This window comes from Nymphaea colorata, chromosome 6, assembly GCF_008831285.2.
Source record: "Nymphaea colorata isolate Beijing-Zhang1983 chromosome 6, ASM883128v2, whole genome shotgun sequence".
Lineage (NCBI taxonomy): Eukaryota > Viridiplantae > Streptophyta > Magnoliopsida > Nymphaeales > Nymphaeaceae > Nymphaea > Nymphaea colorata.
Window position 1 is genome coordinate 10,672,948 of NC_045143.1, and position 72,089 is coordinate 10,745,036.

Genomic DNA, 72,089 nt, shown 5'->3' on the forward strand with positions numbered 1-72,089 from the left:
TAAGGTTTCTTTCACATTCTTATACAAATCTTAGTTTTATTAAAAACTGGGTTTTCCTTAAACCTAATTTTGATTACAGCCAAACACTTCAAAAATCTAGTATTGGAGTGTCATCCAAAAGCCCTTTTAAAAGTTCGATTTTAAATGTTTCCAAAAAAAGTGAAGCCAAGTATAATAAGAAAATAGTACAAAGAAGGCAACTAAATTTGAGTAAATTACTGATCACCGCTGAACTTGCACCTGACTTTGAATGTACCTGTTGACAGAAAACGTTAATTTTCTTTTCGAGTCAAAAACATTTTTTCAACGGGCAAGAGAGGTGTGGTTCTTTCAAGATACTATTTTGTCATTTAGATAAAAAATTAATATATATTTTTTTGGAGGTGATTCTTTGAAAACTTCTTTCAAAAAGTTCGGCACCTATTTGTTAGCTTTTAAAAATTACATCTACGTGACCAAATTTGCACAAAATTGCTTCCAGCTAGCTATGAGATTTCCGGAAGAGCTATCACGTATCCTTTCACCTAAGCCACTAATGAAGCCAGTTGCGGAGTGCTTTCTTCTGCAATTGGGTAGGATAAGTTCCTGCAGAGATATTTTTCTCTCAAGACAAACACCACTTGGTCTACATGGACCCAACATATTGTGGACCATTTGACCTTAAAACTTGTTCTAATCGAACATAAATCTTTATCCGAATTGTATTCCTGTCTACTTGCTCAACTTGGAGAACATAAAGACTAGCCATGTAGGACTTTGTTGAGAAGTTATGTTCTTCAAGCACTATCAGCACTAGACTTCATGTTCCCTTTTACTTCTCTTGCATAAATAGAATCATTCAGCCAAAAATTTTTCATGAGGAAGCGAAATTAAAGTTTCTAAATTTTGACTAGGGCCGAAATATTATTTTTCAAAATTTTTATATAAAATAAGTGAAAATTTCTAAAATTTAGATGTAATTTTCTTTAAAAAAAAATTGAAGTGGGGACAAAGCCCATGCGACCCTATCTTAGCTCCGCCCCTGAAGTCATAGTACCAAAATTAAAAACAAGCAACCTGTTTTCCAGGCATCTGATACCCGGAAATGTGTCAATAGTGCTGCACATGTGATGTGATGGAGTAGGAATGTAAAACTTTAATTCCAAGATTTATAGTTGGAGCTCAAAACTGTGGTGGAAATTTTAGAAATAACTGTTTAAATGCTTTAGCTTGCATTTGATTGCCTCTAATCTTAGAGCCAAAGGACAGATTTTAAAACCTTGAATATGAGATTTAAGGTTTTAAAATCCCATGTTTGATGCACTCCCTTCCCCTTCTTTTTCTCCTTCCCCTTTTAGACTAGGAATCCATGCTAGAAGTCAGAACCCCTCCTTTGCTCACCTCCTACTTGAGATTCATAGATTTCAGCGTTCTCACGAACCTGAAATCTGTGGTTCTTAGATCCATAGTTTGATAAACCTTAGATTTGGACAGCAAATCTGACCTCGGATCTGAGATTCAAGATTATCAAACCCAAACCTTGGAAATTTACTCGATTTGTTTTCTCTTTCTCGTGTTTGATGGCTAACATAACATGCGACGCGCCTTCTTCGACTTCCACAAACAACAAATCAACGGTAAAAACTTTGAACCCTTCATCAACAGATGGACGGTGACGACCACCTTTGAATATTAAATTATGTACGGTTTTGTCAACACGCCAACGGTTGGATAATAAGAACACTTGGACAACGACATGGCCACTCCCTGGCGCCACCGAAAGAACGGAGGAAGAAGCAGAATAAGAACTTGACAACTCCTCCCATTGCAGTTCCCTCTCTCTCTTACGCACACTCTCGCTTCCGAATTCGGAGGTGCCGAGAAGAACCCAGATGTCCATTCTAACGCTCTGTCATTACCCACCATCTTCTGTTGTTGCTCTCTGTCCGTCGTCCGACCACCTTCTTCGCCTCCCTCTCCGATCCTCTTTCCTATCGCTTCTCCCCTCCAGGAAGAGAGGGCAGAAGTACCTCTTCTTTAAGAACTCTGGAACCCAGGCTTCCGATGGGAACACCGGGAACGTCGCGAAGGATACGCGTGCCGACTCCGGAACACAGACGCTGAGTGAGGAGAGGCGGACGCTGCACGAAGAAGAGTGGGCGGATGATTCCAGCAGCGTCAAGGATAAAAGCTTTTCAGGCAACTCGAAGGATGTGGGAACACTGGGAAGGACGGTGGTCGTCAATACTCTGACGGATTCTTTATCCCTTTCGATCAAGGAGCCTGTCTATGAGGTGAGCGCGCTCGTTGATGGTTTCCCTTTTTCGCAGATTATTTGGTAAGTTTTAGTTTCTGAGGAATGTCAGCTCGTATCGTGCTTGGAATTTATAGACTTGCTTGAATTGGGATGAACGCCTCCCGAACCATTCATAAAAAATTTTGCAAGTGGAATTTGATTCAGTTAAAACTATTTTCTCAAAGAACCATAGTCTTCTGACCGTCGAAATTTCTCGCACTTACAGACACACACAGTGAGAGGCACCAGTGACCACTTACATCGAGGACAAAAACCAGAACTCTTGAAAATAGATCATAAGATTAATGTGAACTTATAAATATGTTCTTAAGACAGATTTAATATAAAATGCATATTACGACAATCATTCTTTGGGATTTAAATGGTTCCTAATCATCACAAAATTAACGGCTTTCTGTAACACCAGAATTTTCGTGGTTTTTTGGAAAGCAACTTGAATTACTTCATCTTTTGTACTGAGTTAATATTAATAAAGAAGTTGGAATGTTGATATTTTGTTTAAAATACTTCTTTATAATAAGCTAAGTGGCCTGAATATATTCTTTGTTTTCAAACCACATAGATGTGATCTTTGGAATGTCTTGCTGAGAATCATACACTAATACATCAAATTTTTGATAGTAGAAAAATCAATATTTTCCTTAAACCAAGTTGAACTAAGGCATATTTTATGTTGAATTAGTATTCATAAACACATTAGAATGTTCTTATGTTGTTTAAAGTATTTTTTAAGCAGAATTTAAAAGTTTGTTTTTTGTCCCTGAGTTGGTCTGGCGTATATTTTGATGAAATCAGTACTTATATATATATATATATATATATATATATATATATATATATATATATATATATATATATATGTATGTATGTATGTATGTATGTATATATATATGTATGTATGTATATATATATGTATGTATGTATACGTATATTTTGGTTGCATGGCTGTGGCGACCAACACTCTGAAAGCTTTTAAGGCAACTCGAAGGGTGTGGGAATACATATATATATATATGTATATATATATATATATATATATACGTATATTTTGGTGAAATATGTGACGATATTTGTTTTCTATGCTTAGAGTTACACCATGTAAGCCAAAAAAGGAAGTTATAACATGCTTTCTTCATTTAAACAACAAAAAAAACCATTTTTGCAGGGCTAAGTTAATTGAAAGAGCATGCAAAATTATCAGAATACATTTTCTGGATCTGCCTTGGATATAACTCTCTGGGATATCTTGATTATGTCAATCATTAAAAATGGCCATTTTTCCAGCGTACCTGCGCTTATGGTATACCTTGTTAGGACCGTATTGTGCACATAAACACACATAGAATGGAACAGAGCGCTCGCTAGAGCAGAACATGTGTTCTCAAGGAGGCTTTCCGGAAGGAACTTGATATTGGAGAAATTAGACAATTTCCTAGAATCACGTGGTAAATGCTGGCCAATTTATGTAATCTACGCTATTGAAGGTTATATTAACTTTTGTAACTTAGCAGGAGTTTATAGAAAAGTAAATGGAGGCTCAGTTATGGACTAGAATGTTATTGTGAGTCAGTGGAGAACCACTTTGTTCTTGCTTTTTCCTTCTCTTTTCTTGGAGTTAACTGAAGATAAGAGGTTTCATTACTGTAAAATAGATTGGAGCTGCGAGGTTTGAATTTCTTAATTCGCCAAACATATGCAAGTAACTATTCACGTCGACTAAGAGATGTACAAGATGAATTTACGTAGAATCCAAGGTCGAAGCTTCAGAGTGAGGATCACAATATGATGGTCATCTTTGACCCAGACACAGGAGATTCCATGTCAGTAATTTGGCATTAGGTCAAACTTAGATTAATCTGCATTGCATAGAGGACATAACTGGTAGTACAGAATAATGCACCTCCATAATTTACTTTCCTCATTACAGCGATGTGTAGGTTTTGTGCTCTTTGGTGAATTAAAGTAACACAGTGGTTTATCACCAAGATTGCTGAATACTGATGGAGCATTTCGCTCAATTTGCTATCTGCCCCAACCATTCTGGATGAATGCCACTAGATGTGGTTTGATGTATGCTATGATATTGCTAGTGTCTGTGATACTTATTATTGTGTTTCTCTGTTGTAAGTAGACATAGTTATCAATTGATAATGTTATATTTATAGAACACATGGACAACATTATTTAGTTGTTCTTTTATATACTTGGTTCTCTCTCCAGTAAATTCAGAATCGCTGTAGTTTATTTGCATGGCTCTTTGAGATTGGATCCATTCATGTAGGTCATAGAAGTAAGGCCTGATGGAAAAATGTCCACGAAGAATATTAGTAGGAGGCAATTGTTGAAAACTAGTGGTATGTACCTTTAACCAGTTTTCGAGGATCCTCTGAAAATTTGAAGTTGAAGTTATGATATTGCTAAACTTGTGAGGAAATTATGCTTGCATTCATGATGATTTGGCTATGTAGCAGTGTTTTCAAGTAAATAGTTATTGATAATTATATTACTTTGCTGTCTACAACATGAGATGTGTTCCTTTTTGTCTTCTTAGTCAATTCTTGAGCTTTGATCATCTTCTTTGTTATGGTTACCACAGTACTGTAGTCACTAATATCCAAGCATCAGCATTATGTATGGCTTCTGATTTTGAATTTGCACACATCTAAGAAATGCATGAGAGCAGTGTGGATGGCAGAAGTCGCAATATACGAAGGATGGCGTAAAATCTTGTAGCTTTGCTAACAACTGTCTGAATGAAAGTTGAATAACGTTTGCATGCTTTTAGGAGTTCGGAAGTTAAGATATAAGACAAGAAATATAATGAACTTTTGAGACACAATGATTTCTTTCAGAAACATGGGTACTTTGTCAAAGCCTCAGTTCTGATGGCTGAGAATAGTATAAAGAATAACAAAACATGTGAGATGATGAATTTGAGGTACTTTCTTGCAAAAATATAAAGCAACAATTATTCAAGTTCAATGCAATGATATTATGGTTGTACCTTTTGGTGTTAGTGTGGTAATGTCACAATATTTTTGCCTATGTTATGGCTAAATTTAGAATTTCGATAATATTGTGATGATTTCCTAGTGTTTGACATTGGCAACTATGGCTGAACCTACAGTCTGCAAAATTCGTTGCTGAGTAGTTCCAGATCAAGTTCTTATAAAAGCAAATGTAACAGTAAAATTTATGTTATAAATTATCGTCATGAAGGTAATTTGATGTAGAACTTTTGAACTGATTACAGGACCATCATAAGTTCATAACAACAGTGCAAGTAGTTGGTCATGTGCCTGCCTGTATTATCTTGCTCCTAGGATCAATTTTATTTTTGTTCTTTCAGGTCATGGCATTGAGTGCTTTGTTACGACATCATGTGTTATTCAATTGATTTTGTACTTTATTGTCTGCAGAACAAATTTTGAGTTAAGCAAATGTTTTCACGGAAAAACTGGACCTGATATCGATTAGTTTCTTATACTAGAAATATCTCAGTGATAACAGTACAAGGAAATGGTGACCTCTAAACTTACAAAGCATGGTGACCTGAAAATTGAGAAACTAAATGGCATTTTCATCTTAAGCCAAAGAAATAATTGAAATTCTTTGGCTGTATTTTTTCAAAGTTGAAAATGACGACTCCTGAAAATAAAAGAATTATAACTAACTTGCAAGTTTGGTACGGAAAGAGAAAGATCAGTAAAAGGTATATTTTCTGAGAAATTCCAAACCAAAGTCTCATTCTAATGTCGACAATTTAGTTGAAATGAAGTATTCTCTCATCCAACATAATCATATAGCTCATGATATCAATTTAAATTGGAAGACTGTTATGTTCTTTTTCTCCTTAAAATCTTGAAAAATTTGGTAGAGTTCCTCGTATTTCCTGGAAATGTTGCGCCAAATAGCTGATCAAGATGCACATGATTTTTTGTGAGTTCATGAGTATCTCATTCTTATGGATATGGTTATGTTGGAATCTGGTAGATTGAGATAATAGCTATTTTGACTGTTGAGTGTCGATTAATAATTTGTTCTGGTTCAGACAATATAATATTCAAGGATTGATGGTACTCCGTTGGCTGCATGAAACATGACACGGGAGACCATTGACCATCAGCATTCATGGCAACTTCATCCTTTCTAGATGAATATGATTATTGGGAAATGTGGTAGAGGCCATTGAGATAATAGGTATTTGGACTGTTGATTGATAATTTGATCTGGGCTGAAGTTACAGTATTCAAAGACATCTAGGAACACATACTTTTGATGGCTGCCTACAATGAGACTGAATGTTGGGAAACACTGACTGTCAAAATGCCAATCATATTTGGGTAGGAATAGGATCACCTAAGATTTCAAACTGGTCTCACAACATAGAAATATTTTCTAAAATCTTTATTTACATTCACTTTCTTTCTTCTTGTATGTCCTCTTGTTCCTTTGTTTCTGATTTTGGTGACCATTTTAACTTTATAAACAAGAATTAGATAAACTGACTAACTTTAGTTGGATAAAGCTTCACAAGATTTCATCTGTGTAGGCAAGATTTGACTCCTAAGTAGTATCAATGTGAAGACAGGAGATCGAGGTGATGGCTTTTAATTAATCACCATACACACTGTCTATGTCTTCATACTCTGTAGGTAGATTTACTTCCTACAAATTCTGTTGGTTTTGAATCTTTATATGGTCTGGATCTTGAATAAGTCCTGATTCAGTTGGGCTTGTTTTCTTATTTTGTCGGACATTTTAGCCAGAATAGTGTTCTTCTACTGTAATATATTTAGCTCCTCTTTTACATTTGGAAGAGGTCTCTAGTGATACTCAAGATAAGATAAGTTTGTTGGTAAAATTTTTTCTCTTTATTCTTTTCTTGCTTCTGGTGAGTAACATGAAAATTACATTCTAATGACTTTCTAGATTCTGTTGCATGACTTTTTTATACTGAACATCAGGTCTTCGCCCTCGGGATATTAGGAGTGTTGATCCATCTTTGTGGTTGACAAATTCAATGCCTTCTTTGCTGGTGAGTATTTTCCTTCTGTTTTTTGGTTATATTGAGTCTTTCCTTCTTCCTGATGATTGACCTTCTGTAGAGATCCTAATGATATTTTTCTTTCACATTTGTAATATTCATTTTCTTCATCATGTTGACTTGGTAAGGCGTTGTAGGCAGAGATTATTAAAGACTTCTTCTTTAATGATGAGGCTTTCACACATGGTGGGTGGTGCTCATTTTTAAGATTTTTGTTTAGATGAGCCCATTAGTTAATAAGGTGTAAAAGATTTCTTATCATTTATTACAGCAATGGCGATGTTAAACAGTGTGTGCCTGTAGCGTAGTTAAAATATGTGTGCGTGCACATGCATGAAACACACATGGTGATACATGCATCTGGTGAATTGAGGGAAAAGGAAGAAAGTGAATGGAAGGTATTGAACTTAAAGTAGGAGGAAGAAATATGTAGCAAAAACAGAAGGATTCAAATGGGTGGTTGTAGTGCGAAACGCCTTGCATAAGCCAAAGCTCGGTACACCTTTTAGGTCTAGGATCTGTTGGGTTTTACCACCACTATCATGAGGGTTCATGATGAGGTAATGATGCTACTAATTTATCAATATCTTATTACCCAATTTATGCAGGTACGGATACAAGTATGGACATTATAATGCTTCTTTGAATTATTACAAATGGTTATGGCTACTACCAATGTTATCACTGCCGTATCGTATCGTGTATCGGTCGGGCCGACCTATACACTGTATCGTAACGTAGCGTAAATGTATCGTAACGTATCGTAAAATTAATTTTTTAATTTGTAAAAAATATTAAAAATTTATAAAAAATCAGAAAAAATCAGAAAAAATCTAAAAAAATCCGAAAAAACTAGTAAAAATCAGAAAAATTCAAGAAAAATGTATTTAAAGGAACATTCATCATTCATGTATATGAACTATGAAGTATGAGGTATGCATATGAACAAGACATTCCAAAATAAGAAATCAAACATTCAAAAAACAAAATAACATACTAAACAACCTAAGAGTATTCAATTACATCACAATTCATAAGTTCAGAAGTCAAAACTCAGAACATATTGACATAGTTTTCAAAACTCAAAACAAAAAGCATCGTCAATCGTCATTTGCATCATCATCTTCATTCTTCATCATCATCTTCATTCTTCATCATCATCTTCACTTCCTTCATTAACTTCTTCTTCTATCCCCTCTGTTGCAAATGGAATGTCACCAACATTCCATTGCTCCCCCCCAGCCTCTCCTTCTTCAACAATCTCTGCTGCTCCTTCAACATTCAAAAAATCAAGATCGTCCTCATCAAGTATTGCAGCTGGTTCTTTACAAAACAAGTAAAAACATACAAATAAATGTAGGAAATAAGAGAAATGAACGATTCAACGGCAAAAATGAGTTATTTCTTACCTTCTTGGTGTTAAAAACCAGAAAACCCTCTTTCTCCAAGCTTCCCACCGTCCCAAGACTCCCCACAACGAGGAATGAAGCTTCTTCACCGGCAAATCTTGATGCAATGGAGAAAATCTCTCCCTCCCACGTCTCTGGCAGCGTTGAGAAACAAGAAGAGAGAGAGAGAGGAGCGTCGGTTTGAGAATAAGAAGCAAAAAAGGGGCCCGACGGCCCCTTTTTTAATTTTACTCCCGTATCGTGCGATACGGGGGTGTATCGCACGTATCGTGCGATACGCCCACCGTATCGCACGATACGTGCGATACGCGTACGATACATACGCGTATCGTATTGATTAGGTGTACCGTATCGAAAATGATGATACGGACGATACGTATCGTACGATACGCGTCCGTATCGTACGATACGGATAACATTGGCTACTACTACCACCAGTCTGCCACTACTACTAGGTAGTGGAAGCAGCAGTAGCAGTATTAGGAGGTGGTGGGTTTGTCCTGTGGGAGAATGGAGATTACCAACTAACTGCTGCTGCTGCTGCTGCTACTACTACTACTACTACACTAATATTATTATTATTATTATGCTTATTACTGTTATTATTAACAATAATGGGTTGGTTCAAGGTCCAGATATGAACCTAAGACTGGGCAAACCATGGGATGGTAGAAGTCAAGAAATTTCCAGCAAGAGGGAATTGGATGGCTGAAGGACAGAATGCTGGAAGAAACAAAAGGGGGTTGTTCTGTGGGAAAATAGAGGTTATGAACTGTGCTGCTAGCAAATAGGTAACTAGAAACACTGGAAAGCGTCATGAAGACAAAGATATGATCTTACAGGTTGGCAGTTTGTTATGTTACTTGCATATGTAAGAATAGTTAAGCCAAACTTTTTAAACTAAGAAAGGGACTAGTAAAGAGAAAATCCAGGACTATGCATGGTTTCACCAAGGTTACCAATATAATGCCAAATGAAAGCCAGACAAATTACTTCCATTACCAACTGAAAGATAGTTGGTGATCGAGGTGAGTGCTATAGTCTATCTTCTGTCTGTTCAAACCCTAGCTGCTCTTGGTCTTCCCACTTCACAGGCTCACATTCACTAGGCTATCCCTTGAATATTCCCAATCTGTCTTGGTGAGTATTCCTAGTCAAGGTCTAGAACAGGATAACAAAAGAGCATAGTGTCAATCGAGCAAAGTACAAGGGGTGTATCTGTTGATCAGTAGCTGCCTAAGGAAACTCCAATTCTATTAGACGACTACTTCTTATGCTTAATTTTTTGGCAGGTGCGTGAACATGCTATATTATTAAATCTTGGTTCATTACGTGCAATTGCTATGCCTGAGCGGGTTCTTGTGTTTGACCATAACCGGTAATGCTTCTCTACAATCTCGTGATTTTATTTTCTCTTCTACAATTCTGACATGTGATGTTTCTCATGCATATCATGCTGTTATTTTTTTGCAGTATTGGTGGGAAAAATTTTCTGGAGTCATTGTTACCTCGTCTCAATCCAAAAAATGTCAATGGAGCACCATCAATGCCATTTGAACTGGAGGTACTTGTCATAAATCTATGCTATTTATGACATATCCACTGGCTTCACAAACTTTTGTGCTTATTATTCCTGAAATGTTAATTGAGTTTCTGTCATTACCATGTCAGCATCAATTTCATTTACTTTTTAGTGAACTGATTTGGTTTCAATAAGCATGTGGGACGGCATATTACTTGTCAGTGTCCGTTATGTGCTTTTAGTGTTATCCTTCTCAATGTTGGTAGTTGTTGAGATCTGTCAGACCCAATTTTACAAAATATCTAAGGGCAAACTAGACTTTTGCAAGATGCTAATCCTTGCTATGCGTTATCAAGAACTTCCGTTTACTTTTCTTTGATGTGCAGATTAGCAAGTGCATATGGGTAAGTTGCTGATGCTTCATCCTACCGAAATAGTTTTCACTTTTCCCACTTACATGTTATTGGGATGCTATAGGAACTTCACCTTGAAGATATCCCTGCTGATTATGTTCTTTGATAGCTGCACATATTAATTTTAGTAGATCCATGGTGAAAGTATTGTCTCAAAAGTAAATAGAAATGTACTTGCTGCACCGTAATTGACTTTATCTGGTCTGGCGAATCTAGGTTTCTGGAGGATATTCATCTAACAAGAGGTTCCAGAGGGATAGGTTTTTATCTGTTGTGGAAACCTCCAACACAAGATAGTGCAAACGTCTTTAGCCTGATTGGTGGTTCTTTATAATTTACCAAAAGGTGTCCATATGTTTTCTTCAAATGTGAAGCATAAAGTTGCTGACATTCAGTTGAGCTTTTTCTTGGCGACGGAGGCTGACAAATTTAAATTTGAATATTGGACATGTTATAATACAAATGGCTAAAAAATCATCAGCATTTATATGCCAGACAGATGGCAGCTTGCTTTGGAATTTTTATTCTGTAAGAAGAGAAACACCCTAATCTTTTTTGGGTGCTTAACCTTTTGTGTTCCATAACAGCCTATAGTTGGCTGGAGTCTTAAATAGAATTTTTTTTGGCCAGGAAGGTGCCAAATTGCTCCCTTCACAGCACCAAAACTGCTTTTTGGTGTCTACTTTAGACTGTGTTCCACTTGTAGTCCAAGGGTGAGAAAACATAGAAGTGAATGAAATCCGTATGTGCATAACTGTATATGGAAAAAGAAAAGCTATAAGGAATTATAATGATGTTAGTTCATGGGTATTGCATTTCAAAAGGAATCCTTCTCAGCTTTAATGTTTTGGGATGTTTCATATACTGGTACTTCTTTTTCTATCTGATACATTTGAGATCTAGGAAATACCATCTCTGAACTTTCAAACTCTGCTAGTTTTGAATTGTAACTTTTGCTAAATAATTATTATTTAAAAGTCTAGCGGGTTGAGTTCAATGTCTAATTCAAAACTATTGGCAATTTAATGTGGATACATCCAGGTTGTTGAAGCTGCTTTGGTTTCTCGGATACAACGACTTGAGCAGAGACTGATGGATGTAGAACCCCGTGTGAGTATGGAAACACAGTGAGTATAGATATTTAGAAGTTATTCTTGAACCCACAGTCAGATGAAAAACAATGCTGTTAGTGAATCCGACTACATTTTCACTTGACTGGCATTATACTTGTGTAATATTGATCCATGTAAACCATGGTAAATATGCTAATCTATGCAAGAGCCTAAAGCATGTTATCTGTGTATCCATCTGTATGCATCTCTTTCTCTCTCTCCATTGGCTTGAGAAATGAAAATGCATAAAAAAATGGTCAGGATATATAGATTCAAGTAAAGCATTTTTTTGTGCCTACTAATGAACCATTAGTCGCAATTATAAGTATTTATCTATGTGTTTCATATTTGCCACAGCAGGGTATGAGGAGAGGTTGTTACTTATGGATTTTGACTTCATTGTAGAAAATACTCTTTTCTATTTGAGCTGTCACATGGGTACCGTTGTGGATACCGTTGCAGTGATATATATATATATATATATATATATATATATATATATATATATATATATATATATATATATATATATATATATCATAGTCACAACACGTTTTTTGAAAAAAACATGATAAATGAAATTGGTGTTTAGAACATAAAACATGTTTTTTTTTTAATGTTAAAAATGAAAAAACACGAAAAAACGTACTTTTTTCATTTTATTCATTTTTTCATGTTTTTTTAATGTCAAACATTTTTTTTCATTTTTTCATTTTTATTTTTTTGATGTTTATGTTATTAATTTCTCATTTAATTTTTTCCTTCTCTTTTGTTTTTTTGAGTTTTAAAAAATTTACTGAAGTTTCCTATATTTTCAAGCTTATCGTATTATATCAAGAAAAAACCTCCAGTTTAAAATCTAAAAACTTTTTTTTGACTATACATATATATAAAGTCCTTTGTTACGGTGAACCCATTCTAACAAATCCTTTGACTGCTGTGGACCATCCATGCTTTTTTTATTATTAAAAGATTAAAAAAAACTAACGCTCGACGTGAGCATCGAGTGTGCTCGCCTGTTTGAGATTCCCTTCGTTTTCTTTATCGTTCATTAAGAAACAAAAGAAAAAAATAATTATAAGAGGGGCTGAGGCAGGGGGAGTCACCTCCGCCAGGCAGCGGGAGACCGACACCTGGGGGAGACGATGGCCTCCCCTGCCTTCAATTCTTGCAAACACTAATAAAAAAGAAGAATCGTCGCTGGTGGCCTGCCGCTGCCAGGTCAGCCGACCACCGCAAGGTGGCGGCAGGCCACTATCGGTGAGGGTGGAGGCCTCCCCCTTCTCGCTGATGGGCAGGGAGGGAGTGTCGGCCCCTCATCCGATGCGTCGAGCGTCATTTTTTGTTTCTCTTTTTTTAATGTTTTTTAAAAGCAAACGTGGGCACAGTTTTGCTCGGCTGGTGTTTGGCGTGGTAAAACACTTTCTTTTATATATATATATATATATATATATATATATATATATATATAACAAGCACATTCTTAAGCAAATAAGCACGTATATTCATTATTTATATGCATAAAATATAATTTACTAGACAAGAAATGCCGAAATAGGCAAAAAACACAAAATATAATTTTGTAGTGTCCAAAGCAGGTCCTGCAACCTGTGTACAGTCGTGTCAATATGGGCCCGGAGCCCTCCGAGGCATGTCAATGCGATATACATTTTGAAGAATTTAGAATGGTAAATCTTCAGCACTCACTTGAGGAACTTCTTCATGTATGGTGCTCCACTATTTTTGTGTTGGCATACATTTCGTCACGAATATTTTTTGTAGAAACTTGTGATTGATTGTATTCATGACAATTTAAGTTGTAATATGTATTCTGTAATGAAATTTATTGGTTGGAACAAGTGAAAAGTCTTGCCATTTAACAAAATGAAGATGGATTAATGCAGTGTTTCACCTTGGTGTGGTAATACTGCTAACATCTTTTCTTTCTCCAGGTGGTAGAGTTGCTTGAAATCTTACCCAATAGGCTTACAGTTGATGCCCTAGAGCAACTTCGTCTCAGTAAACAGAAGTTGGTATGTAACTGAATTAACTGGAGAAATCTTTCAAAACCTATTTGAAATGTTCTTCACAAGATCTTTTATTTACAGGTTGATGTGGGTTCAAGAGCAGGGGATCTTAAGCAGATGCTTCTTGACCTTCTTGAAGATCCACATGAAATACGGCGTATATGCATAATGGGAAGGAAGTGTACTATTAGGAAGGAAAATAATAATGTAGAATGCTCTCTTTCAGTAGATAAGCAAATTGCAGAAGGTCGGTTTGTTTTTCTTTTCCAGCTTCCATGACCAAATTTCTAGCTTTGTGACCATCCTACTCTTCTGAAATCAATTCCACAACTTGTTCACATCCCGCATGTTGGTTTGTCTTTGAAACATCTTCCTATGTAATAAATGCATTTTTCAGCTGTTTCCATGAGACTTGGAAGGTTTCTAACTCTTGAGAGTAAACCTTATGAATCTTTTAAAAATCATGTACTTTATCCTTCATATATGTCTATATCATTGTCATAAAGATCACCTTCTAGAAAAATGCATGAAATGGGAAATAAAGACAAATATAAAGGGAAAAATCTTGAAGAAAAATGCCAAATAAAAAATGATGTCTTTTCAGAAAATGTTTTGTGGTAGATTTTAAATATTTAGATTCTTCTTTTATTACTTTGATAATAATTTTGGATTATGGTCAATGTTTTTATAACAAAATTAGCAGAAAACCTAAATTTTCATAATGTTCTCAGTTTTTGTTTTAAATCTTTTGAATTCCAGAGACTTTCTTGATTTTTTCTGAGAAAACAATCTTCCCAATTAATACCTAAGAAAACCCTGACCAGCAAAGTCCCGAGAACAATATTTGTAAAAATGTTGAACTAAAACTATGGTTGTATTTCTTATGATAACTGGTTGTAGTGAGAACCGCATTTTTTTGTCATTTAATGTTGTCCTATACATACACTTGCAGAAGTTTTCTGTTTTTTAACCTTGTACTTTACCTAGATTGACATACCATTTTGTTTTCATTTTCTCAGTGGTATTTCTTGGACCAATGAGCACATAAAAAAGGATTCTTGTAATTTCCAACATGTGGCATATGTATCATTTTTGTTTTAAATAAAGGTTGTATGAATTGCTACATGTTAAACTAAAAATCATCATGAACTAACTTACTCATCGACCATATGTCAAAATGGAAAAGGTGATTAATCATTTTAAAAAGTAGGAGAAATGCTAACATTTACCATTGTGATAATTATATTTTGCTTTACTTTCTGTTTTTTGTAAATTGTTTTGATTTTCTTAAAAGGATGACATCATGACATGTCTTCATCAAATAAAGAAAACCATGTAAGACAGAGAAAGTCATTACACAATAGAAAGAAACAGAGAAAAAAGCTGCACTAAGTGCAAAAAGACACGCAAATGACACTATTGGGAAAAGCTGTTTCTTTTTTATTTTAGATTTTGTAAAGCAAATCTAATTCATTCCAGGAGGGCATGCTTTTGAGCACATCTATTTCCTATCTAGAGATCTATTTCATTTCATAATGCAGTCTTCTTTTCATTTTTCTTAGTTGATATTTATGTCCCATTAAATCTTTTTATCGAGGTGCTCATCAGGCATATTCATATCATCTTGGGTAACATTTTTCACTCTCTTGTATGATTTTATCAAGCACATATTTTGTCTAATTTGTTAATGTCCATTTCTATTTGAGCCTTTGCTCTCCATGCGTTAACCTTCACACATGTATCTCTATAAGCTCTCTCTCTCTCTCTCTGAGGCTATCTTCTTGAAGTTTTGGAGGATCTGTAACTACCATTACACAGCACACATGACCAATTGTAGGCACTATTTCAATAGTTCTAACTCAGCATTGCCAAAAAATGCTATGCATCTGTATTTAGTTTGTGTACAAGTGCTAACTCAAATAGATCCAGAAACCCTGAGAAGAGGGCTAAAAATGAAATTGTAACTACGAATTCAGTTAAAAGCACAAAATACAACAGAATAATAAGAATGTGTTTTACACATCATATTTTACAAAAAGTTTGTGTTTTTCCTTCTCTGAGGTTTCTCACTGGTATCTTTTTCCCTGATGGCAGAAGAGGAGGAAGAAATTGAAATGCTCTTGGAAAATTACTTGCAAAGGTGCGATCCTATTGACATAATTATAGTGCTTGTGAAATTACTGCATATTCACACATTGTAGTTCTTGTGAAAGTATGCCTTGGCGTATGAGATGTAGTGTGAAGGCTGGTACGAGGGATTTTCAAGGGTTAGATGATCAAGGTCTTAGATTTCCTTCCTTGATTATTGAATCTTGTTATGAGCAACAAAGTGAGGCAGCAAGTGCTGTCTTGAACTTGTTAGAGATACTTGTAATCTTATAGATTCAAAGATGTGGAGTTAAAATTTACTGGAGTCCATACGGAGATGACATGGTGGCCATTTGTGTAATTAATATTCTCGACCACAATTTTTAGCTGAAATGTCTTTCATTTTCAGGATATGTCCAACAAAAGGTTTTACTTGTCCACGAACCTATCAGGCAAACTGAGCCAGAACTGGAATGGGAGGTGAATCAATCATTTAATTGTTGTGGGATGACAAGGTTCTCTCAATGGACAATCCATTGGGTAGGTCTGGAAACAGTAGAATAAGTGAACATATCTTGCTGTTCTTTGACTCATTTCTTCATCTCCAATTTTGTATCTGGAAGCAACTTGAGAGTTGGCAGTGCTTGCAGAATATGCAAAGATCCAATGAATGGGGAACTAAGGACCCTTTCTGTTCTATCACTAGAGAACATCTACAAAGAACCAGGTTGGGCAAGTCCATTCCTGTCTTGAAATAGAAGTGATAAGAATGGGGGTATAGGTCAAGAGGGAGAGAAAGATCGTAGCTTCAGACCCTATATCAAGCATCAGTAACTTCCAACATGCTCCCCTCATGTAAGAATGAGGAACGGAGTGGGAGAGGAAATGTTAAAGTTTTCCAAGGCGACAGTTCAATATGCAGCCTCCTTATACGGGATCCTCCACCTATCAAGAATGAGAAAGGAATGAGTCTCTATTTTTTATTTTTTTAGTTTAAAATAAATTAACTCATGTTAGTTTTGGTATATTTATCAGTCCATGTATGATTAACTTCAGCTCCAGGAATAGGTAATGGAAGGCTTCCCCCTTATTGTAAGAGGAGGAGCTGGAATGGAAGAGGGAAGGTTAGAGGCTATGTCACATGAGTGCGGGGTGCCGGTGCCGGTGCAACGTATCCCAAAAAATTTGGGTGCGAGGGTGCGGCGAGGGTGTATATATATAATATATTTATTATATATATATAAATATATGTGTTCATAATATACATAATTTTAGCTTGTTTCTTAGCTTAGTTTGTCCTTTCTTTTTACTTTTATTACTATACATAAAGAAGGAAAGGGACAGGGAGAAGAAAAAAAAAGTGGAAAATATTTTGAACTTGCATAAGAAAGAATGCGGTTGGGGTGCGTGTCGGAGCTGCACCAGCATCAGCACCAGCTAGTCACACACAGAGAGAGAGAGAGAGAGAGAGAGAGATTTCAGCTCCTATATATATATATATATATATATATATATTGATATATATATATCCTTCACCAAATTTTTTTATTCATATCCGCATCCATGTGACATGGCTTTCTATGCAGTTTTATTTATAAATTAAAGACACATTCTTGGTTGCTCAAATCTCTAAATAGTATTTTTTGATCAAACACTTACAAAAAATAAATGGAGTTTGCAGCAACTTATTACAAATTGACTATGTCGTATTAGTTTAGGTATGAGTAGACATGCAAACTCAGTTGTTTATGTTTTCAAAAACTTTACATGCAGAGAAACAATATGAAAGACTTGAATTTCTTGGTCCACTACTTTTTTGGTGATCAAGCTGGTTTGGCGGGTTTCATTACTGTCCAAACCAATTTTCTTGAAAAGCAAGTCACGAGAATCTATTTGTGAACAGATTTTATGAACAATCAATATAAGCCACTGACTTTTGTCCTGGTGATCTCATAAAATCATAAAATGACACTGATTGTCAAAATTTTTTCAGCCACATAAATTTGGATTATCAGACCATATCTTTGTGGTCCAGATTCTTGTGATCGGATGACCAGACACAAAAATACTAGTGGAGAGAAAAATCTGGCACCAATATATATATATATATATATATATATAACATTTTCAGTTGGTTACTAATACATTGATAAAAGTGTACCATGGGACATGAGAAGATTCATAGATAAAAGGTTGTTGCAGAACCATACCACTTATAGGGATGTACAATGAGCGAGTCGAGCTTGAGCTCGACCAGCTGGGACTCGACTCAGCTCACATATAGCTCAGCTCAAGCTGGACTCGAGCTTTATAAGGTGAGTTTGAGCTCGACTCGTTTAACTGAGTCCGAGCTCGAGCTCAACTCATTTAAGCTCATGTCCCTTAATATATATTTTTTGCTTAAAATTTTCGTGTTTTATTTAAGCCATTTGAAGTTTTTGAAATTACCAAAATAAATATTAGTGTTAAACGAGCCTAATCAAAGAACACTAAACATGAAAGACAACTAAAATATGTTCAAAATGAACTGAACCCAAATTTTGACAGAAAAAAGACATAGGCTGCATTTACTGCACCAAACTTGGCTTTGACTGTATCCATGCTTTGTTCATGTCTGCACCTCTGTCCTAAAGCGTTGACATGTATATAACTTCCTTTTAGCTACACCTGTGTGAGATAACATCTTGGTCATCTCCAGTTGCTTTCTGTTTTTGAGAGATATTTTTCATGAAAATTCTCCTTGCAGGTGTGAGTCATGCCACGGTCAGGCTGAAAGGCTACTAGACTCTGCAAAAGAAATGGAGGACTCAATTGCCGTCAATCTAAGGTTTGTACTTTTATAGAAAATGTTGATCATATAGAAATATGTCAAAAATTTCTTCCAAATTCAAGCTCTGCTATAATCAAGAACTTTCTGCTGAAATGATGATTCCACTGTATTCCCCCAACAAATATAACTTGCGGACTTTATCCGGAAATTGACTTTGTTGTGTATGCAACTAGGATTTTTCTGGTAATTTTACAGTTAAGCCCTCAAACAAGAACAATGAAAATGGAATTTCATGCCTGTATTGCATGGTGGGGCTAGGGACAAAAAAATAATGCAAATTTTCTGTCGCAGTCACAACACAACCTTGCTGTTCATGATGAGGAATCAGCTTAATTGACATACTTACATCTATCAATATTTGTTTGTTGCCTTCAAACCTAAACACCCTCTGGCATCCCCTTGTCCATTAAGAGCCAAAAAGTACTTCATTGAGTGGAGCATTTCTTTGATGATTGTACAACTGACAGCAAAGCATGTTTCAGGTTTATCATAAAGTTGGGCTTGAATGCTAAGATATAGCTGACATTATGCACTCCTTTGAGGTTCTATAGTTGGCAAAATCTGCATAGTTGGTAAACTCACTGATCTGATTTGCGAATTGCCTGAGTCAGCTAGGATTGTCTATTTACTGGGTCACAAGTCAGGACCTATCCAATTCGGCTGTAATTTGTCAGATAATGACAAGTTCTTTTTGTCTTGTATTGCTAAAAATTCAAGTTTGTTATTCTGTGAATTATGATATATATATATATATATATATATATATATATATGTATGTATATGTATATATATGTAAATGTGTTATGATTTTAAAGTGGCTTTTTTTTTCCTATTGTATACTTGTATTTGTGTTCATTTTCAACAACTTGCTAATGAAAATGTAGCAGATAACAGAGGCAAACTTAGGTTATCTTCTTCCCAAGTCGTTGCGTTGTTAGACATCCAATTATTAACCTTACCAAACATACCACAAACACTCGTATTATGTCATTCAGTTTTAGTTGAGGAAAAAATTAAACATGAAGTCTCGACAAACTTACCTTCTTCATCTACTTGGAGTAAAATATACTATTAAGAATTTATGACCTAACCTGGCTGAGTCACCGAGTCGACCTAGTGACCCAGCCTTCAGCAGATCTGAGTCCAAGTCACGGGTTTGCCAACTGTGAAAGTCTATTTGGATACATCCTGAATTATCTGGTTGTGCTAAGGGACAAACCAACATTCTTGTGCCATTATCATATATAGTAGCTATGTTGTGGGATCCTTACTGCCACTCTAATTTGTATTTCCTCACCATCATTTGTTCATCATATATTTGAAATGTTTTGGTTTGCAGTTCACGGAGGCTAGAAGTTAGCAGAGTAGAGTTGCTTCTCCAGGTTGGCACATTTTGTATAGCTGTCGGTGCATTAGTTGCAGGTATTGTTGTTTTCTTGCTTTTTTCATGATAAACATGTATTGTTTTCCTAGTAGCTTTCATTAATAGAACCTTTTCCATGGCACAGACTTGCAAACAGAACATGAAACATGTATATATTAATATTCAAATAATCCGATGTATGGGAAGCCATGAATTTCTTTCTCATGCAAGGGCAGCTGTTCAGATCAGAGTGATGAAACATGAATAGATCGTATAATCATTTCTTTCTTTCTTAAATCTACTGTTCTGGATGGAGAAAGTGAGGATGATAGAAATCTAGATGACATCTATGAAACAACCTTGGGGCTCTGCTCAGTAGGGGATACTGAGGTTTTGATATTTAATGTTGAGAAGGCTCCATCTTCTAAGTAATTCATATATCAACAATTGTTGATGCATTTACATGGGTATACCTCATTAGCCCAATATAAATCACTTGTCTTCATAAACAACATGGTGTGTGGGCACACAACAGACTGAAAACAGCATTTTGTGGATCTGCTTCCCAAGGCCTGCTCAAGTTTGTGAGGAAATACATCAGAAGGAACATTACTTTCATGAAATTCTTGGGGGACTCGACAAGCGATGATCTTGAGCAGAGGATTGGTACTTTCTTCCCAGAGTTAAAGTAAATACATTTCTGTAGAATATGTACACTTTCCTTGTGCAGTAAATATTTATGGGTGATCTAATCTATGGATAAATAACGTCAGGAAGATTAGAATCATAGGATCCAATAACAAAATCATCGCACTCAAGTTTCAACCCAATGATGACCCAAGAAAATAAAAAAATGCAATGTATGTACACCTAAAGTTTTGGCGATAATGAAATCACAACTATGTCTTCAATATTGTGAAAAGCACGCAACTTCGTGTATCAGCAAAAGTACATTCTCATCAATGTAAAGTCATTTATTGTTGCGGTTGACTTAATGGTTAAAATGGAAAAAGCATTACCTTCCATTTAGGTTTTTCCACTGCCCACCAACACCAAGGAATATGAGTATGATGCAGATGCAGTTTTGGTAATGACATGTGGTTGGATATAGCTTTTGATTGTCACCAAAATCTAAGGTATCATTATGGAACTTCCCAAATGTTAAGTGTGTTTCAAAATTATTCAAAAGGTTCAATGCTGTAATTAGACCTTTTTCAAGAGGAAATGTTGAGTTTGTGACTCATCTATTGGCAAGGTTGACTGGAAGAAGCTCATGGACCTACTTAGTCATCCTAAGTAAAAGGTTTGTTACTTTGTTTTTAGGAAAATAGAAATCTTGGGGGCTACCACATATATATGGTTGAAAGCATTGTCACGAATATTGTTCTTGGTTTTAAACAGTGAGGTTGTTCGCCGTGATTTTCGACCAAGTTGGTTTTCTCTTAAAAATCTTGGTAAACTTTCAGCAATTTTTTTAAATAAGAAAAATCCAAAATTAGGTAAAAATAAAATAGTGAGAAACTAATAAAAAGACACAAAATACGAACTAGAAAAATGATAAAAAAGATGTTTCAGTAATGATAGATATGAAGATAAATCATTTGACTTAGCTTTTTAACTTTAAAGCAAAAATTACATAAAAATAATGCGGAAAAAACGTGATAAAGGCAAAAAAAGTGCATTACATTTATTTTGATATTTTTTTTCCAAAACAAAAGCATCTTTTTTCAGTTTTTGATGTTTTAATCTTTTTTAACATAAACATCGGGTCCTTTTCATAAAAGACAATATCTTTGATAATCAATGGAAGATATATAAAATGAGAATACAGCCATTGTTATGCTGTTTTTCAATGTCACTTCAGCAATATGGACCCAGAGACAAAATGGAGTATCCCTGTGAATCTGTGAGGTAGCCTACTGGTGTAGCTTTACTATTGCCATAAGTTTTGATGTTCTTTAAAGACAACATCAACTCGCTAGAATAGGCATTATCCAGTAATTCTTATACAATAATACTTGTTCAAGTCTCTCTTTTTTTGTACATTTAGACAAGGACCATGCAATTTCTGTCTGATTATTGAACACAAAGTAATGTCTCTAGCCTGTGCTAAAGAAACTTCGTACTTCATGCATTTTCATCTTTATTCATTTGTTTTCCTTGAATGCAGGCATATTTGGAATGAACCTGAAGTCCTATCTTGAGGAGCATGTGGTATGATATGAACTCTATTATTCTATCTATCCTGATGAGACAATTAATAAATCCACACCTCATATTTCTACCAAAATCTTAATGTTGCATGTGCATTTTTGCGTTTCTTTTTTTCCCTTGGGGAAATGATTTGGCTGCATGGTTGTTGTTGGCTGTTGCTGATGGTCATAATTCTTTCTACAGTTTGCCTTCTGGTTAACTACCGCTGGTATATTCGTTGGCGTGATGATTGGATTCTTTTTAATGTATTCATATCTCAAGGCAAGGAAGATATTGCTATAATATCAAATATTGATGTGGATTTCTTGGTCTTGCACTTAAAAGGGGAAACCCCATATTGAATTGATATCAGTGGAGTGTTCAAAAACTGCTGCTGAGGCAGCATCGATCCTTGGAGATGGAGAAAATGCAGTCATTTATGAATTCTACACGGCCGTGCCGATCTTGTACAGAGCCTTGATGGTAGAAGTATTTTCTGTAATATAGCATCAAATTTTTCTCCTTTTGGAACACTGTATATGGGTGGGTGCAAGTGGGTGCTCAGAGTGCTGTCCTCCCTGTTGCAGCATTACAAGCATGTGTTAAGCAGGTATACATAGCTAGTCCAGAAAATAGCTTTTTCACATTAGTGTACAGTTTGGGCTGAACTACGTTGCGTGTTGTAAAACCTTTTGATTTGATGAACTGGTTTCAATCTTCTATAAAAGGTTGAAATAAGAATATAAATTTTTGGACCAAGAGACAAGATTGCCGCTGATTTTTTTTTTTTTTGGAAAGATGTGAATCTTAGTGTTTCATTACTATAGATCTGTATGCGTGGACCATAATCCTTCCATAATGCAAGCAGCAAACTGCATTCCCTTAATTGGCATACAATGGACAAACTCTAGGAAATGCACTAAATGTTTACACGATTTTTCAACATCTTTCTTCCTTACTAGGGAAGTGAAAGACAGTCTTCTTTTTCTCCTGGAGAGAGTGTTACATCAATCTCTCGGGGAATCAATAGTTTTTGCAGAATGAAAGTGTCTAAACTGCAATTTGATGCAGCTGTTTGTGGGAAGTTGACACCAACATAGGACTGCTATAGGATTCAGAATCGGAATCCTTAAAATTCAAGCAGAGCCAGGCCTTATTCGCCACAAAAAAGAAAAGAAAAGAAAGAAATTATCATTCTTATCTTATTCATATATTGGCCAATACCAGCCATGTTGCCCCAGTATAAAAACTGACTTGGTCGACACAGGTCCTGTACAGGCCGATGGCTTAAAGGAGTTATATCAGCCCTCTTACCTTTTAGCTTCTTTGCCGATACGCCAGAAAGGCAACACGATATTATTACTACCGAAATTGGCATTATCACCCTTGTGGAGATTACCTGCTATCGCAATTGAAGATGAACATCTCATGTAGTAGTTGTTCGAAACATAAGTTTTGCACCGTTGTTCAAAGCGAGCCTTTGTTAATTAAACCTAAGTTATTACGGCTTAAGCTCCAGTTAATATGACAAAAGTTCAAAAGTACTCTTAATAAAAAAGTTTCAAATTTTCATTAATTAGTATCATAGTCAAACACGTTTTTTTCGAAAAAAATCCCATCTTATGCTTTAGAATTAGGTTAGCCGTATAAACCAGGAAAATGACCCAAATGACAAAACGAATAAAATGCAGCTTTTTCACCTTTGTCTCGCTTTTCCCCCACTTTCTATCACTTCATTTTTATCTTGACATTTTTACATTTTATCTTTAGATTTATTTTCTTAAAAAAAATTTTTGCCAAGTGTTTTTCCCCAAATTTTCTGCGTTATACTGCACAAAACCTCGCCATTTAGAACCAGTAAACGATATTTGTGGCTATGGTTAGTTTTTATCTATTTAACTGTATTTTATAATATTATTATATGATTAACTATATTGAAACTTTTTATTGACATCCAAAATGATTATGTAAATATTTTCTCCATTTAAACGTCTTTAAAGTTATTCAAGAAAAACCTAATCATATTAACAAAGTCAAGTATATTTCTTACTTTAATTTTAAAAGGAAAAATATAAACTTTACTAACTCAATAATTATCAAAAATAAGTTTCCGGACCATCAACAATGGAAAAACGTAGCAGTATTCTTCCGAAAACATAAACAAGATTGTGGTTTTTCTTATCGTGACCAAATTTTTTAGGTCTGTTTGTCGAAAATAAGCCAAAAAAGGGTGACGATTCTCAAAACCTTATTCTCCTATATCATTTCCACCACGGTGGATAGATGAGCCGATGCACTATGATTAAATCATTTTCATAAGTTAATATAATGTAAAGCCTAATCTTTGTAAGACCCGAAACGGCCAAATGCAAGTGGGGTTGTCTCAAAAATTGGAACCGATACAGCAACAGGAACAAGTCCGGTATCGGATTCGACTCATTTGCCACCTTGCTGGTTATCTCCATAGTTGGCAAACTCACCGGGCTGACTCGGGAGTCAGCTCAGGTAGCTAAAAGTTCCAGCCACGAGTTGAGGTTGGCCCGACTCGCTCTTGACTTGCCCGATTCAGCTGCATTGATTTCCATTGTAGTTATTTTAGAACTCAACCGAGTTGATGAGTCAACTCGCTAAGTCAACAAGTCTAACCCAGTGATGTGGTCATTTACTTATCTTATCTGAGTCCGAGTCACAGATTTGCAAACTATGATTATCCATAGCAATTCCCAACCCACTCATTGTGTATTGTACTTGGCTGTTTCAAATCCGACCCGTTTGCATCCCTCACTATGGATAAACATAGCTGCAAATGGGTTCGAAACGATCAGCCTTCATTTTTTTTATCACACAAATTCATATCTGATCCAAAAATTTGATTAACTGGTTGTGTTTGATGATTCTTCATGCAATGCACAAGTTAAAAGATGTATTATATAAGTCACCCAAATCCCGAAGCAACCTTAATTTGAGGGAGGAAAGGGAGACGAAAGAAGAACGGTGTGGCCTCGTCTCTCGAAAACAGCGATATCTGATCCAAAAACTAAAACGGACCCAAATTAATTCAGGCTGCCGATCATCGGACCTAATAAAAAATGGTTCTCGACCTGACCCGCTTTTTATGGGCCAATTCTGCTGGCCTTGTTCTTGCGTATTGACTGACAACTGCTGGAGCTCCTCAATTTGAGGCCACAAGTTTGGATGATGGAGGAGCAATGGCGGAGCTTCTTCCCTTTATCCCCTTTAGCATGACACATGGCAGCTGCTGAAGCGCGCTTAAGTGTCTCTGCTTATCACTTGCTTGCTTTGCTCCACCGCTCCTTGTGTGTGTGTGCGTGTGTGTGCAGGGGAGGTGTCTCTGTCTCTCTCTTTCTCTCTCTCTCTCTCTCTCTCTGGTTCAGCAATGGAGACTGCTGTCATCTCTTCCACTCACGTCACGCTCTCTGCCGGCGCCTCGAGCCGGTCGACGGCGCTCGCTTCCTCTGCTTCCCTCCGCCGCCTCGTTGACGCCAGGGTATCAATTCCATACTTCAAAGATTCAGTCTTATGCTCGCATGCATTTGAACTTGTAATTACAGAAGCTCTGAGTATGCATGCATTAGTTGGTAGCTAAAGAAGAATGATATTGATGACTTACTGTAATTGCTTTAGAGCTTGAAATCGAGCTCGATCTACGGTGATCCTCTGCGACATTCGGTGAGGAAGTTGCAGGCAAGAGTGAAAGGAAGGCCGTTGTCCTCTTCGCCGGCGCAAATCACCAGATGCGAGCTGGGTGACAGCTTGGTAAGCACCTCTATATTCTTTCTGACTGACCATTAATGGATGTTGTTTGCAGCTGGTTTTTCCCTTTGATCGTTGACGAAATAGTTGGTGCTGAGTTTCTGTTTTGTTTTGTGGATCTGTGTTGGGGAAAAATGAAGGAAGAGTTCCTGAACAAGTCAACGGAGGACAAGAACCTGGTGAGGCTGCTGGTGTGCATGGGTGAAGCGCTGAGGACCATAGCCTTCAAGGTCAGAACTGCTTCCTGTGGTGGCACCGCCTGTGTTAACACCTTCGGTGATGAACAGCTCGCCGTCGACTTGCTTGCCGACAAACTGCTCTTCGAGGTCAGTTGTAATTTCTCCATTTTCATGATCACTGCCATCATCACCATCACTAAGCAATCATCATTCGTGGCCATCTTAACGTCACTGCTACCACCAGTATTCCGCAGAAGCTATTACTGGCTTTTCTTTGCTCAGAAAATTTTCAACATATTTACAAAGAAACTCAAGTTCTTGGAATTCAGGCACAATAACGAGAAGCGTACTTCCTTGCACAAAGAATGGATCATTTAGACAAAATCAAACTGAAAAATAAAAGTGGGTTATAACTTTTTATTCCTTTGGCATTATAGTTTACTGGTAAATTGCATCTGCAAAGTAAGAAATTTGCTTGTTCATGTTAAAAAAAAATTAAATTGATTCAGGCTAAGGTCTACAGTACTAATTCCTTTTCCCATTTGAAACATCGCCTAGGCATTAAGGTACTCTCACGTCTGCAAGTATGCCTGCTCAGAGGAAGAGCCGGAACTCCAAGATATGGAGGGCCCTGCAGAAGGTCTGAAGCACCACAATGAGACTTTAGTTTTCCACGGTTGTTTCTTTTACTGATAGAAGAATAACAATAACCTTGGCAATCACAGGAGGCTTTAGTGTTGCTTTTGATCCCCTTGATGGCTCCAGCATCGTTGATACCAACTTTACAGTCGGAACAATCTTCGGTGTGTGGCCTGGAGATAAATTGACGGGTATTACAGGAAGAGACCAAGCGGCTGCTGCCATGGGAATATATGGACCAAGAACAACTTATGTTCTTGCTCTTAAGGATATTCCTGGAACGCATGAATTTTTGCTACTTGATGAAGGTGCAAATTCACATTACAATTGCTAGTTCAGCTGCTTCTCTATGTATGTTATATTACTTTGTTTTTACCATATCATGCACAAATGCAGGCAATTTAAGGGTTGCATACGATTCCTAGTTTTTCTCCAATTTTCATTTGAAAGTAAGGGAAGCTCCACAATTGGCTTGCAGGAAAATGGCAACATGTTAAAGACACCACTCAAATTGGAGAAGGAAAGATGTTCTCTCCAGGAAATCTGAGGGCCACCTTTGACAACCCTGAGTATCAAAAGGTAGCTACATATTTGTTTTCTCTGTTTCTAATATTGTTCTGTTTTCTTGTCTAACATGGCCACTCTTGCTGTACCCCTGTGTTATCCACTGGAACAAGATATTCCTGGGTGCAGCTAACTTGCTCCAGAACTGGATGATTTTATCTATTCTTATGAACACATCAAAATCTTCTACTAGTCGACTATCTAGTTCATCATCATCATCTTCATCTTCATCTTCACCGAACCTTTTCCCAAAAGCCTTTATCCTCATTGCATGAGGTCAGCTTTATGAGTCTTTACTCCTCATACAAGTAATTGATTTAGCTGCTTTATAATGCTTCATATCCCTTTTTACTATTAGTTTCAAGTCTTAATTAGTATATTGCTTGCGCGTTTGAACCATTGTATTTGTTGATTACTATATGTTACTTGATTGTTGTATAGCATGTATGGAGAAACTTGTAAAAATGTAGCAAAATTTTGTGAATTTCCACATTTATCCAAACACACTCACACGTTCACATACACATGGGTGCCTTTCTTTTCAGTAGACCCATCAAACAACCTTATGCCTGCAACTGTACCTCTAGGTGATAAAATGTCACACAATCTTCACATTGAGGCAATGATATCTCTCTCTTTTCTCATCTTAAGTTCTTTTTAACTCGTTACAGCTTATCAACTACTATGTGAATGAAAAGTACACACTAAGATACACTGGAGGGATGGTTCCTGATGTCAACCAGGTATGCTTCTCCAGCTGAATATTGTAGAGCGCTTTTCTTTGAAGTTGTGTATTCATTTCTTGGGATGTAATTGATGTGAATTGGTTTTGTGAATTTGATTTTTTTTTTTATGTACTTCTGTCAGTATCCACCCTTTCATGCCTTCTGTTTCTCTTGATTCAAGCCATTTACTTCATTCATTTTCCATTGTTCCAAGAACCAATGTGAACAGAATTCTGTTATGTTTCTTGTAGATCATTGTAAAGGAAAAAGGTATCTTCACAAATGTCACATCCCCAACTTCAAAGGCGAAGCTAAGGCTGCTGTTTGAGGTTGCTCCATTGGGCTTTCTAGTTGAGAAAGCAGGGGGTTACAGTAGTGATGGGAAGCAATCAGTGCTGGATAGGGTGATTGAGAATCTGGATGACAGGACCCAAGTGGCGTATGGATCGAAGAACGAGATTATCCGATTTGAAGAAACTTTGTATGGATCCTCTAGGCTCAAGGTTGGAACACCAGTTGGTGCAGCTGCTTAATTTTCCCCATGTTAAGAAGTCTTTCTAGCATCTCTTCTTTATTTCAACTTATTTTTGCCTAGTGGGTTGAATGTAAAACAATGGTGCAATGAATCTTGTGTTGTACTGGAAGATCTCAAGTTGAATACTACAACGAGTTACAGCACTCAGCCATTCAAAGATGAATTTATTCCTGAACATGAATGGCCATGTCTTCACAGTCGGAGTGCAAACAGATACCATTTGGAAGTATTGTCACATAAGATGCGTATTATTTGAAAAAAAAACATGTATAATACCCAAGAAATAAGTCAGCCGTATAAAACTGCAATTAGACACGTTTTTTTTAAAAAATGCCAAAAAATAAAAAAGTGAAAAAAACGGGTATTATACGCGTTTTTTAGCATCTTTTTGTATTTTTTATTTTTTTATAATTTTTAGGATTTATTAAATGTTTAATTTTTTTTAAAAATTTTGCTGAGATTTTTTCAAGATATTCTCGAGATATACAACTTTGCCTTATTATAATCGAGAAATTTCTCGCCGTATAATATCCGTATACGATATATGTGACAATGATTGCAAGGCCTCCAAACCCGAATAAGTACCAACAACGTAGAGTCTAACACAGGGTCACAGTTGGGTAATGAAAACATAATACCTATATGTAGAATTTGGTTCTGGATTGGATTCTAATTCAAAATACAAACTGATAAAAATCAAATCATCAAATTAGAATGGGCAGTTCGAACATGCATAGGATGTGTATTTGGATCTTAATTGGGGATATCAATATATCCGAATTGAATATGATATCTGACTGAATTGTTCCCAAAAAATCGGATATGAAAAAAAATTTAATATCCGATTAAGAAATTGAATCAGATTTGGATTTAAGAAGTGACACCTGATGAGATTCGTATTCGGATATGTATAAATATCTAGTTGAATTTGGATCCAGATCAGATTAAATAAATATTCTATGTACAATGTTCTTACATTTTGAAAATCTGGCAGATTCGGTTCAAAATTCGGATTCCAATTTAAATATGAATGTAAAAATCGGATTCGGATTATAAAATCAAATTTTGGATTCAAATGTAGATATGAATTTTCCTTGTTGTATTTGAATTTGAATTCAAATCAAATATGTGAATATCCGAAAAAACAGATATAGTTAAGAGTATATCCAATTTGAATCCAATCCGTTGACATCCCTAATCTTAATATAACAATTAAAATGTAACAATTAAGATCAAACAGTCACATATTTTATGAATTAAATGTTCAGGACATTCAATCAAATTTGCTGCCCCAGGATGGTTCGTATGTTGGGGAAACAAAAAAGAAAAAAAAGAAAAAGAAAGAAAGAGATAAAAAGATAAAAACAAAAAAAAGAATCCCTACCCATAGCAATATGTTATCAGCGACCATGCGTTCGGTTTAAATTCTAACCTGCTGCATCATACATGTTTCCTTGAGATACTTTTAATATCTGGTGTCACAGTTTTAGAAAGAGAAAAATACTTCAAGAACCAAAAATGCACATTAATTTGGAATGTTAAAATCCAGTTGTTTTAAGAGATTTGCGTGACGTAACTTGGATTTTTTTTTTGTTGTATCCATTGGCAGTAAGGACACTTAGTGAGTGTTCCACTAATCTGCCTCAAAAATGAAATGAATCTGCTCCAATTATCGGAACAGATTTATGAGATACTTACTTAGTATCACTGTTACCAAACGACTCCTCAATGAGCCGTTTATCAGAACAGAAGAAACAAGAATACTCTTTCATTCTGCTTCAACACTAAGTTTTAATCTGTTTCTTTGGAACAGCAGCGAATTTACAGATTGGAGTAGGTAGATCTTGTGGTGCTGTCTAGCTAGCATTCACGTAGGTACCAACAGGGTGCATGAATTCCATGAAACATTCATAGAACAACTTAATGGTTGTTATAACCTATGCTTGGATTAAGTATGTTTTTCTACAAATTAAATTTTTAACACTAATAATCACTTATTTCCAGATAATGAGTTTGTCATATATAGACATAATGGATTTGAATTACAGAAATGGATTTAGAGTCCACAATATTATTTGAAAAAAAGTTGTTCTACTTGAAATACAAGTTATGAAATGGTTGGATTTAGGGCCAAATATGTAATACGGACTAAGATTTGTATCTCGACCATGCAATGGAAGGTCCATGTGACCTACTTACAGTTCTATTTTTGAATTGGCTTTGGATCGCCAAGAGATTTAAACACATGATGCAGATCTAACTTATTTACAGATTTACTTTTGATTTGGATTTCGGTCACCAAGGGATTTAAACACAATTGATGCATATTTAAATAATTTGCACATGCATAATAGGTAACTTGTTAATTTGGATATGCAAACGCATCATGATCAAAATTTTCATACTTACTGACTTAATGTAGCCTATATAAAAGAAATTCAAAAACTTATAGACCTATTAGCACAGCAAAACTAGTTTTTACATCAACATAAGTGTGAATGATACAAGTCGGTTTGCTCATAAAGCATCATGAACATGTATGATTGACCAAATTAATCAACAAACCATGAAAACACACACACACACGTACATACATATACATACATGTACATATATATGTGTACATGTTTCCAGAATCAATATTTCATGATAATATTTTTAACATAACATTAAACGACACAAATGCGCGTTGTTTTAAGAATAAAGTTTCAATTGCACCTGAGTCATTATACACATGTCACGGGCCAAATTCACATCCCAAGTCACACAATGCATAAAATCATGCCTATTACATTTTGCATGACATAACATGTTTTACATTTATTAATTCAATAACGACCCAAAAATGATTTTTTCCACATAACATAACATGTTTTGATATAAGAGTTGCTTGGCAATGGGAACACTAACACACTTCGTTACCATTTTATGAATGTCTCAAAAATTGAAATTGATTCGTGAAGTGCATATGGTACTTGATGAATCTTCATCAATTTCTGGGGACAGATTTATGAAATAGTAATAATCTATTAATATTGTCGTCTGCCACTTTAGGGGATTTGAAGACCTATGAGGCCTGTTGCCATGGCGGTTGAGATCGGCTGATGCTACCCTCCCTCGGTGATCGAAGTGCAAGAGAGCCTGTCGCAATGAGCACTGACAAGGGTCGACCTCTCATGGAATCGACGACCACAGACATTGTGACCATGGACCTCCTTACAGACCCTGACGCCATGACTCACTATCTCAACCGGCTGGCCATTTTTTTGCCAAGAATGAGGGCTTCGAAGCCCTTTTACTGTGGAAAAGAAGAGAGTACATTGAAGCCCTCTTTTCAAGTGTAACAGAGAGCCCTCTATCTGCTTCTCTCAGGTCCGTTTTCTCTGTCTCTTTAATTGTTTTTGCAGTTTTTTCTTGTATTTAAGGGACTTCTTGTCTCCAAATTCCAAATTTTGTTATGCATTTTCATTTCATCGACTCTCTTTCTCTCTCTCTCTCTCCCTGTTGTTTATTCGGACAATTCTATCTTTGGCTTTGCCATGGCGAAGCCCACCGAATAAAGGCCACGGCGGGAGACCTTGCACTACCTTTGCTTTTTGTGCATGGATCTTAAATCTGACATCTTCCCCTCCCATATCAAATCCATATGTTTCATTATTTGATGGATTTAAAAGCCATGGATTTGAGATCTGCTGTTTGTTAGACCTTGGATCCCTCTAGTAGATCCAACCTCGAATACAATATCCAAGGCTAACAAATGCCACCTTACCAATATATTTATAACCCGTTCCTTATAGCATAAGTTAACATATTTCGAAAGCTTAACATGGATCACATTTATTCATGATGTAAAATGTAATTCGCTCTGTCTTTCATAGCTGACCACAATATAGTTTAAAAACGTGTTTTCAACCCCCACAGTATTAATAGAGAGAATATTTGATTAAAGTTATCATAATAGGCTGTTGTAACAAGCAATATTTTCTTGATATCATATCAAAACACACAAAAAGAGAAAAGAACATACGCAAGGAAGTCATCATTCCTCAGGCGTTTGATTTTGATGCATCATTACTGTGCCCCTTTGAAGGATATAAAGTATACATTTTAGTGACAAATTATGTCATTAACATATAAATATCAACAAACAAAGTATCATGACATGGTGACAAAATTACGTAATACACTATGCTTACAAAATGAATATAATGCATACTTTCTTAATTGCAAATTTGAATGAACAATAACAAACTATAACAATAGGAATCATGTTGATTTCAATCGATGAGAAAATCATTAAACATATATGTTGCCATATGATTCTGTGAGTCATTATTACTGCCATGACTTTATGTTTGCAATGAAAGGATTGCTGGGGTATAGGCCTCCGACCATATTAGTGCCAAGAAACTATTTAAAATAAAAATGTATACAGAAAAAAGGGGAATGCTGAGTATATTAAAAGAAAAAAAAAAACAGATGGTTGCAAATTAGACTCAACTGCCCAAAAGCACCCATGAGACACACAAAACCAAAAAGCCTACTCCTCAGGAGTAGTTAGCTTGACCAAATTCACTACATTCCGCCTTTAGCTTCTTCTCATCTTTCAGTTTGGATGCATCAAGCATTTACTCTTTTATCTAGTTTTTCACTTTTATTTACTTATATCTATCACAAAATATCAAATAACGAACACTAGTTACATAACAAAACATAATAACAAACTTCACAAAAGAATTTCTTATGTTAACTAAATAATTTGTCACCATGATTAGTATGTGAAGATTCAATATCTCCACTTTCACCAAATGAACCAAATGGAGAACATTCAACACATGTTATAATGTTTAGCACATGTCACAAATGAAAGTGTATAGAGATAGAAATAGAATGTGCAAATAATTAAAGGCATATGATTTATGAGAAAAATGCTTCAATAAAATATGAGAATTTAGTAAATTAAGACACTCATGTCATCAAACATAATAAATGTTTTGTAACAACTAAGAAATGAACCAAACAATGGATGTTCTAATTATAAAGCAAAGTCTTAATATTAGAAAATTGATCAACATAAAATTGATCCATACACCATGTATTCGATTGTTGAAGGAGGAGTGATGAGATTCATATCGACAACTGGACTTCATCTACCTTGATTAATCTTTGCAGCTAGATTTACTCGAAAAACTTTAAGTTCAACACTTTTTGTTGTCTTATGATTCCTTTCAAGGATTATGGATGAAAAAGTCTCCATAATTCCCTTTCGAAAACTGACTTCTATTAATTATGCTCAACTAAGCTTGGGCACTAGGCTGGGCTGCCGGCAGGTACCCAGTACCTGGCCCGACTCGGGCCCTGAAAAAATGGCACCGGACCAGCCCAATCAATTATCGGGCAGGCCTGGGTGGGCCCGATAATATTTTTAATATATATTTTTTAATTTAATCGGGCTGGGCCTAGGCCGGACTCGGGCTTGGGTTTTAAGTCTCGGGCTGGGCCCGGGCCCGGGTTTTGGGTGTGAAGCCGGCCTGAGCCCGACCCCTTATCGGGCCGGCCCGATGCCCAAGCTTATGCTCAATGAGCTAAAACCATGGAGTATTTTATTAAAAGTAAGGGTCTTTAAGGATTATTTGGTCCGAACAAAACAAAACCTCAATTGATATTAACTAAATTGGTTGACCGTAAAGCCCAAGAATTAAAAGTTAGTGAAAAAGAGAATGTGGCTGATTATGAAAAGAAATGGGATGAATAGAAGATTGGTCATCACAACATTATTACTTGAACTTTCACTTATAATGCAATTAGATGACTAATTTCTAAATTCAACCATGCACATGAAGCATGAGATTTTTGAGAAAGATTCACACAATGAGGGCCTGTTTGATTGTCAGGTGAAATTTGAAGGAAAGGGTGAAATCTGTATGAGCGGGTGAAATTTCACCCGCCCGTCTCACACCGTACCAAACAGCGTGAAATTTCACCCGTTTTTTGTTAAAGTGAGCGGGTGACATTTCACACGCTCGTTTTTTTCCGTCTCACGTCCGTTTTCCCCTCTTTTCCCTTTTCGTCGACGGCCTTCTTCCCCTTTCCTCTTTCGCTCGCTGCCTCACCTCTCTCGCTCTCTCGCTGGCTCACCTCTCTCACTCTCTCGTTCCTCTCCTCTCTCACTGCCTTTCCTCTCTCGCTCTCTCGTTCCTCTCCTCTGTCGCTGTTCTTTCTTCTCTCGCTTTGTCGGTCCTCTCTTCTCTCACTGTTATCTTGCTCTCTCCTTCCTCTCCTCTCTCGCTCTCTTGTTCCTCCCCTCTTTTCCCGACGTCGCCCGCTTACAGCAAAGATACGGAAGGTGCTCTTCTTTACAATGATGCCGACCACTTTGTTGGCCTCCCACCCTCTGAAAGGGAGGTCCCCGTCGTTTTCTTCCACTTTACCATGCTTCATACCTCCTCCGTTCCCTCCCAAATTCAATCGCCTCCTTCAAAGGTGCTGCATCTCAAAGGCATTGGCACAAGGAAAGCAAGTCCACCAACAGATTGTGGTGAATGGTTCCCATGGAAACTCGTGCTTGAGAATGAAGTTGGTCAGGTTTTATGCCGCTTGTGATGAAGTCCGAAGTGCAGAACACTTGTTTGACGAAATGCCTGAAAAGGACATTTTTGCTTGGACTTTCATGTTGGGGTGCTATCTGAGAAGATCGATGTATGAAGAGGTTATCATGGGTCTCAGTAAGATGGATGGAAGAGATATAGTTTCCTGGAATTCGATAATCATGGATTTCATTCAATCTGGCTTTCATGATTCAGCACTAAAACTTTTGCATGATATGCAACTGAATGGACTTAAGCCGAATCAATTTACAATTAATGTTAAATTTACCACGTAAAATTTTTCATGTGCATCAAACATTGTTAAATTTACCATGTTAAATTCTTCATGTGCATCAAACATGGTTAAATTTACCATGTTAAATTCTTCCTGTGCATCAAATAGGGCCTTAGATTGAAAGAAGGAGAAATTTCATCCTATAAATTTTTCTAAAAAAATTTACCATGGTAAATTTACCACGTTAAATTCTTCCTGTACATCAAACAAACCCTGAAGGACATGGATTATATGTACAATATTTAAGTCAAAATTATTAATCTTCAACAAGAAAATAAAACTATTAAAGAGAATGTTGCCGAGGTGGATCAATTGTGGGATGAGATAACTATGTTTAAACCAAATTGGGTGGATCCACTTGATGTTATCCTAAACAAAAAAACAAATGTAAAGAATAAAACTTTATAAATTTGTTATTGGTTTACAACCAGAATTTGATGGTGTATTTCCTTGCTTTATCGATCTAATGTTTCTTTTATAATTGAATGTCATAGAATTGCAAATAGCAAGAATCATTTGAACTTTTCCATAGTGAACTTGCAATTTCACGTCTCGGATCTCATATTAAACCTATATAGAGGAACTAAGGAAGTCATTTGCATTCATTGCCAAGAGGAATGACACATAAAACCTGAGTGTCTAAGATTGAAGAAGTTTGAAAAGAGTAAAAGTTATTGAAGCCATAAACTAAGAAAGCAATAATGGATCATCATTAGACCTTAGCAAAATGGTTAGTGCTCAGCTTTTGAATGCACTTCAACTTTTCATAAAAGGAGGAAAAGAACTAATATTGGGAGGCATGGTTGCATCCACATCCTTAAGTGAGTGTTGTTGGATTCTTGACTCAAGAGCATCCTTTCATATGTCCTTTCATAGGCCCCTTCTTATTTGAATGCACCAATGATCATTCTTGTTCTTTTGTAAAGCCACTAATGAAACACCTATTTCCATTGACTTTGTTGGAAACATTGGTAAAATACTTAATTCAAAAAATTTTAATGTACCAAAATTAAATGTATTTTCAAATTAGATCTTAATCTCTTGTCTATTTCTCAAATAGCTGATCATGGTTGTGACATAACTTTCTCATGAACTGAATGATTCATATATGGCCAAATTTTCAAGAATATGATTGAGAAATGTATTACAAGCGAGAATCTATGTTATGTAGATTGTTTAGACTTATCCAAACCTTTTTATAATCTATTTAAGAAAAATCAATGTAAATCTTTGGCATCAAATATTAAGGCATTCAAACTTTAGAAAAATATAATGTATCCCTCTTTTTAAAAGACATGTATAAAAAATGTCATATGATTGTATCAAAGCAAAAAATGAACTCTTTATCCTTCAATGAAAAAACTTTTGTTTCACAAACTCATTTTCAATTGGTGCATTCAGATGTATGGGGACCCACTCCTGTTACATGGGGGGGGGGGGATATTATGTGATATTCATCAATAATATCTCTAAACTTTCTCAAACATAAGCCTAGAGTTTTCTTTCACTTTAAATTTTTTTACAATATGATCAAAGACTTCATTTGATGTTAATTTAAAAAAAAACCTTGGGGAGTGACTGCAGTGAGGTAACTTTCAAATGATTTCATATGCTTTTTGAAGGAAAATGATATTGTTCACCAAAGATCTTGCCCTTGAATATCTCAACAAAATGAGACTACTGAAACATCGACATGTAATTGAAACTACAAGAGCACTTCCAGTTCTAAAAAATGTTCATAAAAAATTTGGTCTTAAGCATCTCTCACTTTTGTATATTTGATAAATAGAATGTCTTCTAGAACTTTACTATTATCTTTCATTTTCATAAGCATAACTATAATCAGGTAAAAGTTTTCAGATATTAATATTTTATTTTGACCTATAAAAATAGTAATCTCTCATCCAAAACAATTAAATTTGTTTTTTTAGTTTTCTTAAACACAAAAAGAGTATAGATCTTGTTATCTTGAAAGAGATAAAGTATATGTAACAAGATATGTTGTTTTTATCGAAAATGAAAAGGACTTTGAGGGAGATGAATCCAAGTGTGACGATTATATTTTTCTTTTTAAGTTAATTGATGATGACAAATGTTTTGAAGGTAGTCATGATAAATGTTTTAACGGTGAAAATAATATTGTATACGAATATGAAGATGTTACATTAGAAAATGAGACAGTTAGGAAGTTTTTTACCTATAGAAGAAGAGATCAACCTATTGAGCAAAATAATGTAGAAATTGAACATACTTTTAAAATATTTAATAAAACTATAAGACAACACAAAGTTTTGTTTTCTATATGAATCTCTTTTCATAGGTATTAGACTTCCTTTTAGCTATTCATTCCTATGTAGAACATACTTCATTTGCACAAGCTCAAAGCCAACTTCATTGTGCTAATGTCATGAAAGCTGAACTTGAAACATTTAAAAAATGTAGGACCTAAGTAATAATAGGTTTACGAGTAGGTAAAAAGACTATAGGTTGTAGATGGGTCTACAAAGTCAAAACAAAAAATGATGGATTACTTGAAAGACATAAAACTAGATAAGTGGGTAATGGGCTTACCCAAGAGTGTGATGTACACTATAAGGAAACCTTTGCAGTGTTACTTGAATGACTACAATTATGACGTTAATTACAGTTGCGTCTATTAAAAATTAGATTATTTTCCAAATGGATGTATCTTAGTGAGGAAGTCTATATGGACACTCTATCTGATTATTAAATACCTAAAAGTAAGGTTTTATACCTTAAGAAAACATTGTATGACCTAAAGTATACATGTAAGATGATAGATTCAGTAAGGTAATGTTTGATTAAGGGTTTAGATCTTGTTACTCTGGTACAACTATGCTTATTCAACATACTTTTGCTGGTATAACCATTTATTATTTTGATATGATTATTATTGGAAATGATGATCATGACATTAAGCATGTCAAATGCTTTTTAAAAAATGAGTTTGAAATGATTGACTTGAGGTTTTTTACTTATTTTTGAGTATTGTAGTTGCATATAGCAGAAAAGGTTATTTACTTTCACAAATCAAATTTGCAAATGATTTGATAGATAGGCCTTAACTAATAAATGATAAAGTTGTTGAGACACCTGAAGCTTTTGAGAATAAGATGAAACCATGTGATAGCGAACCATTGGAGAATCATACTCCATATCCACAGCTGATTAGAAGTTTGATCTACCTAATATTATTAGGGCTCATGTTGTTCGCATTGAGAGTTAGTTTCATCAGGTACCAACATCTATACATATGGGGGCAGTGATGAGGACCATTTGATACATTAAGAATACTATAAATAAAGGGTTATTCTTATCATCCTCATCCTTAATATAATATACTCATGCTGATTAGTGTGGATACCCAAATAATAGACATTTTACCATTGGATTTTGTATGTTTTTAGCTAAGTCAATGATCTTGTGGTGTTGTAGAAACAAAATAAAATCTTACTATCCTCCACTGAAGCGGAATATCAAGTTATGCCTACTATAATTATGGAGATTGTATACCTTAAGAGTTTGTTAAAAGGTATGGAGATTCACATTGAAGAAGCCACTAGATTATGTTGTTTTGGATGTTTTTTAAACATTAGAAATCGATGGAAGGAAATGTCGACGACATTAGTTAATATTTAATACATATCCCATCTTTTCCCCTTTTTGCACTGAAAGAAAGAAAAACCTCCCAGTTCTTTTTACTCTTATAGTCCCCTAAAGCCATTGATAGCAAACCCTAGCGATCTCTCCATCCACTAGGTGATGATTATTATACCAAACTTCCACATTTGTTAGTGAATAATATCCATGATTTGGACTTCCACTGCAAACCTACTAGAGGATCGCCCCCATCCTTTATTAACAAAAGATAAAGTGATAATTTACAATCATCTTACAGAAAGAAAATGTGGTAGGAGGGTGCCCTAATAGTTCGGAAAATATGGCTTAAGAACAAGCTGCATTAATGGCAGGGTTAAAATCGTAAATCATCACAAAATTTTTCCTTGAGTATTCCGTACATTTTATTGGAAGGCTTTCTGAGGCAAACCTTGAGTCTATCTCTCCATTCTCTTGAGTTAAGAACTAGAATGATTTTTCTTCTTAGAAATGTGACTTCATTAATATGATATCTTCCACAAGTTATAACTCCATTGCACTGTTTATGGACAAGCCCACATCTAATGATCTGATCCTTGTGAGGTGATAGCAAAAGGTAATTTCACACCTCCTCTACTGTTAGTGGCAGCTATATAAACTATGAAAATGGTAGAGGGAAGCCAAGGGTCCCGAATGATTGAAGTAGCAAACAAAGCTAGATATCCTTCTTTTGGTTGGAGTTGTTAGCTATTTCTTCACCTAAGAGTCGCACATCCTCCCCAACATTTGTAGAACTGTTGTATTGGAATCGCCTGATTCAATGCCTGCTTTTGTTCCTAAGTTTCCAAGTCTTACCCACAATTAGTGAAGGTATCATTTTCCATAGCTCAGAGAGCCACCTCTCTTATAGGCAGTGGACGTCCACTTCAAGACTTTATCACTAAGTTCAAGGTAATCATGATGGATCTATGAAACTTGGTTCCAAAAAAAAATTCTGCACCTGTTTCGCATAATCGCATTTGGTGAAGAGGAGGTTGATTGTTTCTTCGTCTTTTACTTAAGATAACATCATGGTTTGCAAGTTGAATGCCAAACCTATCGAGTCTGTCAATAGTCATAAGCCATCTTTAATTGTTTGGAAGAGAAACCAATTCATACTAGACGGCCGCCTATTTTCCCAAATTTGCTTCCTCCAATTTTCCCAAATTTGCTTCCTCCAATTTTCCTGATAGTGTTTCACTTTGATCATGTCCCTGCTGCTAAGGGTAGAGACCACTTGTGAGCCCCAACAAAGGACATCTTCATCTTCGTTTATGTGCATTTGATGCAGCGATTGATGAATCAAGTGCAAGTTGGTAGTCGCAGACTCGTAGGTTTGGCATTCAACTTGCAAACCATGATGTTATCTTAAGTAAAAGACGAAGAAACAATCAACCTCCTCTTCACCAAATGCGATTATGCGAAACAGGTGCAGAATTTTTTTTTGGAACCAAGTTTCATAGATCCATCATGATTACCTTGAACTTAGTGATAAAGTCTTGAAGTGGACGTCCACTGCCTATAAGAGAGGTGGCTCTCTGAGCTATGGAAAATGATACCTTCACTAATTGTGGGTAAGACTTGGAAACTTAGGAACAAAAGCAGGCATTGAATCAGGCGATTCCAATACAACAGTTCTACAAATGTTGGGGAGGATGTGCGACTCTTAGGTGAAGAAATAGCTAACAACTCCAACCAAAAGAAGGATATCTAGCTTTGTTTGCTACTTCAATCATTCGGGACCCTTGGCTTCCCTCTACCATTTTCATAGTTTATATAGCTGCCACTAACATCCCTCAACCAAAAGAAGGATATCTAGCTTTGTTTGCTACTTCAATCATTCGGGACCCTTGGCTTCCCTCTACCATTTTCATAGTTTATTCGACTTCTTGGAAAGTTAGGCACCTATTGAAATCCCTACTTGTACTACTAAATCATATGACAATCATCTGCTGGTAAGAAAGGTGAATATATTGTTTCATTTTACTGTAGTGCTCCCCTAGTCGAGGAAGCTTATGATTTCAAAACCCAATGGTTCATGCAAGAAATGGATCTTCTTGCCATTGTCAATCCTCCAATTCAATAGGTGCCTAACTTTCCAAGAAGTCGAATGTTTGTCATATGATTTAGTAGTACAAGTAGGGATTTCAATATGTCCGATTTGAATTGGGTATCCGACCGAAGTGATCCGAAAAAATTGGATATGAAAAAAATCTAATATCTGATTAAGAAATCTGATGGATTCGGATTTAATAAATGGCATCCAATAGGGTTCGCACTTGGATATAAACAAATATCCGATTGGATTCAGATATGGATTCGGATCAGATTCATTTTTAGACAAATATCCTGTATCTAATGCTATTAAATTTTGAAAATGAGCAAAATCCGGTTCAAAATTTGGATTTAGATATAAATATAAAAATCAAATTGTAAAATCAGATTTTGGATTCAGATTCAGATATGACTTTTCTTTGTTCGAATTTGAATCCCAATTCGAATCCTAATATATGAATATCTGAAAAAACGGATATGACTAAGGATATATCTGATTCGAATCTGATCCGTTGACATGCGTAAGTACATGACTGACTGTTCCTAGCAAGGTACTTGTTTCGAACCAAGGAGAACTGTCGGTGCACACCCTGATAGCCCATTGTATCACATTGTTCATGCAAACGACATCTATGAGATTAGCACCCTCCCCTGGTCATATGGTGAACAAAGAGAATCCCAACAAGGTTTGAACTTGTGATTGAAGAAGAGTTAAACAAACTACCTTCCTTGTATATTTGTGATGTCCTTATCCAAGTTTATATTAATTCCTGCTCCAACATTTTTCTCTTCTAGAGGAAGGAGTAGAAAAGGACCTTGTGTTTGCATGGCCTTTCAAGCGTGAGGTTTTCCTTTATCTGTTCTCCTATCAAATGCCACATTAGGCAAAGGCCAACAAAGTCTTTTCATTTCTCACAAAGGGGCCTAAAAATTGTCAAAGCCCTAAGTAACACTATGGAAATGACTTGTCAACATCATGCAATTTGAATCTTACAATCTATAGCAATAATCTATTGTAATATCCACGACAACCATAGATTTCTCTTTGATTGATAAAACAACAAGTTTTGGTACCCAAAAATATAATGTATCTTTTATACATCAATTCCTGAGGCCGAAAGAAAAATGTAGTAAAAAAGAAGTTTAAGTTACTAAGTTCTTGGAGAGTGAGTTGTGTACACCAGAGTGGTGCACGCAATGGGTATGCACAAAAAAAAGGGGATGCTGGGATTCTTTTGAGATTTTTCAAAAAGAAATATTAATTTTTTTGGACTTTTAACTTTTTTCACTACCTTTCTTTATTTTTATAGAAGGCTTCTTTTTTTACTGATCAGGGGGTATTATGGTTATTATGTCTTTACTACACTTTTTTTTGTGCACAGGGCGGAACCAGCTTCAGAGCTCTTAATCTTTATCATTTGAAAAAACATAAAACACTATTTAAACTTCTGTTTTACCTTGACATGAATATGATATATATTTAGAAAACTACCAATATATATGAGACTTAGCTTGTGATGAGACTTAGCTTATTTTACTGAATGAACGAGGGTTGCGAAATTATACTTATATTTTTTTCTCTTCAAAGTATCTTTTTCCTTTTTTTCGCGTAATTTGTTGCCACACCACAGTGTGAGACCGGTTTTCTTTGCATGGCTCGAGAAAGAATTCAGTTTTGTTCAAGTGATGCGACACTAGTTCCCAACATCGACAGTGACGCCGTGCAAAGCACATGTTGGAGCCCCCTCATTATGAGAATGCTTCAGATACTCTTGGATCTTTGCGCCAGAAAGCATGTGCCAACCGTTTCTTCATACTGGAGGAGCAGAAGCTTGCAGATATATATATATATATATATATATATATATATATATATATATATATATATATATATATATATATATATATATATATATATATATAGAGAGAGAGAGAGAGAGAGAGAGAGAGATTTGGAACCAACAAAAGATAGGGATAGAAGAAGAAGTAAGGGATTTTTTTCACTTTTCCATGCAATCAATGATTGTTGGTTGATGTGTCGCTGTCTTTCCTCCGTCATATCCTCAAGAAGAGACTTGGAAGCAAAACATCCACAAATTTGGATCTCAACATATCCCATCTGTGCTAGCTGTATACTCTTGCCCACAGATCAAGACGAGAAGCTAGCCGGCCTCTTATCTTCTTCTTCTTCTTCAACAAAGCTAATAAACTTGATATTACGAGCAGTGGCAGTCACAGGAGATGTCTCATCACCATGACCATGGTGCCAAATATTTTTCCTTTTTTTGAGTTGATACACAAGAAACGGGCGATGGTCCTTAGCCGATCAAAAAATTTTTGCTGCAAGTTTTCTTTGTTTCATATTTTTTTAATATTCCTAAGGAAACAATCATGAGAATGATCCTGACAGATTTAATTTTTTGGTGTTGATCGATCGATATTTAATGCTTAGAACATTCAGTTACTATGTGCAGAACGTAGAATTGCTCCAGGCAGTTCAAGTGGTCGACATCATAGTGATTGCAAACTTTGTAAAAAAAAAAATCCCTAGAAATTTCACTTGCTTGGAAATTAGTTACACTTTTGATTAAAAACAAAATATTAGTTAGACTCCTTATGTACTTCAATATTTCGATGATCAATTCATTTAATTTCTTATTACTTATCTTTTATTGTTCTCTCATATTACATAAAATTTAATTGAAACTTTGTCAGATATCTTGTTATTGCAGGATTATCTCATATATATACACACCAGACCACTTGGGTAAAGGATAAAAACCAAACCCCCTAAATTCATGCTAAATTTTTTTTACAGAAAATGTGAACCTAGAATGTGTTTATAAACACTAATTTGGTTTAAATCAAGTTTCAATATAAGGCATTTTTATAAAAATAATTGATCTTTATACTATCAAAATTTTGATGGCATACGAGTGGTTCTTTTTTTTACTATTAAAAAAACATTATTTAAGTAAGAAAGCAACTAACTTAATATATGTTTCTCATCAAATCACTTTGAAGATCATATCTATAAGGTTAGATTGTAAAATAAATATTTTAATGATTAATTTTAATAGGTCTAGTTTTTGTATCTTACCCAAATGAACTGGCTTTACCAACTTATATATATATATATATATATATATATCCCAACTTCCCTTTGGTCCACAAACTGAGCTTTCCAAAGCAGTCAACTCTAGAAAACAACTAAACACTGTTACAACACAAAAAAACACACAAACATAGTGCAACTCCTTAGATAGCTCTTCCTGTTTTATTATGTGCATAAATGATAGAAAGAGCATCCACGTAGCTAATTGCATGTTCTCAATTAATGCAGGGAAAACACGATTCGATCAATATTTCACAACATTAAATGAAGGCGACATGATAAGGTTTTTCAATGGATGAGAATCTATGGAAGCAAATCTGAGCTAGCTAGGGTTCCTATTGGTTAAATTTTTTAATTTTCTCGGGGACCAAATTATCTTGTTCATTATCACTCATGGATAAGGTCAGTTATGTGTGATCCATATGTGTCATGCAAACCCTACAATCTCAATCATAGATCTCTTAATTAATGCATGAGAAACAGACACAGGAGAGCTCTCTCTGCATGGGGTCAAACTTTGTTTTCTATACTAAGTACTGGAAAGCGGAACGCAAGCTTTCAGGATGCCTATGATTACTCTAGATTTGAAATCCATGATATATATATATATATATATATAGTTGTTTCTTAGCTTAATTTGTCTTTTTTTTTACCTTAAATAAAGAAAGAGAAGGAAATAGAGAAAAAAAACAAAGAAGGAAATTTGTTTTTTAAAGAAAATAACATAGAGTTCGGTTGGGGTGCGAATCTGAGCCCCGCACCAAGAATGCTTTTTGAAAAGTCCATGTGACATAGAAGAAGTATGGTAATGCATTACTTTGACAGTTAAGCCCATTAGTTAACGGTTGCAAACTGCGTAAAAGGAACGAATCCTTTTCCTTTATATTAATTATATATATGCACTTAACATACACAAATATTTATTTTAATCCATTCATGTAGAAAGATCTCTGTCGTCCTTCTTTATGTGGAGGCCTCAATAGATGCTAGCAACAAACTAAAATCCAAAAGTCTGCACTGGGGCTCCAGCTTTGATCACTTACAGTCCAATGGCAATCAATTCACTTTTGAATTGAATATTAATATACTTGTTGGAAGTTGCCTGGGCACTAAATATCAACATCTACGACAGCTCAACTTGGTATTCATGTGTCGAGGTAATTTGGAACTCAAGTGTAGTCATTTTCTCATCTATAATTCTGGCTGGCGGTTGGTGCCTGTCACTGTAGATGAATGCACCGTTTTAGTGTCGGTATACAACACAATATATATATATATATATATATATATATATATATATATATATAGATAGTTAAGAAAAATACAAAGAAAAAAGATTATGGGTACTTTTGTAATTTAGTAAAAGTTATATATCTATATATATATATATATATATATATATATATATATATATATATATAATGGATAGTTAAGAAAAATACAAAGAAAAAAGATTATGGGTACTTTTGTAATTTAGTATTAGTTCACACTTTTTTCTTTTATTGTTCTCTTAACCTTCTTAACCTTCCATATTGCTTCACATGAATGATCCTGATTAAATGGCTGAATGACTGTTTACACACACACTCTCTCTCTCTTTCTCTCTGTGTGTATGTACTATTATTACCTTTCTCCTGCTTTCATGTCATTTTATACACTTCAAAATAAGGGACATATCATGTCCTGGCCATATGTGTGCCCGGCTAATTCAGTTTTGCTCAAGTATTAAAGCTGATAAAGCTTAAGAGGTGGATATTCAAGTAAGTGTCATTAGGGGTCGTTCGATGATAGAAACACTTTGTTAGTGTCTTGCGAATATGTTCCTCAAATTGAAAAATTTGGCAAACAGATTTGTGAAACATTAATGTAGTGTTCAATAAAGCGTGAGTTGCAAACGCAAAGTTCCTGTTACTAAGTGCTTATGAAGGTTGAAACCATCCTTGTTTGGCCGGCATGTTTGAGTGCATTCATCAATTTATTTGCTTTGTGATTTTGGAGAATGTTTCCCATCAAACTATTGAACTGTTCATGGCACGGAAGCCCAAGCAACGTATCTCAAAGAAAGTAAGGTTCCAAATCACCAAACTGCGTGTATGTTCCCTTTGTTGGCTGCTCATGCACCAAAAATATCACCATCATATCTTTCTGCAGGTCATTATGTCTACATATGATTTTCTGTCAGAACTACTGAGTTAAAAAGGCAGATTCGATATGAAAAACCAATTTTCTCAAAGCATTCACTGTATACATCTGTAATGTTAGGAGTCCCTGAGTAACTTATCAAAGGCAATGCATGGCAATTATTTCGTGATGGGGTTACTATTTTGCTAAGTTGTTCTTTCTCTCTAATTGGTTAACTGACGAAGATGACTACAAGGTTTTAGCTAAGCAAGCCTCTGTTTGGGTTGTCCCTGTACTCCATGAATATGGACAGCCAAGTTTTTCATTTCATTTCTTTCTGCGTCTTTCTTTACTATAAATGGTGCGAGCTTAATTTTTCCGTTCTCTAAGGTGTTCATTGGCGTTACCTCAGCTACCAATCTTTTACTTTCAACTCATTTGGTAACTTTAGTGGTTGTTATGAATATGATCCCACTTTTGGGCAGATCAGTAAAACAGTAGCAAGTAGTTCTCATTGCCAAACAGCATGTAGCTGGATTACTTTGTTAGTGTAAAGTTAGTGTTTGGTAAATCTATCTATACAAAAATTGGGGAAGCTCATGAAAGTTAAGTGCTCCATGAACCTGCCTCGGGTAAAGTTAAGTGTTCCATGAACCTGCCTCTGATAAAGTTAAGTGCTCCATGAACCTGCCTTGGGTGGACTCTTAAAATACTCATAATATTTCTGCTACCAAACGACCTTTTACAGTGACCACTGATCACTGACACCATCTAGGAAAGTGGCGACCAAACCCTATGATACATGCTGTATTGTGGGGATTCATCACTTTTAAAAAAAAAAAAAATTCTATAAAAACTAACATCCAATCATTTAGACTAGAAGGCCTCCATTTGGGGTGCCTCCTGCACCAAATGTTCGGCATAGGGACTCAGCTCTCTCTCTCTCCTATATATCTATCTATCTATATAGGTATCCATCTATCTATATAGGTTAGCCTCTGCCCATTTTACACTATGTCCAATCACGATAGTCCATCTTGCACTATGTCCAATCACGAAGGTCGGACGTGATTAAGGCACCACCCAAATTCCATTGGACAATGTGCTATAAGAGGTAGGAGGATTTTTATGTCAAAGTTTGAATGAAAAACACACACACATTTCAATATATATATATATATATATAATGATAACTCTTGCTATCCAAAATCGCCTAATTCAATTACAAAAATCATATGATCTATTATGATGGGTGGTTGATAAAAAAATAATAAGAAAAATATGTAAATTAATATTAAACAATGAAAATACCATTACTTTTTTTTATAGTTTTTATATTAGCTATCCATAAGACAGCCCTTGCGAGTGAGTTGGGTGACTTTAGATAGTCAATTCATTAATGTAAAAAGTAATTTAATATAGTTAAGATTAATTTAAAAATAAAAACCTACATTGGTAGATACATGAAAAAACCGATATATTTTGATAATTTAGGTATATTTGAGCTCTTGCGTACGGCTTCGATTTGAAAGTGATCTTTAAGCCAAGCTAGATAGATGAAACTCTTGTTGATAAAAGACTCGAGCTATATTCCAAAAAAGGAAAGAAGACAAAATGAGAAAGTGATCACCATGCACTGTTTCTGCCACCCACTTTTTCCAAGCAAAGGAAACGACTTTTACGCCCTGCCTTGTAATTGACACTGTAAAACTCTGAATTAAAGTGCAGCGATTGTTTTTTTCTGGTTATTATAAAATATTTTGGTTACTTCTTAGTTCATGAACGTGAAAATGATTGCAGTATGGGAAGTGAATTATTGTAGGGGGAGTTATTGCACTGAGGAACGCGTTGACAGTAAGATACCGAATTGCACCATTGCTGTCTCCTTCCTCTGCTCATGCATTCAATTCTTTTGTCCCTTACGAGGTGGGGATACACCAATGACTTAACTATTCACTTGGAGCTCCCTCGAATCATTTCGTTCTTGGTTAATCAGATATATGAACATTTACTATAGGAATTTATGTAGAAACTTAAAATATGACAATATTTAATGGAATTTCATATATAGCTAGGGATGTCAATGGATTGGTCCGATATACTCTTAATCATATTCTTTTTTTTATATATATAATTCAAATACAAATTAAGAATATTCATATCTGAATCTCAATATGAATCTGATTTTTGCATTCATATCTGAAACCAAATCCAAATTATGGACCGAAATCTGGCTGAGTTTCAAATATAAGAGAATTGGGTATAAGGTATTTATTTAAAAATAAATTTGATCCAAATCCGAATTTGATATAATATATATATATGATCACATGTCATTTCTTAAACCTGAATACAATCTGATTTCTTAATCGGATACTATATTTTTTTCATATCTAATTTTTTGAAATGGTTCCGTTGGGTATCCGATTCAAATCGGATATATTAACATCTGTATGTAGCTCATAAAACTTTATCTACTTAACCGTCGCGTAGATAAATCTAGGAGTTGGGTCATAAGATTTTTTGAACCGTCGAAATATTGCATGCTCCACACGTAATTGATTTTAATGTGTGACCACAATCAAATTTTGTGCAATTATAGATTAACGAGTTTGTTCATTCATTGTAAAGCAAACTTTTCCCTTTCTTTGTACTTTTGAATAGAGAATTGTTTAGAAAGCAAATAATGAATGAAAGTATTCAGAACAGCTTGGAGAATACAGCTTGAACTTTTAATAAAAAATTAACTTTTCCAAATCTAAACTGTCTAAGGTATGTGTAATGAATTCAAGTGCTTGACCTGACTGATAATTATGAGGATCTATACCCAACAGTTTCAGCCATTAATTTAAGTATCCTTTTTGTTTGTGCTGCAGCTATTGGGCATCACTCAATTAACCAGCTCATATGCAGCACTATACAAACCTGGAGAAAGTTCTTTTTGTCACAAAACGTTATGCAAGGCCTGGAGATCTTAGGTGAGTCCGACTATCGAACGCTCGTAAGGCCGCGAAAAAGCTGATCAGACAGTAGAAATAACAGTGGGCACTGGGCCACGTACCCGATGAACTGAACTGAACTTTCGAGTATCTGTTTGGAGCCCACCCTGTAAAAAATATTTTGGGTTGGCCCGACAACTTCTTGGACTTAGGACCCATTTTATACACACACATATATAATCAAATCTAATATATATATATATATATATATATATATATATATCATTATAAATCTATGTTTATATATTAAATTTAAACATTTTAAATGGTTTAAAATTATAACCAGGTCAGGCCTGGGCCTTGATGGTCGGGACTGGGTCCGGGCCGCTGACACGGGAACTGGCCCGGCCAACCCGATGCCCAGCCCTAAGCATAATGAAAGGGTTTGAAATTGATCCATTGGTGATACTCATCTTGGCAGCCTGACCCTCTCTGCCCACATGTTCACAAGCTGTGGCGGTGATAATGAAGCACAACAATGGAGCCTTCTGCCAAGAAAGTTTTGATTCAATGGATTGCACTGATGCAATTAATGAACTGTACTGTCTCCTTTGCAACTTGGACTGAGACTCCCGCCTGCATTTGGAAGCGCAGGCAGTGGATCATGTTATTGATCAAAGCCATGGATGCCGCAGAAGGGGGTAAAAAGATAGGATCACAGTACAGGTAAAGCGGGTGTGCATGCACACCCCGCACACACATGTATACACGTATATGGTTTGAGAATGGACAGAGGTACAGAGGAATCTCAGGCTCAGTTTCATGGATCCTTCTTGAAAATCAAACTTACAACATGGCTAACAGGTATGAGATCTAAGATTTTCATGGATGAAGCCATTTTCATGGCAAACTAATATTGTCTGCAGATTCCTCCTTATGGTTGCTTTTTTTCCAAGGAAATTCAATCCTCAGAAAATTTTTCCTCATAATTTAATGGGGAAAGGGAGTCATAAGTGGGTAAGGCTGCACAACGAGCCAAGCCAACTCATGTTCGACTCGAACTTGCTTGAAAAAACTTGGCTCGTGCTTGACTCATTTATAAACGAGCCAAGTTCGAGCTTGCCAATATACTCGAACCGATAAACGAGTCATAAAACTTGACTCATTTATATTCAATTCGACTTGCACCGGTACTCTATATAAATTGTCAAAACCGGTTCACCAAATCACCGGTTTTAACTTTTAGGCTAAAAAACAAATTTTCATAACTTACACGAGTTAACGCTTACACAAGTTAAATGCATACATGAGTTAAACAGTTAACGCTCACGCGAGTTAAATGAGTTAATGCTTACACGAGTTAATGCTAAATGAGTTAAGAGTCAAGTTTAAGCTCGCTTTTGTGTAGTCGAGTCAAACTTGAGCTTACTATAAGGAGCTCGACTCGAGTTCGAGCCGAGTCCAGGTCGTGCTGACCAAGCTCGGGCTCGACTCGGCTCGTGTGTAGGCCTATAAGTGGGAACCTGAGTCTCCACTTAATTTGCTATGAAAATGAGATGACTCTGCCAAAATCTTGATAGAAAAAAGAAAAAAATTCCACTACAAGTGGGTTTAAGATCAATTCCACCATTTCTAGTTTAAAATCTTTGGGTGGTACACGTGAAGCTGAAGCATCCCCCTTTACCCTTCCCTTCGGAGTTCAGAACCTGCGGCCATAGGTGGCTACGGTGTCACCCTTCACAGTTTAAGGGAAAGCACCCATGGAAATCAAACTGAAGATGTGTTCTTATCATTTTTGCTGGCTGGACTAGCTATGCTATACTTCTTGGAGCTTCTAGTTTAAATTACATGTAACTTGGAAGGACAGTGCAAATCAGCACTATTGTCAAAATCCACATGAATCGGGTTTGCTAGAAACAAATTAGACCTTCCCTTACTCAATACAGGACTTGACATATTCAACCGAAGCCAACTTGCATGTTTGTTTGATCTTATGATGGTTTTACTTAACAAAATATTAATTAATTTTGGCCCTAATCACCATGATTTCGTTTCTACAACCCAATTTTATCACTGTTCATGTAAAATGCTAACATTGGGACATGAAAATACTTAAATTAAGCCTTCAATTATCTTATATTTCTTTTCTGTCAGATCATATCTTCAGAAAGTAAAAAAGGTAGACTTCCAGTTGATCTTGCTTCAAATTAAGCAACCGTAAGACCTATGACGGCATTTGAGAAGAAGAATATTAATATGTTATTATAATATAAAAAGTCTTAAAACATACGTTTAGAAATACCATTTTTTTCTATGAAATTGGTGTCGTTATTGGTATTGCTTTTAGATAAAACAGTCAAATATATGACATAAGTATGTCATGTTTCCCAACACAAAAACATACATAGCTTTTTTGAGAGTCAAATATATGACATAACTATGTCATGTTTCCCAACACAAAAACATACATAGTTTTTTTGAGACACGTACTTCAGGAACATGCATGACGTGCATACTTGCACATGCACATACAAAGTGTCATATTTTATTCATTAAGGATTTGACATTAAACAAACATCCTTTATGGGGCATTTGATAGCCTCAAATTTGAGATCCTTAGAGGGTATTTGATAGCTTCATATTTAAGATCCTCGGGGTTTGAGAACCATCAAGTCAATATAAGACTCCTTCTTTCGATCTTAAATCCTTTTTTTTTTCAATGCAAAGAAATAAAATAAAGATTTTAAATGTGGATCTTAGGTTTGACATAAGAACCTTAGTTTGATAAACCAGAGTTTTTACGACGAATCTTTTGCCACATCAACCAAACGTTGCAGGTCAGATCCACCTTAGATCATGGATTTCAAAACCATAGTAACACATTTTTTAATGTGAAGAAGCAAAATAACGATATTAAGTGTGGATCCTACGTCTGACCTAAGATCATTAGTTTGATGAACCATGAGATTTTACCACGGAACTTTTGTCTTATCAACAAAAGCATGTTACATCAGATCTATGAATAGATTTCAAATATAAAGTATTCAAATGCCCCTTATGTTTATATCATTTGCCTCTTGGCACTCTAAAGAGATTTGAGCATAATTGTAGAAGATTTGGCATTTAAACATATACATGTCCTTAAAGCTTGCATCGTCGCCTCTTGGTATTTTAGGAGATTGAGTGTTTGTACGCAACACCAAGTTTAGAAAACAATACTTATGTCGAAAAACTCGTATAAAGCTTATTTTATTGGTATATAAATGAAGAAGAAATCAAAGGAATCGATCATCATTCGATTGAAACTTTCACGGCGCTTTCCACAGTCGGAAAACGTGAAGGGGAAAATTTTCACGCGACTGAAGAACAACGACCTGTCAGCGCCGTCATTAATGAGGAGCACCCACGGAAAATGTCTCACGATTTCTTTGACAAAATGTTTGTGTTTGTGCTTGGGCCTATGCCTACTGTCGTACATGCTAGCGATTTTCTGGATGAGAACATCTCATCTTCATATCCCAAGTTTTTCCGGAACTTTTTGTTTCTGATAAAGTAGCGCTCTTTTGGCTTGGATTTATTGGACGGATCGTCAGCCCTGAGACTGACAACTGATGAGCCTGATTTTGTCTCTGACCAATAAAGTTTCACGTGAGTGACAGCCCCATATCTCAAACATCGCTCCCCCTCCCCCTATCTCTTATATGTAGAAAATATGATAAACTCTTGTAACTTTTTGGTTGGTTGTCTGTCTAAATCTAAAGATGTCACCAACAATTTGGTTGTGTTCAAGGGTGCATTGAAAGATGTGCTTTGAAAGCAGTGACGAAAATAGAAATTTTTCATGGGAGTGAAATTAAAGTAATAAAATAAGCATCTAACCATAAAGTAAATATATCTTTTGTGACAGTTTTTTAATGACATAAAGTAATAAAATAAGCATCTAACCATAAAGGTAACCAATTGATTTCAATTCTTCACTCTTTCTTTCTCTTTTATATATACATATATATATATATATATATATATATTAAGAAGCATTCTTGCTATATCTTTTGTTTAGTCATTAAAATAAAAGAAAATTTCTCGAGTTGACTTGTGATGACTGCTTAAGGAAATGCAAAGCCTGCAACAACTTTACTACGGACCTTTCGGCTGTTTGTTCACTAAAGAGGCGACAACAAATGGTTTTAACCGTGTTATAAAAACTTGATCGCAAACCTCCTGATTTTCTTTATTAAAAATTAAAATTATTTCCGTTTAAAGGCTATTTATATTTTTAATAAATAACCGACGAACAAAATGTACGACAGTTTGGTATCCACAAAAACGGGAAAACATTCCTTTGTGTTTTATGTTAACCTAACGGGAACCTAAAATAAATATACTCTCTCTCTCTCTCTCTTTCTCTCTCAACATTCTAGATCCCTGCCGCAGTATTGCGGCACTGTTAATGTTCTTTGTCCGATCAAAAACTGTACAGTTTACATTTATCAATGCTTATTTTGTTAAAAATATTTTAAACTAAATTAATTAGTAAATGAAAAGTCTTCTACCATCAAGATTTCATTCCGCAGTTTTATATATATATATATATATTTAAAATTCACAGGTCATGTTAAGATTCATCCAATCAATGCATCAGACAGATGTGATTATTAGTAACGCCCTTTTGAATGCATCGGATCGGATGCTGTGAGAGGGCAAAAATTTTCTCTATTCAAACTAGAATGAAAAAATTCACAAATTATATATATATATATATATATATATATATATATATATATATATATATATATATATATATATATATATATATAGAGAGAGAGAGAGAGAGAGAGAGAGAGAGAGAGAGAGGGGACAGCGGAGAGACTGAAAGGCAAATATATGTAGGTATGAGCGAAGTGGTTTGTCATAGCCCTCGATCGTTGAAGATCTGAGTAGCGTTTGAATCTGCCAAATTTTGGTTCTTTTGTCAATCGAATTTGTTTGTTGATTCTTTTTTCTTGTTTAATGCTTTTGTTTTACTATCGCGTCATGTTTGAAAGAAAGTACAAGATCAAATTTGATTCCTCTTCCCCTCTAATATGTATACAACAACTAGAAATCTCCTTCTTAAGACCGAATTATATATAAAAGAAAATGGCAGAGTATATATGTATATATATAAACAAGGAAAAGCGAGAGAGAGAGAGAGAGAGAGAGAGAGAGAGAGAGAGAGAGAGAGAGAGGTGTATATATACGTAATGTGAGTGCAGTGGAATGTCATAGCCCTCCACCGTTAAAGATCTGATCAAGAACTATTCTTTTCCTTTTGCACCGTAGGCCCATCATCTGCCTTCCATGCTCCTATCTTCATCTCAGAATTCTCACTTCTTCCCATATCTCTTTCTCTCCCGATCCTCCCTCGACCAGCAACATCATCCCATCCCCAACATTGCGCCACCATGGCACACGCCCTGAACCTCTCCCTTGGTAGCGGCCAGCCGCTGCTCCAGAACAATTACCCTCAGGAATCTGCTGCCGCCGATCACTCTGCAGATCAGCTGGAACTTCTGTCTTCTCAATCAGTCTTTCATGGAAGAACTGGGAAAGATCAGGAGGAGCAGCTCTTCTCAGTGAGCAAGGAGGTGGAAGATGATCATCGCCGTGCCCGTGATCTGGGCGTTCACCTTACACTCGGTTGCCATGGCGACGGCACTGCTTCCAGTCCCTGCTGGATCAATGGCAGTTCTCCTGCAGCCAAGGCTGGGGAGCCATCTTCTACCACAAATTTTGTTAGAGTTTGTGTTTTCTGCAACACTAGCAAGACTCCTCTATGGCGAGGCGGCCCACATGGCCCTAAGGTACACTGTTCTATCAATCTGTTCATCTGTCTATCCATGAATCTGTCCTTGTGGCAATAAACAGTTTTAATTTTTCAATCCTCTGATGCACTGTTTCCAAGCAAGATCTTGCGGACGTTCTAAGATGGGGCGTAGCGTTTTGACCATTTTTTTTTTTCATTGAATCCCATGTTCGATCTTTCTGTACTTTGAAATTAATGTTTGGAAAGTTTGGCTACTGATGTTTTCAACTACTACAAACGCCTACATATGTGTGGTAACTCTATAATATAAAGGATGATCCTTACTAATTAAATGGACCATCTAGAACATATAGATCATCAATTCTGCAAAAAGAAAAAGGAGGGCCTTTGATAACAGGAACATTGTGTTCTTTGAGAGAGGAACCTAGTGATCTTGTTACCAAATGCCATCTAAAGGAAAAAAAAAAAAAAAAAAAAAACAAAGTTGTTCACACCCTCACTCCTAAGCCTCTCTTTCTCTCTCTCCCCCCCCACAGTCCCCCCACAGTGTGTGCATCCTTGTTCTTTTGTCGTATAAAATCAAATTCCTTCTGCAATATTTACGTTATAAACTGTTTTATCCTGCTCCTTTATGTATCTTGAAAAATTGTTCCAATTTGAGATTTTGTTATGATTTGCCTAATCAAGCAAGATGCATCTGACATTGTGTTGTCGTTTTGCCATGTGGATCTGCGTCACAGTCTCTATGCAATGCATGTGGCATCAGATACAGAAAGGCTAGGCGCGCTTTAGCTGCTGCTGCTGCCGTCACTGATTCAGCTGCTCATTTCCCGGCAAATCCACCAATTCTGGCCCTGAACCGGCCTGACTTGATGACCAAAAGAAGGAAGCAATGCCGGAATCCGGCAAAGTTTGTGGGCAGGAGACAGGAAAAGCTGGGCCTAACAGCTTATGCAACAGATTGCGTGAAGGGTACTCAGGATCCAAGTGAAGGACTTTTCTTTTCTTCGGCACGCTTGAGCTTCGGTAAAGGCCTGAGCAGGCGTTCAGCGTTCCGCCAGGTGCTCCCCAAGGAAGAAGAAGACGCAGCAGAGCTCCTTATGGCTCTATCTTATGGCTTAGTTCACGGCTGATCTGAGTCTCCTTCCCTTCTTATGGCAGAGGCCGGGTTTCTGGCCTTAGCTCTAAGCTCTGCCATGAAAAATGAAAATAAAAATAATGAACATACACAATCTATGGTTCCTTTTCATAGTTTGGGAGCAAAAATTTTTTGTGCATTAAATTGTTTGGCAAAATTATGAGGCTCTGGTTCTTGATCTGGCCTTGGATTAGTGAAGTAATGCGTTGTAGTCAATCACCAAACGTTTCATATTGACGTTGACAATTTGAAAAGAAAGAAAAAAAAAAGAAAAATCAGTGGCGGAGAGACGTACGAGCATAACAAAGACAAATCACTCAAAAACTTCCCTTCCCTTTACCAAAACAACACCGCCGATGAAGAACCCCTACTAAAAACAAAGAGAAAAACCACCCTTTTAAGCGAAAGAATTTACACTAATCCAACACGATATGTCCCTTCTCCACCAATAAAATAAATTAATATGTGGTAAATCATATTGGGCTGACCTCCTCAAATGGCATATCATGGTTGGTAGTGTTAGGGGCATGTTAGCAGTGCATTTTAATTTGATTTTTATGAGTGCTATGTTTCTCTGTTTATAATGATGGTGATATTGTTTTTGGAGGAAAAAGGTTGCTTTAGGCTCTTTTCTAGGTTGTGGATCTTAATCTTCTTAGGTGCATCTCTAATTTGATTTTCATGAGTATTATGCTTTTGTGTTTATAGTGATGGTGGTACTGGTTTTGAATGAAGGAAGTGGTTTTAGGCTCTTTTCTAGGTTGTGGGTCATAATGTTATTACTTAAGTGAAAGTATTGTGGGCTGACGACATATACAATATTTTCGTTGTTATTAGTTTACAAAAAACACTACAACACCTACTTGAACAGGTGTCAAAATGTCCAAAATATAGATGAGACCAAAAAGAAGGACATTGCCTATAAAGACAAAAAGGGCTGGAAAAAAAATTCTAAAAAACAAATTAAATTAGTGCCCCTCATTCAGTGAGTGCCTAAGTGGTGGCTCATAAGAAGTCGACCCATAAAGTAGATTCGATCCAATGGTCTGCTGGACTGAAGTCCACAACAAGAACAAGGAAACCCCTCCTCACAAGGACAAAATGAAAAAAAAAAAAAAACTCAAAAATTACTTTTATATGAAAGAGGAAACTACCCTTCACAAGTAGGGCTGCACAACGAGCCAAGCCAAGTCGGTCGAACTCCCTTGAAAAAACTCAGCTCGCTCAACTCATTTATAAACGAGTCGACTTCGAGCTTACAATGATACTCAAAATGATAAACGAGTCGAGTTCGAGTTTCAGGAACTCAACTCGTTTATACTCGACTCGACTCACAAATCTGTACTCTATATAATATTGTCATAACCTGTTTCACAAGTTATACGAGTTAATGCTTATACGAGTTAACACCAAACGAGTTAACTCCTAAAAGAGTTAAATAGGTTAACCGAGTTGAGTTTGAGGTCAATTTTGTATATTTGAGTCAAGCTCAAGCTTGCTATAAGGAGCTCGAGTCGAGTTCGAGCTGGCCATGCTCGGGCTCGAGTCGAGCTGGCCAAGCTCGGGCTCGAGTCGAGTTCGAGTCAAGTTCGAGCTGGCCAAGCTCAGGCTCGACTCGGCTCATGTGCAGCCCTACTCACATGACAAAGTACCATAAACTGAAAAGGAAAATAACTCCATGGTACCCAATGTGATCTTTTGCATGTCTGACCAACCTTGCAATATCTACATTTGAGCATCAACCATACTTTTTTTTTTTTCTAAGGAAAAGTATTCCGTCTTACTGGCTAAAAGAGAGCCAAAGCTCCCAATCAATCCTTCATTCTCTTTGAGGTACAAAGCTTACTTTCGATGCTTCTTGGTGTCGATCCCATTGTGCTTTAACTTGTGCATTTTTAGCTATACCCAAAGTTGATGCCTGACATTTTGAAAAGAAGGGAGGGCTGTGTACGAATTCCACCTCATCTGTTGCGCAATTAATTACTTTTATCTATTTATGTTTTCCATTTAGTTTCAAAGACTAACGCAATAATTGTTTTATTCCAACCTCATTTGTAGTCTGTTTGTGCTTATCACAAGATCATGCGCAATGCAATTGAGGAAAAATTGTCGTCCCACATTTTATATTAGCAATTTTTGAGTCTTCTCAAAATCTTAATGATGTACATGCAATCCTCTATAGGTTCCAATCTAAAAAAATAATAGTTAGAACAGGTTATTTTATTATCTTAAAGCGATTTTACAGGGAATATTGGACAATCCACAATCTCGTATATAAAATAGTTACACAAACCAAGACAAAAGATCCAACCATTAACAATATTAAGGCTTTTAATAATGTAGATCTCGTCTATGGAAGCAGGGGGTGCAGGGGCCTTTGGCCACCCCTCAAAATTAAAAAAAAATGCATGCAACTTTAAAAATATTCATTTAGTTCTTCATAAAAAATTATACTTTGACCCCTGTTAAAATTTTGAAACCATTGTTCGGCCCATTTAATCAAAATTTTCTGGCTCCTCCCCTGTATCAAAGAATTTATCAGATTGGGATATGATTACAAAAAAAAAAATGCAGTTTACATCGTAGTCCAGTCCTGCATTGGTTGCATGAACCAAACATGCCAAAGCCCATCTCTAAGATCTGGCTCGTATCTATGCTCAAGAAGTTTATATTTCTAGCTGCGTGGCTGTTTGCATGAGATTGTAGGTATGACCTAGAAAGGAGAGGCAAATACAGTGCAATAAGTATCTGTGATCTAAAGAAAAGGGGTTAATATAATATTAAGTGGATTCATTAGAGGTTGTTTGGCAGCAGAGACACTAAGTGACATGTAAGTAGTTGCCCACACATAATTGATTTTTTTAAAATTTTGTATTGATATTTTTGAGTAATTTTTTTCTTACATGTTGGTGTCCCTTAAAACTTAAAATTTTATATTTGGTGTCATTTAACCAGAATTTTCTAGCTTTGGCCCTGCTCAATGAGTGTTCTAAAGAAGGAAATGTTCCTGCATCAAGCGCCTTCCTTATGGTGCTGACCATCTGTCGTGCACTCTTCAATGCCGCTCGTCCGGAAATTAGTTTAACAGTGTTAAATTTCCACTAGTTTATGCACGGTTTTAGATTGTTTCTATCATTTTTTATGCATTATTAACGAACAACTTGAAAGCATTAGAGTTTAGCATATCAAAGCAATAGCATGAGGATAATGTGAATGGGCAATTCGTGTTTGAGAAAAAGAAAAGAGAATCGAAGACCCTTCCCGGATCAAATGGGCTAAAATCAATAGGCTGTTGGAGCTTTGTGATGAATCAAGATAGCGTACCAAAGAAAATGCAGAAATCGAAAAAACCATTCATAGATCCATGTGTTTCATAGGGCGGAAGTAGAACCTGTAGAGGCGACCGCCGACTGAATGTGGGCGGCTGTTGGTAGAACGGCTACAGTCCCCATAGAGTCGTTCCCCTGCGAAGATAGCGGCAGCGGCGACAGCGGTAATGAGTTTCTCTTCTCAGCCATAGCAGCCCAGTGATAGGAACAGACAATTCACGTATGGCTAAGGGACCGATTACCTAGACGGTAAAAACTGAATGTGTCTCACACCATCACAAGACACAAGTATTTATACTTAAGGGTCCGAAATGGATATGGACCCGTATCGACGCAGGACTATCCAGATGGGTAAATCCCAACAATCTCCCACTAGTCCAAGTCGATATCAAGGGTAAACAAAATGAATGGATTAGCCTTAAAATCCATTCTAAGATCTCACCTTTGTTGTCTTACAAAACTTCTCAACAAACAAATGAGAATACAAAATAAATAGACAACAAACTGTATGTGATCACATTCATAAATGTTTGCATAATAGTGTGTTTATATTGAATTACACAAACTCATCCTCTTAACATGTTTAAAAAACATGCAAGATGCTAGCGCTTTAGTAAGAGGATCTACAACCATATCTGTAGTTCTAATGTGTTGAATACACACTATTTGATTATGTGTCTTTTCCTTAACAACAAAATACTTAAGTTCCATATGCTTACAAGAAGTGATACTTTTGTTGTTGTTGAAAAAGAACACTGCAGCTTCATTATCACAGTGAACCTTAAGTGGTCTATCAATAGATTCCACTATCTTACGTGTGAAATGAAGTTCTTTATCCAAATTTCTTGCGATGTAGTATCATATAATGCAATGAATTCTACTTTCATGGTATGAGCAGCAGTCACAGTTTTGCTCTTCCATGAGATGACACCTCTTGATAGAAGGAAAAAAAAAGTAGTAGTAGACTTTCTACTATCGGTACATCCTCCAAGATCGGCGTCAGAATAGCCAATCACTTCTAAATGGTCCACCTTGCGATATTTCAACATGTAATATTTTGTCCATTGCAAGTATCGCATGACTCTCTTTACGGCCTTCCAATGTGCCATGCCTAGATTAGACTGAAATCTACCAAGCATGCCAACAGCAAAAGAAATGTCAGACCTAGTGCAAATCTGCGCATATTGCAAGCTGTCAACCGCTGATGCATATGGAATGTTGATCATTTGTGCTTTTTCAAATTCGTCCTTTGGACAATCATTTAGGCTCAATTTATCACCTTTAGCTATTGGTGCTGAAATAGGAGAACAATTCTCCATCCTATATATCTTAAGTACTTTATTGATATATGCTGATTGGAAGAGACTTAAAATACATTTAGATCTGTCTCGATGAATCTCAATGCCGATAACATATGAAGCCTCACCCATGTCATTCATCTCAAATTGAGATGCAAGAAAATGTTTGGTCACTGTTAGCAATTGAATATCATTTGAAGCAAGTAAAATGTCATCCACATATAAAGTCAAAATTATGAACTTACTCTCACATGTCTTAAGATACACACATCGATCAATGATGTTTTCTGTAAACCCAAAAATTTAATGACTTCGAAAAACTTAATGTACTATTGAGTGAGGCTTGTTTAAGTCCACAAATTGCTTTGTTAAGCTTGCAAACCAAATGATCTTTACCACTCCTAGAAAACCCTTGAGGTTGATCCATATATACCTTTTCATCCAAATCACCATTCAAGAAAGTCGTTTTCACATCCATTTGATATAGCTCTAAGTCAAAATGAGCTAAAAGTGCAAGGACAATCCTCATTGACTCTTTAGCAAAGACATGTGAATATGTCTCATTATAGTCAATGTCCTTCATTTGTGTGAATACTTTAACAACCAATCTTACCTTGTATCTCTCTATGTTGTCTTTAGAGTCTCTCTTGATCTTATAGACTCATTTGCACCCTACGGGTTTTATTCCTTCAGGCAACGACACAAGACTCCATGTCTTATTTTTAGCTATAGAGTAAAGCTCTTCTTTCATGGCATTAATCCAGTGCCTGTATTGTTTGCTTTCAATGGCTTCAATAAATGTGAAAGAATCATCATCAACATCTATGAAATCACTAGGCTCTTGTAGGTATACCATATAATCTGATGATATGGCAGATCTCCTGGTCCTTGTAGATCTACGAACAGGTAATTAATCATTTTCAATTTGTATGTCTACATCATATTCGTGTTCATCAGTATGATCTACATTTAACTCATCTGGATCTGATGCATTACCTTTATGATTTGCATTCATGTCATCATGAGAGACAATGTAATCATACACATCAATGTTCTCTTTAGCAGGTTTACTTTCAACATCCTGTATTTCCTAAAAGTGGGGTTTTGTAATGCATCTAATTTAAATGAGTCATCTTTCAAGAACTTAGTCTTATCTGTTTCCACAATATGTGGTGTATGAGATGAACAATAAAACCTATAGCCTTTTATCAAAGGCTTTTATGTAAGGGTTGTACAACTTAGCTTCAGCAGGACATCCCCTATGTGCATATATGAGAGAGAATGTTTCCTACCTGTCCGCAATTCGTAAGGAGTTGTGGGAACAACTTTAGTAGGAACCCTATTTTGGATATGCACTGTTGTCTTGAGAGCTTCACATTACAAGGTTAGAGGGATAGTAGAGTAATTTAACATAGCTCGAACCATTTCTTTAAGCGTGCAACTTCTTCTTTCAGCAACACTATTTTGGTAGGCACTGCCTGGCATAGTGTATTGAGGCACAATGCCTTCTTCCTTTAGAAATCACGCTAATGGTCCCTCCCCTTGTCCCATCTCAGTAAACCTACCATAATATTCACCACTTCTATCTGATCTGACTATCTTGATTACTTCACCAGTTTGTTTCTCTACTTATTTCTTATAGTCCTTGAAAACTTAACACACATCGGATTTTTCAAAGATTAAGTAGAGATATAAATACCGAGAATAGTCATGTATAAAGGTGACAAAATACTTTTCGCCTGTGTAACAAGGAAGGAAATGTCCATAAACATCTGTGTGAACAATTACTAATCTTTCAGTACATCGCTCGACACCTTCTTTATATATATTAGTTTGCTTTGCTTTTATGGGTAAATCCCAACATAGGCGGCAAGCAAGAAATGCCAGCAAATTGAGTGCAATTTATGCTTCCCTCCTCTACCAGCACTGCAGCAACAACAATAAATAAATAAACATATATATCTATAGGAATGCATTCAAATATCCCGTAACAAAAACAGACCAATAATGAGTCAAGAACCCATTAGAATACTCATCAAACTAACAATACATTTGACTAACCTCTTCTCCAACCAAAAAATTAATAAAAGCAAACATGAGAAAATATGCAGCTAATTAGAATGGTAGAAGGACATGACCTGTTTCTCGAGCTCCCTATCTCTAGCTTCTACTTCTTGGCATCTTTGTTCTGCAAGCCCAAGATTATCACAAGAAAGTTGTCATACCATCATATACAATGTGCATGTACGCGTGAATGCAATTATTCTCCACTATGAAGCATAAAGTAGACCCTGAAGACAAGGAGGTTCTCTTCCTAGAGCATATCAAGCTGCAAATTAAACTAAGAATGAAAACCTAGGTTGAAACCTAGATAAAAGCAATGTTATCACTGGCGTATCGTATCATGTATCGGTCGAGCCGACCATGATAAATATAGCGTAACGTATCGTAGAATTGATTTTTTAATTTAAAAAACTAAAAAATTAGTAAAAATAATGAAAAATCAATAAGATAGCCAAAAATCAGAAAAATTAAGAAAAATATATTTCATATAGAAAAGCTCATCAGACATATAAAAAAAAATCAATGATTCATCATTTACCATTTATATACCATAGGCATATATATCAACAACAAATTCAAAAATTAAAAGTATGACTAAGAGATTCAAAATAACGTATTAAAAAACATCCATGATCCATCACACATGCTAGTTTAGAGCCTTTAGACTTTAGAGTGTTGTGGAGTTTAGTAAACTACATAACGAGTTCATCAAATTGATGGTTTCTTCCTCAAATCAGAGATTTTTTGGGGAAACCAGCAAAATTTCCCCATCTCACTGCCTTTAGAGAAGTTTAAAGAAAGGAAGAGAGGGTCTTAGTTTAAAAGGATGATGCAAAAAGGGACCCGAGGCCCCTTTTTTAAAATTTAACCACTATTATAAGGTGTATCGTGTGTCGAGCCCAAATCATACGATACACTGGCATATCGCGCATCAAGCTGTATAGTCTGGGTTTTCTTCACCCAGATGAGCTTTATTGTACAATATAGGTCTGTATCGTATAATACGGATAGCACTGGATAAAAGGATGAAAAACTGTGACACTGGACTGAACATTTCAACTATGACAGCAGTTGTAACAAAGCCAGCATTTGGCGCAAATATGGTAAAATGCTAACTCTTAACAAATGCAGGAGCAGCTTCATTGAATTGGTAAAATGCTAACTCTTAACAAATGCAGGAGCAGCTTCAGTGAGCTGCTAGATCTTGACAATGATAAGAATGGCAGTACTGTTGGTAAGTATAAGAATGATTCAATTGCTTCAGTCATGGTGCAGAATCAAATAATGTTAATGATAATAATAGGAATGCTTCAGCCACACTGCAGTAATCATGCACCAATCATCTAATAACCTGATTACAGCTACTTGCTTACAACTTCAGTTACACATCTTCCATCTTTAGAAGTGTTTTGATCTACTTCTATTAGATTGTGTTATCTTTGTGTTTCTAATTCTGGTTATAAATAATTAGGTCATGGACAGACAGAGTTCATTCAAGCAACATTCTTTATTCCACTATTTAAATTCGTTCAAGTCTATCTATTAAGCACAGATTGAAGTAAATTTCCAACAGCATCAATCAGTTCTTGTAGAATAAATTGCAAAGCATTTCAGTAACATGAGCAGCAATCAGCTCTTAAATCAAGTATCCCACCTACTTCTATTAGATTGTGTTATCTTTGTATTTCTGATTCTAGTTATAAATAGTCAGGTCATGTAGACACCAAAGTTCATAAAAGCAACATTCTTGATTCTAGTACTGAAATTCGCTAAGATCCATCTGTTGAGCACAGATTGAAGTAAATTTATGGCGAGCAGCAACCAGTTCCTTGTACAACACATTGCAAAGCATTTTAGTAACATGGGCAACAACCAATTTTTTATTCAAGGATCTGACATGCAAAACCAGTAAAATCAGTTCATGAATTAAATCTTCAAAAACAGTTCATCCATCCTATACACGCATTTATATACAACAAAGCCTAAAATCTCCGTATGTTTGAAGAACTAAGAATTTCAGCCAAAGTAACTACTAAAAAATGGCATCAGAGCATAAATATAACATCCAGTGTGCATCATTCTGATGCCAATATATAGCCCTTTTCAGTTGAGATTGAACTTCATGATTAGAAATCTAATTTAATAAAGTCAAATCATGTTAATGCATTGACATATCAAAACCCAAAACAGACACCAAAACAGCCATTTAACTCTTTCTCTGTATCTACGGGTATATGTTGCAAGTGAGGATCGATGGGCTTTATAAACACATGAAGGAGATATGTTGTACTCTTGATGCATTGAACGCCTTCTTCATTAGCTGCAACAGGCAGGCACAGATCTTTTGTCTCCTCTTGCCTTGCCACTACCTGCAATAATGAATCCTGAAATAGTAGAGAGAAGAACCAAAAGATTCCATTTTCTTGTTGCTCCAAGCATGCAATAGAAATTTATGGACTGTGTATTTTTTTAACTAAAGCTTATCGACTGTGTATTTTTAACTAAATCATTGTACACCCTTGAAAATCACTAGTCAATTCCTTGTACATAGGTTTTTCCTGTTACTAGAACCCCTACGACCTGCACAAGCAAGCAGGTTTTTCTCATAACCTGGAACAGGGGCTCACCTGGCATCAATTGGTGGTACATACGATTGAACATATAAACAATTGTAATTGCCCAAAGCAATTAAAATGACCTACAAATGTACCACGCTTGCAAAAAAAAAAAAAAAAAGCAAATATTGCATATGCAAGCAAAAAATTCTGAAGCACTGATTTGCTTGAACACTATCTCATTACGTGTAGCCCACCATCTTTCCCTTTCCCCCGCCTTCTCGTATACCGTTTCTTTTTCTTTTTTTCGTATTATCTCGCTTTTTCGGGATTCCAATTTCGAGGGTAAGTGGGCGTCTAAGCATTCTACAGTTTATTTTCATAGAGATCAAATTAGAAAGTGATAAACTTTTGGAAATCAATGCTTCTTTGGTGTCCCCAAGAAAAGAAAGAACTTACATGTTCCATGATGATTGCTTTGGATTCTAATGTCATGGTGCCTTAATTGGACTGAACGACATGTTTCTTGCAATGTAAGCTATTTTTGGCTTTGAATGACCATGTGCTGGTAAGTGACGAATTGTTGACTCTAACAATTTGTCTTCAACCAAGCTTCCTCCTCATTAAAGTAATGGAGAATTAGAACTGAAGCTTACGGGAAAATATTACATATCCCTTCTTCCCCAAACCAGGCCTGCAAAATGTGAAAAGACAAGAAACAACGGTCAGGAAGGAAAATGTCTATTTGCTGTAAGATATCGAGGCCCTCACAAAACCAAAGGTTGGTAAAATAAAAGAGCAGCGAAGGCCTGGACGTTGAAATACACTTCCATCACTCTTTTCAAACCCTTCAAACAATCAGCAGTTCTTAAGTATATGTGAATCTCTAGAACTTGATTAAATACAGTAAACTCTTGGGACAGTTCCTCAAGCCTCAACCTACGTACTGTTTTTGGAGCATTCAATTAGGAGAGCCCCATCCCGTGCAACGGCTGGGGTAAGGGCTGGTATACGGCCAGACTCCATTTCGATCTCCCGTAGCATGTGCTCCAAAAATGAAGGCACTAATATCCAAACAACCTTGTGTGCTCCAAAAATGAAGGCACTAATATCCAAACAGTGACTAGCAGGGCACCACCCCAAGACACCATAAAGCAGCTTTGAACCCTGAAGAATAAAGGTAAGGAGGAGGTGGGATGGAGGCTTCCAACTTCACTTGGATGGAAAAAAGAGTGCAGCACTAATAAATAACTTCTTTGTACAAATATTGGAAAGTATTTTAAATGGTTAGGAGGTTTTACTGTAGCTTAGTTGATTGAGCAGAAATTTGGACCTCTTAAGAATCAAACTACCAGATGGTTATATATGGAGATGTTGATGAGAAGTTGATGTTGGTAGGTTTCCCTGTGTGAGAAGAAAAAGAAGGCCGAAACAATCATCAAAGTTACACAATCATGAAGCAATTACGTAAGTTACAATATAATCAGAGCGATTATGACAAAGAAAGGCTGAAAGATTACGTTGAAAGCCAAATATATAAAAAAAGAGGTGATATACGATGATAAAGCAATTACACAAATATATCTGTAGAATCACGAAGGGATACCAGATCAATTTGCTACCTAAGTCGCACAGGTGCTTTAAAAATGCACCCAGCATCCACGTTGATGCAACGCAGGTGCGGCTCCGACACGCACCCAAGCTGCGTCCATTTTTTCAGTTTTTTTTATATTTTTTCTCTCCCTTTCTTCCCTTTTACCTCTCTTTCTTCTTATTTACTTCCTATTTTTCTTTCTCTCCCAACAAAAGGACCCTGCCATCCTTTTTAAGGGACGGTCAGTCTGTTGTCTTGTAAAAACGGATGACCACACACATGATTAAACATGAAACATGGTATTCAAGTGAGGGATGTCAATGAATCGAATTTGAACTGAACGTGCTTTTTGTTATATTCACTTGTTGGGATGTTCACATATTCATATTTGAATTTGGATTCAAATGCAAATAACAAAAAAATAGATTTGAATTTGGATTCAGATATGGATAAAGAAAAATCTATAGCATGTGTATCTGAATCTGAATTAACAATCCAAATTTGAATAGATACCAATTTTTATATCCACATTCAAATTTGAATCCAAATTTTAAATCAGATCCAAACAACACATTTCCATATGTTAAGATACAGTTTTCAATGTCCGAAAATTGGACACAATATATATATATATATATATATATATATATAGCTCAATCTAATTTGAATCTGGATCTGTTTAGGTGTTATTTCTTAAATATGAATCTAATCCAATTTCCATAGCTGATTTTTTTCACATCAACTATTCATATATTTGATCTAAATTAGATTTATTGCCTTCCTTATTGGGAGTGTTATATTCTATCTAGGCCATGGACGTGTAGAAACAAGTTATCAATAAATAAATATTTAAAAATATATATATACACAATTTTTTGTGTTTGGGTTTTTATTAAAATAATGTGCCTCTAGAGTTAAGTACTTTTATTATATCATTTGTCACCTATCCATAACATTTCATATTTTATTCTCAAAGTTACATTTATTAGTTATTTAATTTATCACACTACATAAAAAATGGTTTCACCGATGCGTGGAAAATATAACGTCAAAAATGGTTTCACCGATGCGTGGAAAATATAACGTCAGTGAAAATTGAGTTTTACCAATGTATGGAGCTAAATGTCAGTAAGTATAAATTTTCACTGACATTTAGAGGAAGAGGTCCATTAAAAACAGCCTCTACCGATGCGTCGCATGGAGCTATTGTGACGTTGAAGTTGAATCTTTACCGATGTCCAAAGCCAGACATCGCTAAAAGTAAAAAAAAAAAAGACCGTCTAGTTTTACCAATGAGTTACGGTTTTTGTGTCGATAAAACTTTTCAATGTTGAAGTTTACTGACGTCCAGCTGAGTGCATCGGTAAAAAGTACATGTATTGATCTAGTTTTTACTGATGTGTGACTTTCTCCACGTTGTTGAAACGTATCTCCATTGCAACATTACGGACACGAGCATCACGTCTCGGTAAAACTCTACTTTGATTGATGTGTTGACTATAAACATTGCTAATATTTTTTTCACCGACAGGACTCGGACGTCGGTAATGTTCACCATAGTAACATTACCGATGTTTTTAAGTGGTGTTTTTACCGACGTGTTTCACACGTTAGTAAAAGTTTTCCCAACTTATTACCTCCGCCCGAACTCTTTTTTTTTTCTTCTTCTTGTCTCTTTTCTTTTCTCTTCCTTCTTCCTCCCACCGGCGATTTTCCAGCGAGCTCTTCTTCTTCATCGTGTTTTTGGACTGCTTGAAACTTGAAAAGGTTGGTTCCTCAATCTCCTCACTCATTTTTTTTAATTCTATATGATTTGAAGTTAAAACATGATTGTAAGGTGTATATCTGATTTTTTTTGTGAGATCTCGCCATTTTCCAATAGTATTAAGTCATGAAACTTTGTAAAAATGTTTGTTAACCTTAGTGCCTTCAATTTGATATATGAATTGTATAGAATCTCCAAACAATCACAAAACCCTCAATTATGGATGGATTTTGGCATCAAATTTGGACCATGTCTAATTCAAGTGCATATATACTTATTTGTAGAATATTAGTTTGATTGGTTGTCATTTGAATTGTTTTATTGAATGTTTCCAGTCCCTAGCCTTCATAGCCACCCACCAAGTGTTTAATGAATTGTTTGAACAAGTGAAAAGTTATATTTTTCTTGAACCGCTTAGATTCTAGCATCACTTAGGAATTATGTAGCATATACATAGCCGTATGATGCAATGAATCTTTTTTTAATGATATTTGAGTTAGGGATAAGATTATATTTATATTGCATATATGTTAAAGACGTTGTTCGAAAGATGGAGGATGATCTAAATAAAATGTTTAGTTATTTGTTTGAAAGATTGCATGACGAGCTATGTGACGAGTATTCATTTGCATGAATAAAAAACAAAATGGTTGAAATTTAGTATTAACAATATGGGGAGTTGATTATATTGAAGTTGGTTGCACAAGCTTATTAAAAGATACATAATCGAACTTGGATTACGAAAGGAATAGATAATTTGGAATATGCAACTGGTGTAACACAATTTTTGCACTATGCTATCGCACATAATACGATGATGAATGGAAGAATGAAATGTCCTTGTGTAAGATGCAATAATGTGCTCACTCATGCTACTAAAGTTGTTCATCATATGTAATGGTTTTGCACAAACATATCTTTGTTAGGAATACCATGGAAAAAGAAGAAGTTCACATGACTGTACATCAAAAACATTTGTAGAAAACATTCAAAGGTTGTTATCAGACTTGTTCCATATACAACCAGATGTATCATCTTCTCAAATGACAAACAATACAGAAGATGGTCAACGATTATTATGAAAGATTGATTAAAATCATTACCGATGCATGTCTTTGTTGCACTGACATTTTTTGGCCATCGGTAATGCTTAAATCTTTTGTAATGTCAAACCATTATTCAAGTAAAAGGTAAGACTGCAAATGGTTTTGGCGATAGTGGGCATTGATGAGAGAGAAGCTCTTATTAGGGCTTGGTTTGGAGAAGGCGTTATCAAGTGGGGAACCCTCAGCCATCACTGTGGGGATGGAGGTGACGATGGATCTTGATGATTGAGGAGCTTCCAAAGTTGGGGATGCTAGATAGTGATATAGAGATAGAGCATGGATTCTTTGATTGCTCCTTGTGGCGCAACATGAAGGAAAGATCACATAGAAAGAGGAAACAATGAGGATCTTAATCGCAGTGGTCGAGTATATGCATTGGGTGTGCAGGCCAATCCCTACAATGGTGGTTTTAAAGGTTGGCTAGGGTTGTCATTGGTGGATGTAAGTCAGAGATTGAAGGATGCATAGAGGCTCGTGTTGAGAAGGATGGAAATCGACCAAGGTGGTGATCCCTATTAAAGCATATCAGAATGTGGAGAAACACTTTTGATTTACAGCAGTGGTGGGATTCTATGAAAGCAAATCAAATATTGGCATGGATTACCAGTTTATTTTTCAATCCTTATGAAAGCTTTGGACAAATGTTGGTTGCTCAAAATTTTCAATTATAGGAAATGTAAGATTTCTAATGAGGGTAGGCTCGAAGGAGAAACTATTAGAGGTCTTCAAGTATAGAAAGTGGGTGGTTAGATAATGATTTCTTAGAGCCAATTGATAAAAGTCATGGACTGATCTATGTATAGATGATGAAGAGTTAGATAAGGATAGTGCAACAGGTCCAGATGGGTTCCCTAATGATTTCTTCTAAGAGTGTTGGAAGATTGTGAAGACTAACTTGTGGAAGTACTGCAAGGCTTCTTTGTTAAGGAGAAAATTGTCGAAAGTGCTAATGAAATATGAGTTATCTCATTCCTAAGAAAGACATGCTAAGACAGTGGAAGAGTATGGATCCATTTCCTTATGCAATTCTATTTATAAGATCATTGTGCACAAGTTGCATGGTGTCATGAGTCAGATCATCCGTTTAAACCAGCTTTCTCAAAAGGGAGACATATTCATGACAATATAATGTGGGTTGATGAGGTTGTAACCTCTAAAGAATTCTGGAACAAATGATGATGCTATCTCAAACTCAATATTATGAAAGCTTATGATAAAAATTTTTGGGTTTTCTTATGCGACAACATGTTGATCTTGGGGTTTCATCCCAGATGAATTGAAAAAGTTGTGAAGTGTGTAAATTTTTATGAGGTACTTGTCAATGATAGGAGAGAAGTTTAAGGGATAAAGAGGATAGCATCAAGAAGACCTTTTATCATCATATCTATTTCTCATAGTAGTGAAAATGTTTGATAGATGTCCCTTGAAAGAAGCAATGAAAAAAATATTTTCGTCCCCAGGATTAGAAGAGTGAAACAAAGTGGTTGTGTCATGATATTCATAGATGATGTGATTATGATGGTTAAAAACTCGAAGAGAATCTTTCTCACGATTGCAGGAATTTGAAAGGTTTGCTGGTATAAAGGTCAATAAGTATAAATATGAGGTGTTTGTTAGGAATTTCATCGATTGCTCACTAGGGAGTTGCAGAATCTTGTGCAATGGTCTCTTGGGGATCTTTCTTCTGAATATCTTTGTGTGCCTCTATTTATAGGGAATCTCACTGGAGAGTTATGTCTACTGCTCCTCACTAAGGTTGAAAACCATTTGCCTAGCTGGAAAGCTCGAGTGTTGTCTTATGCAAGTCCCCATTGTTTAATTCATTATGCTTTAATAACCTTACCTTATAATTGGATGTTGGTCTTTAGATAGCTTAAGGTGGTTACGAAATGAATTGAGCAAACTTGTAAAAAAAATTTGTGAAACGAGAAAGGTGGTTGAAGACATAT

General features: G+C 35.8%; 3 protein-coding genes across 3 annotated transcripts; all 3 read left to right on the top strand.

Annotated features, from left to right (window-relative positions):
- Nucleotides 1-1,757: 1,757 nt before the first annotated feature.
- Nucleotides 1,758-23,066, top strand: LOC116255940 (magnesium transporter MRS2-11, chloroplastic). Its single transcript, XM_031632032.2, has 13 exons — nucleotides 1,758-2,273; nucleotides 4,578-4,650; nucleotides 7,264-7,334; nucleotides 10,045-10,130; nucleotides 10,226-10,316; nucleotides 11,729-11,797; nucleotides 13,752-13,832; nucleotides 13,908-14,073; nucleotides 15,921-15,966; nucleotides 18,661-18,741; nucleotides 20,084-20,166; nucleotides 22,278-22,321; nucleotides 22,505-23,066. Exons 1-13 carry the CDS (start codon nucleotides 1,872-1,874, stop codon nucleotides 22,601-22,603), a joined length of 1,392 nt encoding a protein of 463 aa, XP_031487892.1. The 5' UTR covers nucleotides 1,758-1,871; the 3' UTR covers nucleotides 22,604-23,066.
- A 2,459-nt stretch (nucleotides 23,067-25,525) lies between these two features.
- On the top strand, nucleotides 25,526-28,873 carry LOC116255431 (sedoheptulose-1,7-bisphosphatase, chloroplastic). Its single transcript, XM_031631251.2, has 8 exons — nucleotides 25,526-25,808; nucleotides 25,946-26,077; nucleotides 26,215-26,400; nucleotides 26,812-26,893; nucleotides 26,979-27,200; nucleotides 27,371-27,471; nucleotides 28,128-28,199; nucleotides 28,433-28,873. The coding sequence occupies exons 1-8, from the start codon at nucleotides 25,698-25,700 to the stop codon at nucleotides 28,712-28,714; spliced, it is 1,188 nt and encodes a 395-aa protein (XP_031487111.1). The 5' UTR covers nucleotides 25,526-25,697; the 3' UTR covers nucleotides 28,715-28,873.
- Nucleotides 28,874-54,684: 25,811 nt separating this feature from the next.
- LOC116255627 (GATA transcription factor 21-like) lies at nucleotides 54,685-56,542 on the top strand. The gene is made up of 2 exons (XM_031631499.2): nucleotides 54,685-55,328; nucleotides 56,032-56,542. The coding sequence occupies exons 1-2, from the start codon at nucleotides 54,930-54,932 to the stop codon at nucleotides 56,422-56,424; spliced, it is 792 nt and encodes a 263-aa protein (XP_031487359.1). The 5' UTR covers nucleotides 54,685-54,929; the 3' UTR covers nucleotides 56,425-56,542.
- The last annotated feature ends 15,547 nt before the right edge of the window (nucleotides 56,543-72,089 follow it).

What these genes read in the sequence shown, in the direction of transcription:
- LOC116255431 (XM_031631251.2), top strand. Translation starts at nt 25,698, where the DNA reads ATGGAGACTGCTGTCATCTCTTCCACTCACGTCACGCTCTCTGCCGGC. An exon ending in TATGGAGGGCCCTGCAGAAG is followed by an intron (nt 26,894 to 26,978) that starts GTCTGAAGCACC and finishes TGGCAATCACAG; the next exon opens with GAGGCTTTAGTGTTGCTTTT. An exon ending in ACAACCCTGAGTATCAAAAG is followed by an intron (nt 27,472 to 28,127) that starts GTAGCTACATAT and finishes AACTCGTTACAG; the next exon opens with CTTATCAACTACTATGTGAA.
- LOC116255940 (XM_031632032.2), top strand. Translation starts at nt 1,872, where the DNA reads ATGTCCATTCTAACGCTCTGTCATTACCCACCATCTTCTGTTGTTGCT. An exon ending in TGATGGATGTAGAACCCCGT is followed by an intron (nt 11,798 to 13,751) that starts GTGAGTATGGAA and finishes TTCTTTCTCCAG; the next exon opens with GTGGTAGAGTTGCTTGAAAT. An exon ending in TCAATTGCCGTCAATCTAAG is followed by an intron (nt 18,742 to 20,083) that starts GTTTGTACTTTT and finishes TTTGGTTTGCAG; the next exon opens with TTCACGGAGGCTAGAAGTTA.
- LOC116255627 (XM_031631499.2), top strand. Translation starts at nt 54,930, where the DNA reads ATGGCACACGCCCTGAACCTCTCCCTTGGTAGCGGCCAGCCGCTGCTC. An exon ending in GCGGCCCACATGGCCCTAAG is followed by an intron (nt 55,329 to 56,031) that starts GTACACTGTTCT and finishes TCTGCGTCACAG; the next exon opens with TCTCTATGCAATGCATGTGG.